The sequence below is a fragment of the Hordeum vulgare genome, chromosome 4H (genome assembly GCF_904849725.1).
Source record: "Hordeum vulgare subsp. vulgare chromosome 4H, MorexV3_pseudomolecules_assembly, whole genome shotgun sequence".
NCBI classification, from domain to species: Eukaryota; Viridiplantae; Streptophyta; class Magnoliopsida; order Poales; family Poaceae; genus Hordeum; species Hordeum vulgare.
Genome location: NC_058521.1, coordinates 133,411,865 through 133,483,953, shown reverse-complemented (window position 1 = coordinate 133,483,953; position 72,089 = coordinate 133,411,865). Strand labels below are relative to the sequence as shown.

The 72,089-nt window shown below is 43.3% G+C and overlaps 1 pseudogene; it reads left to right on the top strand.

Moving 5' to 3' along the window:
• Positions 1 to 29,518: 29,518 nt before the first annotated feature.
• On the top strand, positions 29,519 to 39,020 carry LOC123450353 (annotated as a pseudogene).
• Positions 39,021 to 72,089: the final 33,069 nt, after the last annotated feature.

Below are 72,089 nucleotides of genomic sequence, written 5' to 3'. Positions count from 1 at the left end.
CCAGGTGTTGACGCTGCCGGCCGGGAGGCTGTTAAGCGAGGTCCGGGCCGAGCCGGCCAGCATGAGTGGCACGTAGCGAACTGCTACACGCTTGTTGCCCCTGGCGATGCCTACGGCCGTGGTGTAGTCGATCAGCCAGTCTTCTGGCTTGGCCTTGCCGTTGTATTTCGGCGTATCCCGAGGCAGGGTGAAACCTCGGCGGAACGACTCCCCTCAGATCCGGGGGCCGAAGCAAGCCGGACCGACGGGTCCGTCTTCCTCTAGGAGGGTCGAATGGGCCAGGGCGATGATACGCCGGCGGGTGTCCCGCTCGTCCTGGGAGGCGGGGCCGCCAACCCCGGTGGCGAGAGGGGAGGCGCCTCGGGAGCCAGAGGCGTGAGTTCGCAGGGGAAGGTCCCCGTACTCCGAGTCACCCTTGTCACCTCCGCGACGTAAGCCCGAAGTGTGCTCGCTCTGGTGCTGCGAGCTCCGGCCTTGGCTTCCCTCGCCCCTCCAGCCGGAAGGGTGATGCGAGGAAGATCCTTCGGCGTGGTGCTGGCCGCTAGGGTTGCAGCGAGGCCCCGAGTTCGGTCCCGGGGACTCTGAATGAGCCTGGCCGGGGTCGAACCGAGCGTGCTGCTGGTTAGCAGCGTCAAGGAGATCTTTGACACGCTTCTCCTGGAAGGCGTGCTCCTCGCCTTCCAGGCTTGCCATATCTTCCATGGCCGCGTGCGCTGCTCGCATGTTGGCTGCAGGAGTCTCGTAGGTGGGCAGGTCCCCGCCTAGAACCTCGGCGACGAACCGTCCGCGGCTGCGGACCGATCCGAGCCGGCTGGGGGCCTCAGAAATTGGAGTAAAACCGTATGCGGAGTTATACTCACGATGTGTAGCCTCCAACCGACGTTTCGCCGAGGCCACGACGATGCCCTCCTCCAAGACACGCTTGCGAGCCTCCTTCAGTGAGGCCCGAGCGTCAGCAGGATCGGCGGAAGCGGTGACCGGTGTCTTCAGGCCGGCGATGGCGTCCCGAAGAGTATCAACGGCGGCCACAGCAGGCTCGCCGGCGCTTGCGGAGGCCTTGCCGGGAGCCGTGCTGGCGCGAGCGCCGATAACCATCACCTCCACAGCGTTGGAAATGACAGCAACGTGGTATGGGGTGAAGAACCCCACCGACGGCGGAGGGCCGTTGAAGACGATCACGTTACTAGGGTAAACGTCGTGGGCAGGCATCTCAGCGATAGAGAGGTTGCTGAAGCTGGCGCAGAGCGCCTCAACGTCGTAGTCCTCGCCGAAGTAGTGTGGGCCGTTGTTGAGGAGAAGGTCGCTCAAGAGACCGCTGAGGTTCTCCATAGCGGCGACGACGATGCTAGGGAGCGCCTCGTCATCAGAATCTTTGTCCGAATCCGCATGGCGGACGGGGACGTCGATCATCATGGGCGTCGCCTCGTCAAAAGCGAGCTCCACGGGCATGCAGACTGATCCGGACGCGATGCATGCGGTGGTGTAGGTGCGGGGCCCCGCCCAACGCGTGAAGCATGCCGATGCCGCGATCGGCCCCACGGTGGGCGCCAAATGTTGGTGAATACTCACAACATATGCCATAGGTAGGCTAAAGTCGGTGGGAACCGGAGGGACAAAGGTGGGCGCTGGGAACGAGGTTGGTACACGCATGGGACGCACGATGTACCCAGGTTCAGGGCTCTCCGTAGAGATAATACCCCTAATCCTGCTGGTGTATTTGATATACGGGAACAGAGTACAATGTTACTCCTGGAGCTGTGTTGGGAGGAGGAAGAGGGGAGCAGCCGGCTCGTCTCTACCTCGCTCTCTGTTGGTTGGTGAGTGTGTAGTGTTGAATGACTAGCAAGTGATCGGACCCTTTGCATGGGGGGCGGCCGGGGGGTTTTATAGACGAACCCGCCGACCTACAATATGGATAAAGGGTACATGCGTGGGACCTGGCTGGCTGCTTCGCCGGCTGGCCAGGGGCCCACAAGGGTCTTGTATTGTCGATGAGGGGCCCGCCGGCTGCATGGTCTCGATTGCTGGTGGGACCCGCCGGCTGGCCAATGGGGCTCCCGCGTAAGGTTGACGCTGAGCACACGCTGTACGTCGAGCGTCACCCCGGGAGATTCTTCATGGGCAAGCAGTACGACCGCCTCCACTATTCCCCACACCGAGTGCAGTAATGGAGTGGGAGTGTGACGGTCCGACATCATGCTAGGTGACGGATCAGAGCCGGGGTAGGTCAGCGGCGTGGCCGCCGACGCTCGTACCTGCCGGGCGCCCTGACCCAGTACCTCTGCTGACGCGTAGCTACCTTTAACCGTGAGGTCCTTTCTTGACCTACGATCTGATGTGACTGGTGATCCTCGGCCGGCTAGCCTGCTTGGCCAGCCGGCTTGAGGGTGGCCGCCTCCTCCTCAGTCCGCCTAGCGGGGCCAGGCCGGGTCTGAATGGGAGGCCGCCTGGATTCTAGCCGGCAGGGGTTGCCTGGCCGGCGAGAAAGGTGGCCGCCTTGTCTTCGAGCCGGCAGGTGATGCCTAGCCGGTAAGAAGACTTGGGCCTTGAGAATCTGTGCGCCTTCATGTCCATTGGGCCGGAAATGAAAGAACATGCTTGATGAGCCTACCCCGGGGTTATCCCCCCAACACCCATTAATAAATATCATTGTGAATGAGTAGGGATTTCCATACAAAGGATGCACCAGAGCTATAAGTATGTGAAAGCTTAAAAGGAGAACTAGTGGGTGCGCATCCAACTTGCTTGCTCATGAAGACCTAGGGCAATTTGAGGAAGCCCATCCTTGGAATATACAAGCCAAGTTATATAATAAAGATACCCACTAGTATATGGTGGTGACAAAGCAAGAAGCTCTCAATCATGAAGAACATGGTGCTATTATGAAGCACAAGTGTGGAAAAAGACAGTAGCATTGTCCCTTCTCTCTTTTTCTCTTTCTTTTATTTGGGCTCTTTGGGCTCTTTTTTTCTCTTTTCTTATTTGGGCTCTTTGGCCTCTTTTTTTTTATTTCCTCACATGGGAAAATGCTCTAATAACGATGATCATCACACTTTTATTTACTCACAGCTCAAAGCTCAGAACGATGATGACTCTATAGGAAAATCCTCCGGCAGTGTACCGGGATGTGCAACGATCTAGCTTGGTGTTTCACGTTGAAACATCTCGCTAGCTATCTTACGATCATGCAATGGCAACATGAGAGTGACGGCACAAGTCATGAGACGGAATGGTGGGAGTTGCATGGCAATATATCTCGGAATGGCTATGAAAATGCCATAGTAGGTAGGTGTGGTGGCTGTTTTGAGGAAGGCATATGGTGGGTTTGTGCACCGGCGAAAATTGCGCGGCACTAGAGAGGCCAGCAATGGTGGAAGGTGAAAGTGCATCTATACGATGGACTCACATTAGTCATGAAGAACTCACATACTTATTGCAAAAGTTTTTATTAGTAATCGAAACAAAGTGCTAAACGCATACTCCAAGGGGAAGGGTTGGTAGGTGTTAACCATCGCGCGATCCCGACCGCAACACAAAGGATGACAATCAATAGATCAATTGTGCTCCGACTTCCTAAATAGCGGTTCATCATATGTGCATGTTACGGGAATCACTAACTTCAACACAAGTATTTCTAGATTCACAACACCCTACTAACATAACTCTTTAATATTACCAAATCCACGTCTCAAAACTAATTGAGAGGAATCAAAATTCTCTTTCTACTCAATGCACATGAAGATGGAAGTTTTTGTATCCTCTTTGGGTACCTATCACCTTTGGGACTACTTTCATAGCACAAACCAATTACCAAGTCACGCACCGCCGTGCTCTAAAAGATCTAAGTGAAGCACATAGAGCAAAATTATCTAGGCTCAAAAGATATAAGTGAAGCACAATGAGCATTCTAGCAAATTCACGATGAGTGCATGTCTCTCTCAAAAGGTGTGCAGCAAGGATGATTGTGACACAACAAAAAGAAAAGACTCCTACGATACAAGACGCTCCAAGCAAAACACATATCATGTGGTGAATAAAAATATAGCTCCAAGTAATGTTATCGATTGATTGAAGACGAAAGAGGGGATGCCTTCCCGGGGCATCCCCAAGCTTAGGCTTTTTGGTGTCCTTGAATTTGGCTTGGCATGCCTTGGGAATCCCCAAGCTTGAGCTCTTTCCACTCTTTATCCCTTTGTGCATGAGAACATCACCCAAAACTTGAAAACTTCACAACACAAAACTTAAACAGAAACTCGTGATATCATTAGCACAAGAAAACAAACTACCACCTCTTTAGGTACTGTAGCAATCTTGATTTCTATTTATATTGGTGTTAGATTATTGTATTCCCACTTTTCCATGGCTAGTACCACCCGATACTATCCATAGTTTCATCAAAACAAGCAACCATCTCAACAAAACAGAATCTGTCAAAAACAGACCAGTCTGTAGAAATATGTATATTTCGTATACTTCTGGTAGCTCACAAATTCTGAACAATTACGAATGCCTGGGAAAAAGGCATATCAACCAGAAGCAAAAAGAATCAACTCAAAATCTCTTTCTGAATAAAAATGAAAAATAATCTCGTGAGCGAAAAGTTTCTGTCATTTTCTAGCAGGATCAAACAACCATCACAAAGACTAGTCATAAAGGTTTTGCTTGGCTCAAACACAAAAAACACTATAATAACAGAATTATTATAGTGTGTACGCAACAAAACAGAAATAAAAATATAAATTCATTGGGTTGCCTCCCAACAAGCGCTATTGTTTAACGCCCTTAGCTAGGCATAAGGCGATAGAATCACGTATCGTCGTCTTTGGTGCTCAAACCATAAGTAGCCCTCATCATGGATTCATAAGGCAATCTTATTTTCTTTCTAGGAAAATGCTCCATACCCTTCTTTAAAGGAAATTGAAATCTAATATTCCCTTCCTTCATATCGATGATAGCACCGGTAGTCCTTAGGAAAGGTCTACCAAGAATCATAGGGCATGTAGGATTGCAATCAATGTCAAGCACAATGAAATCCACGGGTATATAGTTCCTATTTGCAATAATAAGAACATCATTGATCCTTCCCATGGGTTTCTTGACAGTAGAATCCGCAAGATACAAATTAAGAGAACACTCCTCAATCTCATTAAAACCCAGAACATCACATAAAGACTTTGGAATCGCGGAAACACTAGCACCCAAATCACACAATGCATTGAATTCATAGTTTTTGATTTTGATTTTGATAGTAGGTTCCCACTCATCATGAATATTTCTAGGTATAGAAACTTCCAATTCAAGTTTCTCTTCAAGAGATTTTATCATAGCTTCGACGATATGATTGGTAAAGGCCTTGTTTTGGCTATAAGCGTGTGGAGAGTTTAGCATGGATTGCATCAAGGAAATGCATTCAATCAAGGAGCAACTATCATAATTGAATTCCTTGAAATCCAAAGTAGTAATTTCATTACTACTCAAAGTTTTAATATCTTCTACTCCACTTTCAATGCCTTTAGCATCAAGATAGACGGACTCTGAATCATTGGGGCGTTTTTCAACCAAAGTGGATCCATATCCAGCCCCATCATCATTAGTTTTGACACAAGAAAACAAAGATTCAATGGGAGTCACACCAAGCACCTTAAGATCTTCGTGATTCTCATCACAAATTTTAGGTTTAGCAGCCATTTTATTGACTAAAGTAGCTTGTTTATCAGAAATCTGGCCTACCAATTTTTCAAGACGAGCAAACTGAGAATTTAGCGCAAGGAATTCTTTGGCCATAACATCAACTTCTTTATTCATAATAGCCAAAAGAGAATTTCGCTCCTTCAGTTCCCTACGAAAGTAACTGTTGTAATCAAATTGTGTAGACATGAAGTCTTTAACACTAGTTTCAATCTCTTCCAACCTCACATACTAAGCATCAAAATCCTTTGGTTGGGCCATACAGGTCTTAGCAGACAGACAGGCGGACAGAAAGCAAGCGAGAGAAAAGGGAGAACGAAAAGGCAAATGAAAAAGGCAAATATTTTTATAAATTTTTGTTTTTCAGAAGTGGGGGAGAGGAAAACGAGAGGAAAAAAGTAAACGCAAGAAATGAGTTTGCAACACTTACTTGGATGAGTTCTTGACTTGATCCTCCCTGGCAATGGCGCCAGAAATCTTTCTGCTACTTCTCAAACAACAACGCCATAAATTGGCACGTTGATGGAGACTTGGCTTGCGTTGGTTTTTCCCTTGAAGAGGAAAGGGTGATGCAGCACATGAGCAGTAAGTTTTTCCCTCAGTTTGAGAACCAATGTATCAATCCAGTAGGAGAATCTCGTCAAGTCTAGAGTACTTGCGCAAACACAAAAGAGCTTGCACCCAACACTATAAGGGGGTTGTCAATCCCTTCAAGATTGATTGCAAAGTGAGATCTGAAGGCGGAAAGTAAAACGAAGTAAAAGAGTAAGGTTGAAAATTTGGTGTGAAGTAGACCCGGGGGCCATAGTGTTCACTAGAGGCTTCTCTCAAAATAGCAAATATTACGGTGGGTGAACAAATTACTGTCGAGCAATTGATAGAACCGCGCAAAGTCATGACGATATCTAAGGCAATGATCATACATATAGGCATCACATCCGAGACAAGTAGACCGATACTTTCTGCATCTACTACTATTACTCCACACATCGACCGCTATCCAGCATGCATCTAGTGTATTGAGTTCATGATGAACAGAGTAACGCCTTAAGCCAGATGACATGATGTAGAGGGATAAACTCAAACCAATGATGAAAACCCCATCTTTTTACCCTTGATGGCAACAACACGATGCGTGCCTCGCTACCCCTTCTATCACTGGGTGAGGTCACCGCACGATATGGACCCAAAACCAAGCACTTCTCCCATTGCAAGAATCATAGATCAAGTTGGCCAAACAAAACCCACAACTCGAAGAGAAATACAAGGATATGAAATCATGCATAAGAGAGATCAGAAGAAACTCAAATAAGATTCATAGATAATCTGATCATAAATCCACAATTCATCGGATCTCGACAAACACACCGCAAATAAAATTACATCGGATATATCTCCATGAAGATCATGGAGAACTTTGTATTGAAGATCCAAGAGAGAGAAGAAGCCATCTAGCTACTAGCTATGGACCCCTAGGTCTATGGTGAACTACTCACGCATCATCGGAGAGGTCATGGTGTTGATGAACAAGCCCTCCGTATCCGAATCTCCCCTCCGGTAGGGTACCAAAACGTGCCCCATATGGGATCTTGCGGAGACAGAAGCTTGCGGCAGCGGAAAAGTATTTTCCTGGATCTCCTGATTTTTTTAGGGATTTTAGGGAATTTATAGGCGAAGGAGCTAGGGCAGGGGAGGCCCAGGGAGCCCACAAGCCTGGGAGGCGCGGGCCCCCTGGCCGTGCCATGGGGGCTTGTGGCCTCCCTCGGGACTCCCTGCCTTGGTTCCCAACCTTTCTGCGTATCTTCTGTTCCGGGAAAAAATCTTTTCAGAAGTTTTATTCCGTTTGGACTCTGTTTAAAATCCTCCTCTAAAAAGGGTCAAAAAACACGGAAAAACCAGGAACTGGCACTTGGCACTGAGTTAATAAGTTAGTCCCAAAAAGGTATAAAAGGCATACAAAACATCCAAAGTTTGACAAGATAATAGCATGAAACCATCAAAAATTATAGATACGTTGGAGACGTATCACCCTCCGTTATCGTGTTCCTTTCTAGAATAATGTCTAGATTGGATTTCATGGCTCTGGAACTTGCAACAACTGAAACGATTTTTTGTCGACTCCTCTAGGGTTTTATGAATATTGGGGTATTTATAGAGCTCAGATGCGGTGGAGGAGGTCACCGAGGGCCCCACTGGACACCAGGTCGTGCTAGGGGCCTCTGACGCGCCGTGATGTCTAGTGCCCCCTGAGCCTGGCCTGCTACTCATTCTTGGCTCCCCAGTTTCCTTGAGGTCCAAACAAATTCTCTGTAAAGTTTTGTGGCAATTGGATCTCATCTGATATGGATTTACTACGAAGGAAAAAACAACAAAAAACAGCAACTGGCACTAGGCACTATGTCAATAGGTTTGTCCCAAAAAATGATATCAATTTGCTATAAAATGATTATAAAACATCGAAGAATGATAATATAACATCATGGAAGAATTAAAAATTATAGATATGTTGGAGACGTATCAGCATCGCCAAGCTTAACTCTTGTTCGTCCTCGAGTAGGCAAATGATAAAAAGAGAATTTTGATGTGGAATGCTGCCTCACATGTTCATCATATTCTTTTTCTTTTCAGCATGGTCATATGGAATTGTAGATGATGCAAAGCAATAGTCTATAATTTGAAATGAACATTTCAATACTCAAACATATCAACGAGCAACCAAGTCTTTCAAAATATCAACGCTAAAGAACGTTATCCCTAGCCCATCATGCTCTATCATTTATCCATTCTTGCAACACACTCAAATATTAACTAAATCCAATGCTCAAGCATGATAATGGTGTTCTTTAGTTGGTGCTTTATAATAGAAGATGGAGACTCAAATTCAAAATAAAAATTGCATAAAGTAAATATATAGGCCCTTCGCAGAGGGAAGAAGGGATTTGTAGAGGTGCGAGAGCTCAAAGTGAAAAACTTAGAGATAATTTTTTTAGGTGGTATGCTTTTCTTGTCAACGAGAAGGACTAAGAGTTTCCAGTATCCTCCATGCTAAACAAATTATAGGGGGTTCCCAAACTGAAAATAAAGTTTATTCCTTTTTCCACCATTCTTTCACATTCCATGGCTAGCCGTATCCACGGGTACCGTCCATACCTACACTTCCCGAATAATTTATTATTTGACAACATATTTTTTCCTTTTTGGGACTAGGCATCCCTATTAGCGCCATACTCTCGTGCAATGATTAGTGAATAAACACTCATTTTGGGAATAACCTATTTAACATGGAAGATACCGGACACCCCTCGCTGCTTCATGAGCGGTATGGGCGCACAAAACAGAAACTTATTTTGAACATTAGAGGTGGCACATACAAATTCACTTCGAACAACATTGAAATACCGCATATAGGTAGGCATGGTGTACTCATTTGGCACAACTTTTGGGTTTAGGATTTGGATGCACAAGCAGTATTCCCGCTTAGTACAAGTGAAGGTTAGCAAATAGATTGAGCAGCGCCCAACCAAGGAACGAAAATCATCATAAGTGAACATTAAACATAACTAACACCGAGTAATGCAACACAAGTAGGATGTAATTTCATAGCATAATTATTGACCTCATGTGCACGCATAGGGAATCACAAACCTTAACACCAATATTCTTACTAGAGCATACTTACTCATCAACATAACTCACATATCACTATCTTCATACCACAATACTATTGGAAAGAATCAAGCTTAATATCCAATGATATTCCTCAAAGTTTTTATTATATATTTCTTGGACATTCACCACTTTGGAAATAATTTTCATTTAAAGCAAATTGCCAATGCAAATAACAAGCACTCAAACAAATATAAGTGAAGAAGAGAGCACAAGTTTCTTTCAAATTTTCAACTCTCAAAATTATATAAGTGAAGCAAGAGACGATTTCTTCAAAAATTAAGCAACTCTAAAAATAATATAAGTGAAGCATGAGAGAAAATTTCTTCAAAATAACAGCACCACCGTGCTCAAAAAGATATAACCGAAGTACTTGAGCAATTCCATGGCTCAAAAAATTCATGTGAAGCATAAAGAGCGATACTAACAAATCATAACATAATTTAGCTCTCTCAAATGGGTATGTCTAGCAAGGTTTATTATGACATACTAAAAAGAAAAGAAAGAAAATAAACAAATGATACAAGACGCTCCAAGCAAAACTCATGATATGTGATGAATCAAAATATAGCTCCAAGTAAAATTACTGATGGTTTTTAGAAGAAAGAGGGGATGCCTTCGGGGGCATCCCCAAGCTTAGCTGCTTGGTACTCCTTAGATATTGCCTTGGGGTTACATGGGGCATCCCCAAGCTTAATTTTTTATCACGCATTATTCCTTCATCTATTGTGATCTCACTCAAAACTTGAAAACTTCAATGACACAAAACTCAACAATTTTTTTATGAGATTCGTTAGTATAAGAAAACCAAAATTTACTATAGGTAATGTTGAAAACCTATTCAAATTTTGTTTTTGCATCATACCTACTGTATTATAACTTTACCATGGCTTATGCCCCCGATAGAAACCATAGAATCATTAAAATAAGCACATAACACAAAGAAAATAGAATCTGTTAAAACAGAAAAGTGTGTAAAGATTCAAAATTTACTTATACTTATTTTGCTCCAAACATTCTGAAAAATTAGGATAATGTAGGGAATTTGTATATTAATATTTTTTAAAATATTCAGACACTTTTGACGTTTCTTTGATTTTTAGGAATTTTTATAATGGACGCAAAAGTTTCTGTTTTTCAACAGGATTAAAGCAACTAACACCCCACATGACCCCAAAGGCTTTACTTGGCACAAACACTAAATGAAACACAAAAACAAAATTATAACAGTAGCATAATTGTGCAAACACTCAAGAACATAAAGAAAAACTGAAAATAAATTTTATTAATTGGGTTGCCTCCCAACAAGCGCTATCATTTTACCCCCCTAGCTAGGCATATATCATAGATTTTAAGTATTGTCATCTTTAGTTTCCAACTCCTCAATCACACACCCCTAATTTCTTAAAGATTTCATGCATATTCTAAAAATTTACACTCCTAGGGATAAAATTAACGAATTCATTCGTATGAGGAGGTTCACTCAAGTTGAAGTGAGCCCTGTTCATCTTAAGATCTATGTTGTTGCTAGAAGAGGCACCCTTGTTCTTGGGAGTTTGGTAGTTCTCTTGCCAAGAGGATTTTTTTAAATATTTTCAATGGAAGAAAAAGATGTGCTCAAGTTACTTTAAATTTCCTCTAATTTATTACGGGACTCTCTACTACCCTTTCATTAGTTATAGGTTGATTTTATTTTAGCATTTTAATAGCGTCTCCCATCCTTGAACAAATACGATTAACAAGATCTTGCATCCTTTTATCCAAATTTTCAACATGTTCTTTGGTAAGAATTTTCTTTTCAATAGCATTTATCCTTTGCATAGCATGATCAAGAGTTTAAAACGTTTCATTTATAATGATAGGTGGAGACCCCAATAGACTTCCTATGGCATTGAGACCATGAGAGGGTGGACAGCTTAAGAAATTTCCCCCAGTGATAGTATCAAGAAAAAAATCTATACCAAGTAGTAATTCCCACATAGAAGTTTTGAAGAAGAACGGTAGTAGATTGCTTGTGGATATATCTAGCATGAGCATTGCAAATCCTATACCAAGCATCTTTCAAACTTTCTCCTCCCCTTTCCTAAAAATTGAGAACTTCAATCTCATGGGTACTCATAGCGAACGAGGAGTTTGCCATAGCAATAAGTAAACAAAAAGATCCAGCAAGAAAACGACAAATGGAAAGGAGGCAAATAAAAATGCATTTTTTTGTGAAGAGGGGGAGAGGAAAACGAGAAGAAAATGGCAAATAATTTAATTGCGAGGAGATGAGATTTGTGTGTAGGAAACTGATAGATCTTGACTTGATCTTCCCCGACAACGACGCCAGAAATCTTGCTAGTCCTTGCTGATGTTTTGGTTTCCCTCCAAGATTAAAGGGTGATGTAGCACAATGACGACAAGTATTTATGTCAATTAAGAAACCAAGGTATGAATCCAGTAGGAAGATCCACAAGACTATGTAATCAACACCTGCACACAAATAGCAAATCCTCACAACCCAACGCGTGGAGGGATTGTCAATCCCTCGTGGTTAAAGTAAGGATAGATTGACAGATGCAAATAAGAGTGACAGAAAATAGAACGCAACAAGGTATGTTGGGTTTTTTGATAATATAGATCTGAAAATAAAAGAGCAAATAAAATAGAAACACAAATAGCAAAGTAGAAATTGCAAATAGATGATGTGAAGTAGACCAGGGGGTCGTAGGTTCCGCTAGTGCCTTCTCTCGAGAAATAGAAAACGAAGGTGGACAAATTATTATTGGGTAATTGATAGAAAAGCAAATTATTATGACGATATTCAAGACAATGATCATGTATATAGGCATCACTTCCAAGATAAGTAGACCGACTTCTGCCTGCATCTACTTCTATTACTGCACACATCGACTGCTATCGAACATGCATCTAGTGTATTAAATTCATGGAGAAACGGAGTAATGCCTTAGGAACAATGACACAATGTTATACAAGATCTATTCATGTAGGAATAGACCCCATCGTTTTATCCTTGATAGCAACGATACATGTGTGTCATGTCTCTCTCTGTCAGTGAGATTGAACACCACACGATTGAACCCATCACAAAGCACCTCTTCCCATTGCAAGATAAAAGATCAAGTTGGGAAGACGAAAACCAAATATCAGAGAAGAAATACAAGGCTATAATAATCAAGCATGAATATGTTTTCATAGATCTGATCATAAACTCAATATTCATCAGATAACAACAAACACACCGCAAAAGAAAGAGTTACGTCATATGGATCTCCAATAAACCTTTGTATTGATAAAAAAACGAGAGAGAAAGCCATCTAACTACTGCCTACTAACCCCTAGGTCTGATATGAACTACTCACACATCATCGGAGGAGCACCAATGAGGATGGTGAACCCCTCCGTGACCATGTTCCTCTCTGGAATGGGCTCTAGATTGGATTTCGTGGTTCTGAAAGTTGCGGCGGCTGAAACAATTTTTTGTTGACTCCTCTAGGGTTTTCTGAATATTAGGGTATTTATAGAGCTCAGAGGTGATGGAGGAGGTGCACGTGGGCCCCACTTGATACGAGGCCGTGCCGGGGGCCTCTGGCGCTCTGATGTCTAGTGGACCCCTTGGGCCTCGTCTGCTGCTCATTCTTGGCTCCCAAGTTTCCTTTTGGTCCAAAAATATTCTCCGTAAAGTTTCATGGAAATTGGACGTCATCTCATATGAATTTTCTGTGATGGAAAAAAACAACAACTGACACTAGGCACTATGTCAACAGGTTAGTCCCAAAAATGATATAAAGTTGCTATAAAATGATTATAAAACATCCAAGAATGATAATATAACCGCATGGAACAATAAAAAAATATAGATATGTTGGAGACGTATGAGACTCCGCTAATAAACTCCATCATATTCATTAATTGGCAAGAACTAATGCAATCAACTCTTAGCCTATGCAATAAATCAAGGAGTCACAAAACCCCTCGTTGGTAAGTAAGGGACAATGTAATTATTGTATCAATGGACATCATCACATGTGTGCTTCATTCCATATCCGTAGATATCCTTGTATTTGTTCCTTGTGTGGGACTAACCAATGTAGGTGAGAAGAGTAAAAACCAACAAGGATTTTTTGCAACTCTAGATGAACTTCATCAACAATGAGCATCCACTACTACAACACCTACATGAAGTATTCATCAACAAAACCCAAGGTTAGTTCATCCCTCTAAAAGGGGATATCACATCAAGGGGGAGATTTTCTCTAAGACTTGAGGTAAAGCATCTCAAACGATGTGAACACATTAAATCTGTATGTAAAAGTGTCAACCCCACTTGTGCTTAAACGTTGAGTATGACCTATGATCAAGCATTATTTTTTGGCTCCTTCAGTTAACATACTCATATATAAATGAGTGTGTCATCGCCAAAGTGCTTGGTAGATACTATAGTGGTTGTGCATGTTTGACATAGTCTATTTGACATCTTATTGCGTGAGCATGCTAGTATGCCTATTTTTCTCCATTCGAGGGCATCCAATTGTTGTTCTATTTTGGGTTTTATTTTTCTGGCCAATTGTATGTACAAGAATGCCTAAGTAGCCCCTCTAGGTATTTATTCTTTCTTGCCTAAAATTCTATTCATGCTTCATCTCAAAATTTGAGCAAGCACTTTTCGGACCCTCCGGGTGAGGTGCACTTGGAGCCACCGGTTCGACAAGGGTTGACTTCCAGAACATCCCAAGTGTTTTTAGTGTGAAAAAACCCTCCAAACTCGGCTTCACCAGTTCACCTTGGGTTGATATGGTTTTTCTACCTTGGTACCATCGATCAGGACTTTTCGGTGTCACCGATATGCTCTGTCAACTGGCAGTTAAGCATATCAGTGGAACCGACTTTTATTTATTGGTGTCAGTGACAGCAGGTGGGTATATATATCTGTGGGTCCATACTTTGAAATTACTTGAAATGAAAGACTCATACACCCCACTACTGCCATCGCTCATGTCTCCGAACGTTCTCCGTCTTCTCCAGCACGCCCTTGCCGGCGGAGTGTGTCGCCGTCAATGACAATCGTCCCCGATGTTTCCGCTATAGAGAGGATCCGCCAAGTTAGGGTAATCATCGATCCCTCTTGCGGTACAATATCTAATTCATTCGCATTAGGTTTGTCTACTTTCTGGCCATGTTTTGCACAAATCTATCCATGCAAGAACTTCCTTAGATTAGCTCGAATGGAATCCATAGTATGCAATCTCGGAGTCACCGAGTCAAAACGTCTTGATGTCACCGATGTTGTTTTGGCCACATCACAAGAGCTTCTCGGTGAAAACAGAAGTTCCTATTGGTGTCACCAAAACTGGATTTAGGGTTTTTTGAGCGCAACTTCGGCGAGACTGAATCACACTTCGATGAAAACGAAACAGTGTGACCAAGTCAGTGTTGTTATTATTGTTGCCTCAGAAATTCCAAAATCTAAAAGTCGGTGGAACCGAATATCCTACTGTGAAAACCTGAAACTAACATTTTGAGTTCAAATTTGCAAAATTTTCTGAATTTGGTGATGCTCATCTACTCTGCTCGTCCATGTCTACTGCACAGGGTCAGAGATACTCATGTGTGAAAACCAGTTGGCAGTCAGAATCAACATAGAGACCCAAGTGTGGAGTTGGATGCAACCACTAGTCCTGAAGGGCGTTCTGATGACCCTGGAACCTCTAGCTCACATGACTTTCCCAAGGATACCATGAGAGGTAGAAATCAAAATACTTCAGATGAGGAGGATGAGGACTTTGTCCCAAAGGACGTTACTTCCAAGAAATAACCTGAAATGAAGGAAAGAGTGGCAAGGAAAGTACCAAAGTTTGTTGCTGCCAAGAGAGGGATATCTCTATCTTTGGAGAACCCAAGTGGACCAGGGAGAACAAAGACATTGGCTAAGCAGTCTGGAAAGAAGAGGGAAAAGGCCAAAACCATCTATGTAACTAGAAGGCCTACCTCTATGAGAATTTATCAAGAGGAAGAGGCAGGAGAGGAGGAACAACCTGCAAACCCTCCTCCCTCTAAGAAGAGGAAGCTCATGGTAGATTCCATGCCCAGTAAGCATCCCAGCAAGGCCGAGCAGGATGCCCAAGACTAAGAAGACCAATAGAGACATTCTAGCTGTAGATAAGAACAAGGGTTCAACTGCTAGAGATGCTGCTGCTGATGATGATGTTGCTATGTTGAGGAAGCTGAGGCCCCACCTTACTGACCAAAATTATGATCACACAGTTGCTAAGAACATGAAGGATTTGATGGACCAAGGGATGAGGAGATGGAGAGCCAATGATCCATATGTCGCCAGGAGGAGAACTGCTATTGATATCCGCTTTCACACCAAGCAGCAACATCATTTCTATCACACTGTCTTGCTTGACAACAACCTAGCTGTGAGTGACATGATGTATGTTGATTTCGTGTACATCAATTCCAATGATGAGTACTTCCCCCATGTACCTTAGAACTTCAAGATGTTGGACATTGATGAGTTCGTAGGTCAAGAGATGACTACATGGAATGATGAGTGCTACCTCTCCAGCTTGCTTTGGTTTTCCTTTGAAGAGGAAAGGGTGATGCAACGAAGTAGGTAAGTATTTCCCTCAGTTTGTTGAGAACCAAGGTATCAATCCAGTAGGAGGAACAAGCGGGAGTCCAATAGTAGTACCTACACAAATAATCAAACACTTGCACCCAATGCTATAAAGGGGTTGTCAATTCCTTCAGAGTTATTTGCAAGGATGAGATCTAATAGAGATAGATATAAAATATTCATAGGTCTGAAAGTAAAATCAAAGTAAATAAATTGCAGCAAAGTATTTTTGGTATTTTTGGTTTATAGATCTAAAAATATGATATGGAAAATACACATGGGGGCCATAAGTTTGACTACAGGCTTCTCTCATAAAGGAAAATAATACGGTGGGTGAACAAATTACTGTCGAGCAATTGCTACAAAAGAAAATAATTATGAAGATATCCAAGACAGTGATTATGCATATAGGCATCACGTCCGTATCAAGTAGACCGAAATGATTCAGCATCTACTACTATTACTCCACACATCGACCGACTCCTGCCCGCATCTAGAGTATTAAGTTCATGAAGAATAGAGTAACACAATAAGTAAGATGACATGATGTAGAGGGATAAACTCAAGCAATATGATGAAAACCCCATCTTTTTACCCTTGATGGCAACAATATAATATGTGCCTCACTACCCCTACTGTCACTGGGTGAGGACACCGCAAGATTGAACCCAAAACTAAGCACTTCTCCCATCACAATAGTTACCAATCTAGTTGGCCAAACCAAACAAATAATTCGAAGAGACTTGTAAAGATATGAAATCATGCATATAAGAATTCACAAGAGACTCAAATACTATTCATGGATAATCTGAACATAAACTCACAGCTCATCGGATCTCGACAAACACACCGCAAAAGAGTATTACATCGGATAGTTCTCCATGAAGATCATGAAGAACATGGTATTGAAGATCAAAGAGAGAGAAGAATTCATCTAGCTACTAGCTATGGACCCGTAGGTCTGTGGTGAACTACTCACACATCATCGGAGGGCCAATGGAGTTGATGTAGATGCCCTCCATGAGCAATTCCCACTCCGGCAGATTACCGAAAAAGCCTCCGAGATTGGATCTCTCGGGAACAGAGGCTCCCTACGGTGTAAAAGTATTTTCGTGTCTCTTTTTGGCGATACTGGAATATTTGGGAATTTATAGATCAAGAATTAGGGTCAGGAGACCTACAGGGGGTCCACAAGCCAGGTGGCGCGGCCACCCCCCGAGGGTGCGCCCTGCAAGCTTGTGACCTCCCGGCAACTGCCTTGCCGCTACTTCTCAAACAACAGCGCCAGAAATTGGCACGTTGATGGAGACTTGGCTTGCGTTGGTTTTTCCCTTGAAGAGGAAAGGATGATGCAGCACATGAGCAGTAAGTATTTCCCTCAGTTTGAGAACCAAGGTATCAATCCAGTAGGAGAATCTCGTCAAGTCCAGAGTACCTGCGCAAACACAAAAGAGCTTGCACCCAACGCTATAAAGGAGTTGTCAATCCCTTCAAGATTGATTGCAAAGTGAGATCTGAAGGCAGAAAGTGCAACAAAGTAAAAGAGTAAGGCTGAAAATATGGTGTGAAGTAGACCCGGGGGCCATAGTGTTCACTAGAGGCTTCTCTCAAAATAGCAAATATTACGGTGGGTGAACAAATTACTGTCGAGCAATTGATAGAACCGCCCAAAGTCATGAAGATACCTAAGGCAATGATCATACATATAGGCATCACGTTCGAGACAAGTAGACTGATACTTTCTGCATCTACTACTATTACTCCACACATCGACCGCTATCCAACATGCATCTAGTGTATTGAGTTCATGACGAACAGAGTAACGCCTTAAGCAAGATGCCATGATGTAGAGGGATAAACTCAAACCAATGATGAAAACCCCATATTTTTATCCTTGATGGCAACAACACGATTCGTGCCTCGCTACCCCTTCTGTCACTGGGTGAGGTCACCGCATGGTATGAACCCAAAACCAAGCACTTCTCCCATTGCAAGAATCATAGATCAAGTTGGCCAAACAAAACCCACAACTCGAAGAGAATTACAAGGATATGAAATCATGCATAAGAGGGATCAGAAGAAAATCGAATAAGATTCATAGATAATCTGATCATAAATCCACAATTCATCGGATCTCGACAAACACACCGCAAAGAAGATTACATCGGATAGATCTCCATGAAGATCCTGGAGAACTTTGTATTGAAGATCCAAGAGAGAGAAGAAGCCATCTAGCTACTAGCTATGGACCCGTAGGTCTATGGTGAACTACTCATGCATCATTGGAGAGGTCATGGTGTTGATGAAGAAGCCCTCCGTATCCAATTCCCCCCTCCGGCAGGGCACCAGAACATGCCCCAGATGGGATCTTGCGGAGACAAAAGCTTGCGGTGGCGGAAAAGTATTTTCATGGATCTCCCGATTTTTTTAGGGATTTTAGGGAATTTATAGGCGAAGGAGCTAGCGCAGGGGAGGCCCAGGGAGCCCACAAGCCTGGGAGGTGCGGCCCCCCTGGCCGCGCTATGGGGGCTTGTGGCCTCCCCCGGGACTCCCTGCCTTGGTTCCCAAGCTTTATGCGTATCTTCTGTTCCGGAAAAAATCTTTTCGGAAGTTTTATTCCGTTTGGACTCCGTTTAAAATCCTCCTCTGAAAAGGGTCAAAAACACGGAAAAAACAGGAACTGGCACTTGACACTGAGTTATTAAGTTAGTCCCAAAAAAGATATAAAAGGCATACAAAACATCCAAAGTTTGACAAGATAATAGCATGAAACCATGAAAAATTATAGATACGTTGGAGACGTATCACTTGACCCCTACTCCAAGTTTGTTGATGTCTTCTGGTCCAAGAAAAATCTTTTCGGAGATTTTATTCTGTTTGGACTCCGTTTAATATTCCTTATCTGCAGTATTCTAAAATGTGGGAAAAACAGAAATTGGCACTAGGCTCTAGATTAATAGGTTAGTCCCAAAAATAATATAAATCTGCATATTAATGCATATAAAACATCCAAAACATATAATATAATAGCATGGAACAATAAAAAATTAGAGATACGTTGGAGACATATCAGCATCCCCAAGCTTGATTCCAGCTCTTCCTCGAGTAGGTAAATGAAAAAAATAGAATTTTTGATGTGGAATGGTACCTAACATATTTATCCATGTAATATTCTCTAATGTGGCATGAATATTCAGATCCATAAGACTCAAAACAAAAGTCTATATTGACATAAAAACAATAATACTTCAAGCATACTGATAAGTAATTGATTCCTTTCGAAATAGCATGGTCTTAGAAAGTTATCCCTACAAAATCATATGGTCTGGCTATGCTCCATCTTCACCACACAAAGTATCTAAATCATGCACAACCCCGGTGAAAATAAAGCAATTGTTTCACACTTTTTTTGTTCTCAAACCTTTTCAACTCTCACGCAATACATGAGCGTGAGTCATGTATATAGCACTATAGGTGGAATAGAATGTGGTGGAGGATGCAAAAAGAAAGGAAGAAGATAGTCTCACATCAACTAGGCATATCAAAGGGTTATGGAGATGCCCATCAATAGATATTAATGTGAGTGAGTAGGGATTGCCATGCAACAAATGCACTAGAGCTATAAGTGTATGAAAGTTCAAAAAGAAAACTAAGTGGTTGTGCAAAAGATGTATACTACTAGTTATATGAAAGTGATAACATAGGAGACTCTCTATGTAGAACATGGTGCTAATTTGAAGGACAAGTGTGGAAAAAGATAGTAGCATTGTCCCTTCTCTCTTTCTCTCATTTTTTTGGATGGGCTTCTATGGCCTCTTTTATTTTTATGGGCTTCGCTGTCCTCTTTTTTTTTGTAAAGTCCGGAGACTCGTCCCAAGTAGTGAGGGAATCATAGCTTCCATCATCCTTTTTCTCACACAAGACAATGCTCTAATAATGCAAATCATCACACTTTTATTTACTTACAACCCAAAAGATCACAGCTCGATATCTAGAACAAAGTATGACTCTACAAGCAGTACAAAAGTGATGGTGCGTGTCATAAAAACGGGATGGTGGTGTTGCATGGCAATATATCTCGGAATGGCTATGAAAATGCCATAATAGGTAGGTATGGTGCCTGTTTTGAGGAAAATATATGGTGTCTGTTTTGAGGAAGGTGGGTTTAATGCACCGGCGAAAGTTGCGCGGTACTAGAGATGCTAGCAAAGGTGGAAGGGTGAGAGTGTGTATAATCATGAACTCAACATTAGTCATAAAGAACTCACATACTTATTGCAAAAGCCTATTAGTTATCGAAGCAAAGTATTAGACGCATGCTCCTAGGAGAAGGGTTGGTAGGAGTTAACCATCACGCGATCTCGACCTCCACACAAAGGTTGACAATCATTAAACAAGTCATGCTCCAACTTCATCACATAACGGTTCACCATACGTGCATGCTAAGAGAATCACAAGCTTTAACACAAGTTTTTTTTTCTAATTCACAAGAACTTACTAGCATGACTCTCATATCACCATCCTCACATCTCAAAACTATATGCAAGGAATCAAAATTCTCATCATATTCAACGCACTAAATATGAAAGTTTTTATTATACCCCTCTTGGATGCCTATTATATTAGGACTAAATTCATAACCTAAACCAATTACCATGCTGTTTAAATAACTCCCAAAATAATATAAGTGAAGTACGAGAGTTTAATAATTTTTATAAAAGAAATCAATGCCGTGCTCTAAAAGCTATAAGTGAAGTACTAGAGCAACATTGCCTAGCTCAAAAGATATAAGTGAAGCATAGAGAGTATTCTAATAAATTTACAATTCTGTGTGTCTATCTCTCTCAAAAGATGTGTGTAGAAAGGATCATTGTGCAAAACTAAAAAGTAAAGACTCATATCATACAAGACGCTCCAAGCAAAACACATATCATGTGGTGAATAAAAATATAGCGTCAAGTAAATTTATCGATGGATTGAAGATGAAAGAGGGGATGCCTTCCAGGGCATCCCCAAGCTTAGGCTCTCTGGTATTGTGACAGCCTGACACCGACGTTCCAGAAGATTCCCCTTTTATTCCGTTTTCGTCGTGTGTTTATTTTTATTTGTCGCATCATCATCGCATCATGCACATCATCTGAATTGCATCGGCATTCCGTTGTCGCCAGTTTTCAAACTTGCATCCGTTATTAGTTGCCGGTTCTCGTCGTTGCCCGTTCTGAGCCCGACCACACTCGCACGCGCCCGCGGTATCGTCAAAATCCTGTTTTTAAAAGTGTGTATAAAACTTCCTCCGATGGGGTTGAAACTTGGCGTGTGGTATTATTTAGTTATAGGTAGGCCGCCTGCCAAATTTCGTCGCAACCGGAGTCCGTTTCGTACCCGAACGGTCGACCGTAGCGGCACCGTATTCGGTCTATCGTCGCACGTTTTTTGGTGTTTTAAATTATGTTTTCGGGTGCCATTTTCCCTCTCATCTCCAGCTAACCTACTTTACATAGCCACTTAGCCCGTCCCCGCTTCGAGATCTTTCGATTCCGATCGCGCGGTTGAAACCGGGGCGAAAAACTGCTAAATCTAGCTCCCCTTTTGTATAAATAGACCCCTCCTCCTAATTTTGGGCAGCCAACCCTCCCTTGCCTCGAAATCCGTGCCCCCATCAAACCCTAGCCGCCACCTCCTCCCTCTCTCTCCTCCTAAGTCGCCGGCCCCGTCGGATCCCATATGGGGCCCGCCCGAGCCCGGATGGCCCCATTCCTCGGCCGACTCCCTCCTCCTCTCGCGGGAGCTCGCCCTGCCTGCCCTGGTGCCGTGGTCCGCCTCTTCCCACCAGCCAGCCGCACCGTGTGGGCCAGCCCGTCGCGCCGCCGCATCCCACAAGCAACCGGAGCCCCAGTGCCGCCGGAGCAGGTCCCGTTGCCGGCCAGACCGGACCTCACCGCCCCTTCTCCTCCGGGTTCTCTCTCTAATCTCTCCGCTCTCTCTCTCCCGCAGGATGCGCCAAGGCTGCCTCGAGCTCCGAGATACGTCGCAGCCACACCAACGTCGCTCCCGCCGCGGCCTCTCCCGATCGGGATCGGGATCCAGATCCTATCGCCGCCCCTTGTCGTTGACCAGACCGCGCCTAGTCGACTGCCCCAGGCCTGCCTGCGCCTGGCCTTTCCGTAGCCGCGTGGGCCGGCCTCCCACATGGCCCTGCACCCCGCAGGCGCCTCGGCTCAGCACCTCCAGCTTCGCCCCGTGCGCCGCGCCGGCCCAGCAACGCCCCGACCGGCCCACGTCCGCCGGCCCCTCCAGCTCCTCCTCTCCAAGCCTCTTGGGCTGAGCCCGAGGTGAGAAACCCCCGAGACCCAGATATTTGTCGCCCGACGCGCATCTTAGCTAAATTGCACGTGCCTGTTAAGCCCATTAGTAGTCAAATTCGGCCCGTGGGCAATTTTCTAATTAACCGGAGATTTAATACCATTTTAGAAAAATGCTAGATTCCAAATCCACGTATCTTTTAATCCGTATGTCGGTTTGCAATGTTTTATATATGAAAATCGTGTAGTTTTCCACGTAGATTAATAATTTGCAACTTGCATGCATGTTTGAAATGATTTGACTTGCCATATGCCTAGTGTTGCGTGATGTCCTAATAGGGGATTATCCCTTATTAATTTTCGTGCGTGTCCGGATTGCTCAATTCCCGTAGTTTAAATGCTCATGTTTTTAGGGACCTTTTGCCATGTATTTTAGAGTAGTTGTTTGCATTTTTGCATTTAGGATTCTGTCGCTAGTTTGCTATATCATGTTTAGGACATATTCTCGCATATACGTGTGACGTTATTTTATTTTTGCAACCCCACTTATTATATATGTTTTCGGGGTAGAAAAATACTTAGAATTTAAATGTGCATTTAGTTTTAGCTTTTGAGCAAGTTAGTGTGCGTGTTATTTTGCCATGTTGCCCTTTTGTTTATTTTGTGTGATTTAATCCGTGCATGATATGAATAAGTTGTCAACTAGAGATATGCCCTTGGATGTGTAGGCTAGCCTCTGATAATTTTGGTTGTAATAGAAATCCGTGTTTAGGTGTTGTTTTCTTGCCCTCAATTTGCTACGAAATAGTGCTGATTTAAAGTTGATGAATTTTTTATAAGTCTGAAATCTGTTATATTTTGTTGCTATCTTTACATGAGTTTATCTGGTGATCTGTAGCTCTTTTGAGGTTGGTGCAATGGAGATAGTTGTAGACCTTAAGATTCTCTAGCATGCTGTGAATTTTCATGCCATTTGGAGTCCCGTAGCTTATAGTTTTGCTGCTGTCAATATGCCTTCAGATCGAAAACTGCACTGTCATAAACTGATATTTTCTCAGTCTGAAACTGTGTGTGAGAAGCCATTTTGTGAGTTCTTTTCCTAGTGATCCATGCTTACATGCTAGATGTTATTAGTAGTATGTTGTAGTGCATCTTGCCCTCTACTATCTCATGCCTTGGTTGAGCATATTGGATTTGTGTAGCTAGTTGTTCGAGGGCGTAGAAAAATCTATGTGGCTGATTTTGGCAGATTGTAGTGATATCTTGTTTTGCTCGTAGTTCTTGAACCGTTGCTCCATTTTGATCGCGTCCTATATGAAACTTGCTTAGAATCTCGTATATTTTCATATTATCTTGCTGGTTGTATGTTTTGAAATGTTGTGGTTGCCATTTGCACAAATTTTGCATTCATGCCATCATATCTTGCGGTGTTCGTATCTTTTGAACCGTAGCTCCGTTGGAGATGTTCTCTATGTGTAAATTGATTGGAACGACACGTAGAATCACATGAACCTATTTATTTTTCTGTTTAACAAACAGTTAAACGTGTTAGTTCAGATCTGGACAGAATTGTAAATTAACATGTGAGGTCGTTTTGGAGGTGCTATATGCCATTTCCTACCTCATTTAAAATGCTTAGATAGATAGATTAGTTACGCTTCACCTCTTGCCATGTTTAACCACAATTAATATTGCCGTGTACCTAATCGAGAGTGAACTAAATAATTCGCATGTGGAGTTTTGTCAATATGCAACTCGTTGCATATTGAACTTCACTTAATGTGTAGTGTTTGTTTGTTGTTGTGAATTGACATGTCGTGTCTTGCATAGATTCAACCGTTCATGCATCATATGTGTTGTGCATCATGTGGTGAATATCGTGTGTTGATTCTTGTTTCCGGGTTGCCTCGTCTGGATAGAGTTCCGCAAGCGTGTCCGAGAGTGAGGACCCGTTCGACTACATCAGTTCGTCTGCTTCACGGAGTCACTCTTCTTCCAAGCGGGATCTTAGGCAAGATGACCATTTCCCCAGATACCATTACTATCATTGCCATGCTAGTTTATTGTTTCTATCGTTATGTCTCGTTGCCTACCACATGCTAAATATCAGCCTCCCAACATTGCCATGAAAACCTTCAACCTGTTCACAACCTAGCAAACCACTGATTGGCTATGTTACCGTGTGCTTAACCTTGTGTTAGTGTTGTTAGTTGCAGGTGCAGTTGCTTCCATGTGTTAACATGGGTTCCTTGTTATATCCTATTAAATGCTATTTAAATTAATGCACCTATATACTTGATAAAAGGTGGAAGGCTTGGCCTTTCTAGCCTGGTGTTTTGTTCCATCTTTGCCCCCTTAGTTTCGGCTACCGGTGTTATGTTCCATAACTGAGCGATCCTAACACGATCAGGGTTGCTATGGGGACCCCCTTGATAATTCGTTTTAGATTAAAGCTGGTCTCGCAAGGCCCAACATTGGTACTATATTTGCCCAACATAATAATTTTTTTAATACTAAAAGCATAGGGCGTCATGAACCCGAGGAGTAATTCTACATAATACAGGGAGGGCCAGTGTTGATGGTGCTGGTCCAAAACACAACACTGTGCGGGGCCAACCTAGGGCAACTTGGGTGATTTCTATCAGGCCACCGTACACGTCGCTTATCCGTCGTGTCCTGAGAGCGAGATACGCGGCTCCTATCGGGATCGTCGACACGTCGGGTGGCCTTGTTGGATTAGTTTTACCTTTGACGAATGTCTTGTGCATTGGGATTCCGGTGATGCTTTGGGTAATCTCAGAGTTGAGGTTTTCCACTAAGGAGTTCGACGAGATCGCGAGCTTCATGATCGAGGATTTCTATGCGGCTTGTGTTAATTTGTGATGGATTAGTTCGAGCACCCCTGCAGGGTTAAATCTTTCGGAAAGCCATGCCCGTGGTTATGTGGCAACGTGGAAACTTTGTTTAACACTGGTTCTAGATAACTTGAAGTAAACTGAATTAAAACTTGCCAACTGGGCGCGTAACCGTGACTGTCTCTTTCATGAGCTCCTTCTCCGATCGAGGACACGGTGGGGTTATGTCTGACGTAGGTAGGTGTTCAGGATCATTCATTCGATCATCAGTAGTTCACGTCCCTTATGCATAGATCACCCCCCCCTCTTTATTCTTGTACTCGCAAGTTAGCCACCATATAAACGCTTAGCCGCTTGCTGCAGCCTCACCACTTAACCACACCTCACCTATTAAGCTTTGCTAGTCTTGATACCTTTGGAAATGAGATTGCTGAGTCCCCTGTGGCTCACAGATTACTACAACACCAGTTGCAAGTACATGTAAAGGTTATTTGACGCGAGCGCGTTGATTGTTCATTTGGAGTTGCTTCTTCTTCTTCTTCATCGATCTAGGATGGGTTCCATGCCGGCAGCCTCGGACAACAAGGATGGATGTCGTGTTCTTTTCTCGTTTGTTTTCGTCCGTAGTCGGACCCTGCTCTTCTTCATGATGTTTATGTATTGTACTGATGTGACTCTAATGTAGCTTGTGACGAGTGTAAGCCAATTCCATATACTCTTCTCTTCAGTACATGTGCTTGTAACGATATCCATTCTTGCGAAACAACGAGATGCGCTTCTATCCCTGTCGAGGTCCTCGTGCTTAAATAAGGATAGGATCGTATCTTGGGCGTTACAAGTTGGTATCAGAGCAGTACCGACCTAGGAGCCTCCTTGATTGGTCGAACTTGTCCGAGTCGAGTCTAGTGAAAAACTGCTTTGAGTCTAGTTGTATATCAGAGAGTAGGATTCTTTTTTCTCCTCTTCTATGCTCTGGTGAGGAATCTTGACGTAATAATTTCAATTCTATTCCTCTTCCCACTCAATTTTTTTTAGTATCACACGGATATTTTTGGAATCTATATGATGTCGATGTGACTGAGTTCTGTCTTGGTGCCTCTTGTCTGACTTGATTTCTTCTGGGGAGTTGAGCTCCAGGGGATTCTTGAGCACATCGTTATTATTCAGATTTCTTAGTATCTCAGGACGAAGGATGTTCGAAATTGCTTCAATACTAGTAGTGGCGAGAGGAGTCCGGCTTCCCCAGTACTGGTGCAGAGAGTTCTCGATGTATCGCCATAGTTAGTATCGTCGTGATTACGAGTGTCTGAAATAGATGAAGTTCCGAGATTCTGGTTATGTGTTGACGGATGTGATACACTGGACGGATTAGTATAGGATTTGAGTGATATATTACTCCTTGTATCCGTGGACCAGATTGCATGACTAGAAATTTCGGGAGTTCTTAGGTGGGAATTCAAGTAGTTACTTATAGGACAATCTTCCAACAAATGCATGATGTTAGGTTGGGCTTCGACATCTAGTAGATTCCTTTGTTCACGGTCGACTTACAGTGGTTCTTGTTGTGTCTTAAAGAGTCCTTGTAGCTTGCTACGACTCGGGGACGCTCCGTATGTCGTGTGCACTGCCTTGCACAAGATGGCTACTGTAAGGATCGAGCCCGTGCGATCCTGTCCACGAAAATATCGGACGAAATATCTCTCATGAGTTTGTTCTGGCTAATTTGCAAGCCTCATCCTTTGTTTTGTTGGAACATGGTAATTCGAGTTGCTTCGATGTCAAGTGGCGAATTTGTATCCTTCCAAGAGGTGTTCTCGTGTTTTATGGGAATGCTGATTCTTTTGCACAATCAGGTTGTCATTTCAATTCTTGTCAACCAGAGTCGTTGTGTCAATTCTTTTTCATCCGGTGTGCTTCTCTTCAAGTGAATTCAATCCTCTCCAATTTTGCAAGATCAATCTCTCTTTTATTTCCGGAGTTCATCTCATGTGTCCCAAGTTGTCTTTGTTTTTCCCCGCCCTCCCGCCCCTTTTCTTCAGTGATTGGATTTCATCCAAGTGCATTGCATTTCATTGTTGCTTCCGCTATCTGTTCTTTTCTCTCTTACCCGGTGATTCATTGTGAAGATTCTCAGGAGCTTCATATTCATCTTTATTCATTCTTGTGGTCTTTTTTGGTGAATTCAATTCAGTTATCCGTGTTCATCATATCCTTTTCATCCTTGTAATTCTTTCCCATGTTGAAAATTCTTATCAAGTCTTCTTGTGGTCATTTTCTCTCTTTTCTATCAGGAGTGTTGAAGATACCTCAGAAGTTCTTGTTTTCAATTCTTCTATTATTTCGAGGTGCTAACCTCATCAAGTTTTCATTATACCGGTGCAATCAATCTTTCTTTCAATCTTTTCAACGGTGGTTTCTTTTCAATGGGCCCATAGCCCACAGGTTCTTTCCGAGGATCTTTTCTGGCTCTTGTAATCTTTCCGGAGTTCTCTTGTTCTTTGACGTAAGTATGAATTTCATCGGTCATATTCCTTCTTCAAGATTGCTTCAAATTTATTTTCCTCATTGGCTCAACTTTTCCTTGTTCTTATTACGGAGTGTCTCAGTTATTTTGGTGGTGTTCTCCTCATCATTTTCAGCTTCGAAGACCGAAGGGGTGTTTCTCTGAAATCTTGGTCTGTTCTCTTGGAGATTCAGCTTTCAACGTTGTGGCATCATGTTGAATTGTTCCCAATCATGAGTGATTCATTTCTTGATATCCGGTGCTTTTCTGAGTGTTTTCTTTCTCGATCCTCCGAAGGCCATCATTTCAGAAGATTCTTCGTTCTCAACATTCAGCTTTCGTTCTCAAATTCTTCTCAATTGTTGTCTCTTCATTCGTCTCTCAATTATTCGGGTGCCTTGTTCAGTTTTCTATTAGGTGGCTCATGATCTTTTCGTTCTCATGTATCTCCATTCATTCTTGTTATATCCCATTCAATCCAATTCTTACCGGTGTGGCCTCAAGACTTCTTCAAGTTTGTGCTTATTCCTCTCCTCAATCTTTTCTAGAAGAATAAGTGGTACGCTAAATCCGTTGCTTGTCATCAATTAAACTTGATGAAGGATAAGCTTAACATAATTCTTATTCTTGTTCATAGTGATTTGAATTCTTCTTCCGGAGTGGCTCATGATATCAATTCTTTGTCTCAGTATTTTCTTCAAGATTCTTGTGGTAGTAGTTCTCATTTCTTCTCCTTCTTTTCTTGCCAAGATCTAGTTTCTATTCTTTCTAACGGAGGCTTTGTGATGTTTCTCTCTTCAATCTATCTTCTTGTTCTATCAAGATCATGGTGTTCCCCTGTTCTATTTAGTTTTTTGTTATGAATCTTGTCCAGTTCTCCTATCTTAGCGAATTTTTTGTCCCCTTTTCCTAATGAAGTGCTCCCGAAATTTTCTGTGAATTCTGGCTTCTTTCTCATATCCTCATCGCTTTGCAACCTTCAAGGATCGTTGGTTTCACTCATTTGTCAAACAAGTGACTAAGTTTTACCTCTTGCTTTCTCATCCTCTTCCCAACTCATTCTTGGATCTCGGGTCGAGATCCTCTTGTAGTGTAGGAGAGTTGTGACAGCTCGAGACCGACGTTCCAGAAGATTCCCCTTTTATTCCGTTTTCGTCGTGTGTTTATTTTTATTTTTCGCATCATCATCGCATCATGCGCATCATCCGCATTGCATCGGCATTCCGTTGCTGCCAGTTTTCAAACTTGCATTCGTTATTAGTTGTCGGTTCTCGTCGTTGCCCGTTCTGAGCCCGACAACACTCGCCCGCGCCCGCGGCATCATCAAAATCCTGTTTTTAAAAGTGTGTATAAAACTTCCCCAATGGGGTTGAAACTTGACGTGTCGTATAATTTAGTTATAGGTAGTCCGCATGCCAAATTTCGTCGTAATCGGAGTCCGTCTGATACCCGAACGGTCAACCGTAGTGGCACCGTATTCGGTCTATCGTCGGACGTTTTTTGGTGTTTTAAATTACGTTGTTGGGTGCCGTTTTCCCTCTCATCTCCGGATAACCTACTCTACACATCCACTTAGCCCATCCCCGCTTTGAGATCGTTCGATTCTGATCGTGCGGTTGAAACCGGGGCGAAAAACTGCTAAACCTATCCCCCCTTTTGTTATAAATAAACCCCTCCTCCTAATTTTGGGCAGCCAACCCCCCTTGCCTCGAAATCCATGCCCCCTATTAAACCCTAGCCGCCACCTCCTCCCTCTCTCTCCTCCTCAGCCGCCGGGCCCGCCGGAGCCCATCTGGCGCCCGCCCGAGCCCGGATCGCCCCATGCCTCGGCCATCTCCCTCCTCCTTCCGCGGGAGCTCGCCCTGCCTCCCCTCGTGCCATGGTCCGCCTCTTCCCGCCGGCCAACCGCGTCGCTTGGGCCAGCCCGTCACGCTGCCGCATCCCGTTGGCTACCGGAGCCCCAACGCCGCCGGAGCAGGTCCCGTTGCCGGCCAGACCGGACCTCGTAGCCCCTTGTCTTCCAACTTCTCTCTCTCTCTCTCTCTCTCTCTCTCTCTCTAATCTCTCCGCTCTCTTTCTCTCCCGCAGGATGCGCCATGGCCGCCTCGAGCTCCGAGATGCGTCGCAGCCACACCAACGTCGCTCCCGCCGCGGCCTCTCGCGACCAGGATCGGGATCCAGATCCCATCGCTGCCCCTTGCCGTTGACCAGACCGCGCCCATTCGATCGCCCAGGCCTGCCTGTGCCTCGCCCTCCCATAGCCGCGTGGGCCGGCCTCCCACGCGGCCCAGCACCCTGCACGCGCCTCGGCCCAGCGCCTCCCGCTTCGCCCCGTGGGCCGCGCTAGCCCAACAGCGTCCCGACCGGCCCCTCCAGCTCCTCCTCTCCAAGCCTCTTGGGCCGAGCCCGAGGTGAGCAACCCCCGAGACCCAGCTATTTGTCACCAGGTGCGCATCTTAGCTAAATTGCGTGTGCCTGTTAAGCCCATTAGTAGTCAGATTCGGCCAGTCGGCAATTTTCTAATTAACCGGAGATTTAATTCCATTTCAGAAAAATGCTAGATTCCAAATCCACGTATCTTTTAATCCATATGTCCGTTTGCAACGTTTTATATATGAAAATCGTGTAGTTTTCCGCGTAGATTAATAGTTTGCAACTTGCATGCACGTTTGAAATGATTTGACTTGTCATATGCCTAGTGTTGCGTGCTGTCCTAATAGGGGATTATCCCGTATTAATTTTCGTGCGTGTCCGGATTGCTCGATTCCCGTAGTTTAAATGCTCATGTTTTTAGGGACCTTTTTCCATGTATTTTAGAGTAGGTGTTTGCGTTTTTGCATGTAGGATTTCGTCGCTAGTTTTCTATATCATGTTTAGGTCATATTCTCGCATATACGTGTGACGTTATTTTATTTTTGCAACCCCACTTATTATATATGTTTTCGGGGTAGAAAAATTCTTAGAATTTTACTGTGCATTTAGTTTTAGCTTTTGAGCAACTTAGTGCATGTGTTATTTTGCCATGTTGCCCTTTTGTTTATTTTGTATGATTTAATCCGTGCATGATATGAATAAGTTGTCAACTAGAGATATGCCCTTGGATGTGTAGGCTAGCCTCTGGTAATTTTGGTTGCAATAGAAATCCATGTTTAGGTGTTGTTTGCTTGACCTAAATTTGATAGGAAATAGTGCTGATTTGGAGATGGTGAAATATTTCTAAGTCTGAAATATGTTATATTTTGTTGCTGTCTTTACATGAGTTTATCTGGGGATCTGTAGCTCTTTTGATGTTGGTGCAATGGAGTTAGTTGTAGACCTTAAGATTCTCTAGCATGCTGTGAGTTTTCATGCCATTTGGAGTCCTGTAGCTTACAGTTTTGCTGTTGTCAATATGCCTTCAGATCGAAAACTGCACTCTCATAAACTGATATTTTCTCTAAGTCTGAAACTGTGTGTGAGAAGCCATTTTGTGAGTTCTTTTCCTAGTGATCCATGCTTACATGCTAGATGTTATTAGTAGTATGTTGTAGTGCATCTTGCCTTCTACTGTCTCATGCCTTGGTTGAGCATATTGGATTTGTGTAGTTAGTTGTTCGTGGGCGTAGAAAATGCTATGTGGCTGATTTTGGCAGATTGTAGTGATATCTTGTTTTGCTCGTAGTTGTTGAACCGTTGCTCCGTTTTGATCGTGTCCTATATGAAACTTGCTTAGAATCTTGTGTAGTTTCATATTATCTCGCTGGTTGTATGTTTTGAAATGTTGTGGTTGCCATTTGCACGCATTTTGCATTCATGCCATCATATCATGCGGTGTTCGTATCTTTTGAACCGTAGCTCCGTTGGAAATGTTCTCTATGTGTAAATTGATAAGAACGACGCGTAGAATCACGTGAACCTATTTATTTTTCTCTTTAACAAACATTTAAATGTGTTAGTTAAGATCTGGACAGAATTGTAAATTAACATGTGAGGTCGTTTCGGAGGTGCTATATGCCATTTCCGACCTCATTTAAAATGCTTAGATAGATAGATTAGTTACACTTCACCTCTTGCCATGTTTAACCACAATTAATATTGTCGTGTACCTAATCGAGAGTGAACTAAATAATCCGTATGTGGAGTTTTGTCAATATGCAACTCGTTGCATATTGAACTTCACTTAATGTGTAGTGTTTGATTGTTGTTGTGAATTGACATGCCATGTCTTGCATAGATTCAACCGTTCATGCATCATATGTGTTGTGCATCATGTGGTGAATATCGTGTGTTGATTCTTGTTTCCGGTTTGCCTCGTCTCGATAGAGTTCCGCAAGCGTGTCGGAGTGTGAGGACCCGTTCGACTACATCGGTTCCTCTGCTTCACGGAGTCACTCTTCTTCCAAGCGGGATCTCAGGCAAGATGACCATTTCCCCAGATACCATTACTATCATTGCCATGCTAGTTTATCGTTTCTATCGTTATGTCTCGTTGCCTACCACATGTTAAGTATCAGCCTCCCAACATTGCCATGAAAACCTTCAACCCATTCACAACCTAGCAAACCACTGATTAGCTATGTTACCGCGTGCTTAACCTTGTGTTAGTGTTATTAGTTGCAGGTGCAGTTGTTTTCATGTGTTAACATGGGTTCCTTGTTATATCACCCTATTAAATGCTATTTAAATTAATGCACCTGTATACTTGGTAAAAGGTGGAAGGCTTGGCCTTTCTAGCCTGGTGTTTTATTCCACCTTTGCCCCCTTAGTTTCGGCTACCGATGTTATGTTCCATAATTGAGCGCTCCTAACACGATCGGGGTTGTTATGGGGACCCGCTTGATAATTTGTTTTAGATTAAAGCTGGTGTGACAAGGCCCAACATTGGTACTATATTTGCCCAACATAATAATTTTGTTAATACGGAAAGCATAGGGCGTCATGAACTCGAGGAGTAATTCTACATAATACAGGGAGGGCCAGTGCTTATGGTGCTGGTCCAAAACAGAGCATTGTACGGGGCCAACCTAGGGCAACTTGGGTGATTTCTATCAGGCCACCGTACGCGTCACTTATCCGTCGTGTCCTGAGAATGAGATACGTGGTTCCTATCGGGATCGTCGACACATCGGGTGGCCTTGCTGGATTAGTTTTACCTTTGACGAATGTCTTGTGCATCGGGATTCCGGTGATGCGCTGGGTAATCTCAGTGTTGAGGTTTTCCACTATGGAGTCCGACGAGATCGCGAGCTTCGTGATCGAGGATTTCTATGCGGCTTGTGGTAATTTCTGATGGATTAGTTGGAGCACCCCTGCAGGGTTAAATCTTTCGGAAAGCCGTGCCCGCGGTTATGTGGCAACGTGGTAACTTCGTTTAACACTGGTTCTAGATAACTTGAAGTAAACTTAACTAAAACTTGCCAACTGGGTGCGTAACCGTGATTGTCTCTTTCGTGACCTCCTTCTCCGATCGAGGACAACGTGGGGTTATGTCTGACGTAGGTACGTGTTCAGGATCATTCATTTGATCATCAGTAGTTCACGTCCATTATGCGTAGATCATCCCCCTCTTTATTCTTGTACTCGTAAGTTGGCCACCATATAAACGCTTAGCCGCTTGCTGCAGCCTCACCACTTAACCACACCTCACCTATTAAGCTTTGCTAGTCTTGATACCTTTGGAAATGAGATTGCTGAGTCCCCTGTGGCTCACAGATTACTACAACACCAGTTGCAGGTACATGTAAAGGTTATTTGACGCGAGCATGTTGATTGTTCATTTGGAGTTGCTTCTTCTTCTTCTTCATCGATCTAGGATGGGTTCCAGATCGGCAGCCTGGGACAACAAGGATGGACGTCGTGTTCTTTTCTCGTTTGTTTTCGTCCGTAGTTGGACCCTCCCCTTCTTCATGATGTTTATGTATTGTACTGATGTGACTCTGATGTAGCTTGTGGTGAGTGTAAGACAATTCCATATACTCTTCTCTTCAGTACATGTACTTGTAATGATATCCATTCTTGCGAAATGACGAGATGCGCTTCTATCCCTATCGAGGCCCTCATGCCTAAATAAGGATAGGATCGCATCTTGGATGTGACAGGTATCCTTGAATATGTCCTGGGGTGCCTTGGGCATCCCCAAGCTTAGGCTCTTGCCACTCCTTATTCCATAGTCCATCAAATCTTTACCCAAACTTGAAAACTTCGCAGCACAAAACTCAACAAAAAACTCATGAGATACATTAGTATAAGAAAGATAAATCACCACTCACGTACTGTTGTGAACTCATTCTTTATTTGTATTAATGTAATATTTACTGTATTATAACTTCTCCATGGTTCATACCCCCCGATACAACCCATAGATTCATCAAAATAAGCAAACAACACAAAGAAAACAGAATATGTCAAAAACAGAACAATGTGTAGCAATCTGTTTACGTTGAATACTTCTATAACTCCAAAAATTCTGAAAAATTAGAAAGATTTGGGAAATTTGTAAACGAATCTTGTGTAAAAAATTCAGATCAAATGAACGTTCCAGTCAATTTATAAAATGCCTGGACTGATAGGGAAATTTCTATTTTTCAGCAAAATCAACTTGCAAGCACCATAGACCATCGCAAAGGTCTTACTTGGCTCAAACACTAATTAAAACAAGAAAAGACAATTATTACAGAGGTAATAATGTGTGCAGAACTCAAAAACAGAAGCAAAAACAAAATCATAAAAATAAAATTGGGTTGCCTCCCAACAAGGGCTATTTTTTAACGCCCCTAGCTAGGCGTAACGATTTCAATGATGCTCACATAAAGGTACATAACTGAAACATAAACAGAGCACCATGAATCACATGGCAATCATATTTAAGTCTAACCCACTTCCTCTGCATAGGTACTTTATGAGCAAACAAATTATGGGAACAAGAATCAATTAGCATAGGAAGAGAAAACAAGTATAACTTCAAAAATTTCCAACACATAGACAAGAAACTTGATATTATTGCAATATGTAAAAGCATATGTTCCTCTCTCATAGTAATTTTCAGTAGCATCATGAATAATTCAACAATATAGCTATCACATAAAGCATTATTTTCATGATCGACAAGCATAAAAGTCTTACAATCTTCCAAGGTAGTGGGATTAACATTAACTAAAGTCATGACCTCTCCAAACCCACTTTTATCAAAAAGTCATAAGATTGAACACTCTCCAAATATGTGGGATTCTTTTTACCAAAAGTTGACACTCTTCCAAACCCACTTTCGATATCATATTCATCAAGAGTATTAAATAAATTATCAAGATCATAAGAAGCATTATCACCCCAATCATGATTATTGCAATAAGTAGTGGTCATGGAGAACTCATCAAATATAGCATCCCCAAGCTTGTGGGTTTGCATATCATTAGCACAATTGATATTAATAGAATTTATAACAATATCATTGCAATCATGCTTTTCATTCAAGGAAACATCGTGAATCACTTCATCACAATTTTCAGATCCACGAATCTCAAGCAAAACTTCATGGAGATAATCAAGTACACTCAACTCACTAGCAATTGGTTAATCATAATTGGATCTCTTGAAAAGATTAGCAAGTGGATGAGGATCCATATCAATAGATTTTTAGCAAGCAAAGATGCAAGAAAATAGAAGGCACATGGTAACACAAGTAGACAATAAGAGATCTAGCGAGAAAAAGGCGAATAAAACGACAAATTGATGAAGAGGGGTAGAGGAAAATGAGAGGCAAATAATGTAAATGCAAAAGACGAGTTTCTGTTGGGTACTTGGTAGGCTTGATCTTGCTATGTATCCTCCCCGGCAACGGTGCCAGAAATCCTTCTTGCTACCTCTTGAGCTTGCGTTGGTTTTCCCTTGAAGAGGAAAGGGTGATGCAGCGAAGTAGATAAGTATTTCCCTCAGTTTGTTGAGAACCAAGGTATCAATCCAGTAGGAGGAACAAGTGAGACTCCAATAGTAGTACCTACACAAATAATCAAACACTTGGACTCAACGCTATAAAGGAGTTGTCAATCCTTTCAGAGTTATTTGCAAGGATGAGATCTGATAGCGATAGATATAAAATATTGATAGATCTAAAAGTGAAACTAAAGTAAATAAATTGCAGCAAAGTATTTTTGGTATTTTTTGTTTATAGATCTTAAAATATGATATGTAAAATAGACCCGGGGGCCATAGGTTTCATTGGAGGCTTCTCTCATAAAGGAAAATAATACGGTGGGTGAACAAATTACTGTCGAGCAATTGATAGAAAAACAAATAATTATGAAGATATCCAAGGAAATGATTATGCATATAGGCATCATGTCCGTATCAAGTGGACCGAAACAATTCTGCATCTACTACTATTACTCCACAGATCGACCGACTCCTGCCTGCATCTAGAGTATTAAGTTCATGAAGAACAAAGTAACGCATTAAGTAAGATGACATGATGTAGATGGATAAAGTCAAGCAATATGATGAAAACCCCATATTTTTATCCTTGATGGCAGCAAATACAATACGTGCCTCGTTACACCTACTATCACTGGGTGAGGACACCACAAGATTAAACCCAAAACTAAGCAATTATCCCATTGCAAGAATTACCAATCTAGTTGGCCAAACCAAACAAATAATTCGAAGAGACTTGCAAAGATATGAAATCATGCATATAAGAATTCACAAGAGTCTCAAATAATATTCATGGATAATCTGAAAATAAACTCACAATTCATCGGATCTCGACAAACACACTGCAATAGAGTATTACATCGGATAGATCTCCATGAAGATCATAAATAACATGGTATTGAAGATCACAGAGAGAGAAGAAGCCATCTAGCTACTAGCTATGGAACCATAGGTCTGTGGTGAACTACTCACACATCATCGGAGGGGTAGTGGAGTTGATGTAGATGCCCTGAGTGATCAATTCCCTCTCCGGCAGATTACCGGAAAAGTCTCCCAGATTGGATCTCTCGGGAACAAAGGCTCCCGGCGGCGTAAAAGTATTTTCGTGGCTCTTTTTGGCGATACTGGAATATTTGGGAATTTATAGGCCAAGAATTAGGGTGAGGAGACCTGCAGGGGCCCCACAAGCTAGGGGGCGCGACCACCCCCAGGGCGCACCCTGCAGGCTTGTGGCCTCCCGGCAATTGCCTTGCCCCCTACTCCAAGTGTGTTGCGTGTCTTCTATCCAAGAAAAATCTTTCTGGATATTTTATTCTGTTTGGACTCCATTTAATATTCCTTATCTGCAATATTCAAAAACGTGAAGAAAAACAAAAACTGGCACCAGGCTCTAGATTAACAGGTTAGTGCCAAAACTAATATAAAACAACATATTAATGCATGCCTGCGGGGTATGAGCAGGAGCAACAAGAGCAGGGCCCCTGTATGCCTGCGGGGCCGGCGGGTAGGCGGCACTAGAGGCCGCACTCAAGGGCGGGGCAGAACCCCCGTACGCCTACGAGTAGGCGACACCAGAGGCCGCCGGCGGGACGACATCAGGGCGAACGGGAGGCAGAGGGAAGCCAGTGTCATGGATAATCTGGGACGACGGCAGGGCGGCCATGGAGATGCGAGACAAGGAGACCGGCAGCCTGGACGCTAAAAACGGAGAGGCCGGGGCGGCCTGAGTGGTAGGATCCGGGAAGACAACACGTGGGGCGGCCGAGCCGGTTGATATCGCGACAACGGCGAAACCCGACGCAGAAGCCATGAGGCGGCGACTGCGGAAGCAAAATAACCAATCTAACCTAATTTGATACCATGTAAGACAATGTTTTGGTAGGACTGCACGACACCCAATATGTATTGTGGCTATCTCATATGTATAAGGTATATACAAGATACAAGGGTATACACGGAAGCTTTACAAATAGGTAAACGCTTCCACCCCCGCGCGCCGGCCGAATCATTCGGCCGGTCGCGCGCGGGCCGCACGCCTCGCTGCCAGATGCTTGCAACATTTTTTCGTCAAATTTACTGCAACCGTGTTTTTTTGATACAAATGTTTTCCATGCAGCTTTTTTTCTCGTGTAAATTTGTTGCAATCAGCGTCATATTTGCTGCAAGCGTTTTTTTCTATATTTGTCCAATAAAAAAGCTGCATATACGTTTGGTTGCAACTCCAGTTCGTCAGATTTTTCGTTACAATCGATGTTTTTTTACTTTTCCTACAACCGTGTTAATTTTTGCTACAATCGGCATCATTTTTTGCTGCAACCGTTCACTAAAAAAGTTGCATACACGTTCACGTAGATATTTATTACAACCGGCATTTGACTTTTGCTACCACGCACCATCAGCTTCGCTTTTTTGCTACGATCATGTAGATTTTTTTTTTGCTATAATTTTTGTTTTTTGTTGGAACCGTTGAAAAAATTGCTGCATCGCGTCGAAATTTTGCTGCATCGAGGGGAAAAATGTTGCATGGAGATCCAACGGTGCGGACACGCGGGGGTTGGTGGATCGTGCGGCCCGCGCGTGGCGTGCTGAAAGTTTCGGACGACGCGCCGACGTAGAGCACTGCCCTTACAAATATATCTCCCCTAATAATAAAGCGTGTAGTGCTTCTGGCGTACGTCGCCGACTTTTTTTGCAAAAAGGCCCCTGCGTTTTTCAGTATTCAACCCGCACTCCGTTTTTAAGTATAAAAACGGTTCAGTTAGAAATTTTGCGAAAAAGCCCCTGCGTTTTTCAGTATTCAAAGCTTCGTCGTCGCTGACTCATTTGCCTTCTCGAAGATGCTGCTGCCGGCGCACTTCAAGCCCGCCAACTTCTCCAGCTTCGTCCGGCAGCTCAACACCTACGGCTTCCTCAAGGTCGACCCGGACCGCTGGGAGTTCGCGCACGCCTCCTTCCTCCGCGGCCAGACGCACATCCTCCGCCACATCGTGCGCCACCAGAGCAGCATCAAGCGTGGCAAGGGCGACATCTAGGACGACGACGACGACAAGAGCAGCAGCAGCAGCGAGATGCTGGCGATGGAGGTGGTCTGGCTGAGGAACGAGCAGAGAGCCACGGAGGAGCGCGTGGCGGCCATGTGGCGCCGGGTGCAGGAGACGGAGCGTCGGCCCAAGCAGATGCTCGCCTTCCTCCTCAGGGTCGTCGGCGACCCCGACGTGCTACGCCGCCTCGCGGGCAGCTCGGGCAGCGGCCCGGGCGAGGGTGCGGAGGTCAAGAGGTCGCGGCTGCTCCTCGACAGCGACAACGCGGGGGTCGACGGGCTGTCATACCAGCGCAGCGGCAACGACCAGAGCCCGGAGGCGGCCTTGGTGCCGGAGCCGAGCGTGGACCTGTACTTCGCCGGTGGCAACAGGTTCGGCGACGTGTAGATGGTAGGCTCCCCGCCCTACGGCTTTCACATGGACAGCGGCTACTGACTGCTTCCCTGGACGCCGGTTGTCGGTGCCGGTGCCGGTGTATGTATGTAGATAATGTTAGCACTAAGCCATGCCCGCACACGATGATGACCGAGCAGTTCCAGGTCGCGGGTGAGCAACGGCTCACGTTCGCTCGACAGCGAGTCGCGGGGCGCGCGTGCGTGGGCAGCGGAGGCTGATCGCGTGGGAGCTACACCCCGTTAGCTACAAAACCGGTCGTAGTTAGTGGCTGGGTGTGATGCATGCATGCATGGGTTAGTGGGCGTTGTGGTGGCCAGGTCATGTGTGCGTGCATGTGCTGGTGTGTGTACCTGACTATAAAAGCCTGCCATGTGTACTGCTTGTAGGAGCCCCGTCGTGTGTTACCGAGCGCCGGTATGTGCCGAGCTGTAGGCGCCGGTGGGTTGTCGAGCCAAGTAAGAAGGATCTAAGAAAGATGTAGTGTTCGTTGGGACTTTTATGTAGGATTTTTGAACATCAACAACTTACTACGAATAATCCAGTTTATTTAGAGTGAGTTGAAGGAGTAAGTTTTATTAGCACAGAAGAAAATTACGAGCTTTTGAAATACAATAGAACTTTCATAAAGTGAATCCTTATGTATCTTACAACCAATTTCATTGAAAAATTTCTTACAACACGTGAACATGTCCATCATTCAGTATACATATATGACAAGGAACATAAGATGGCTTAATCTGCAATTCCACACAACATGAACCTCTAAAGAGAATAATTATGGGAAAGTGAGATGTTTGCCCTATTGCAATGCACACCAACTCTTTTCATGAATGGCATTTTTTGAACCCAAAAAATATGACATTTTTAAGACCACTTTTCTATTAAATTAAGATATGTCTCATTAAGCAGTACATATCTTAGCTGAATGGAGTACCTACGATAGTGACGGTGAGAATAAAATAGTAACGTCCCAAGCCAAACAATGCAAACTTTTTTTAGCCATTTTACAAGGATGGCAAGGCCGACATCATAATTCTTTATGTTGAGAATTGTTAATATGGGTCATAAATCAAATAATACTCATAGGCTACGGGATGTGATGATTTTTTTTTCTGCAGGTCTAACAAACGATGTATCCTCCTGAATCCCGACGAACCACGCCAGCTCCGTGGGCTTCCTAGCGAGCTCGCGCAGCACTACCTTGACTCCTTGTACTACCGTGTGGGAGTGGAATGTGCTTGCGTACCAAAAGTAAAATAGAAATTAGAAGTGGGATCTGAAGTAAATAAATATGATAGGAGGATTAGCCATCGACAGACTACCTCTTTTTGCGAGAGGAATTCACGAGCTATCGTCGTGTCGCCTGTAGCCGGCACACTCGAGTATGGACGCGATTGATTTTGTTCCGGCGAGAGGAGAGGAACTGTCGCCGAGTCACCGAGTCGGCTTGTCCCCCACCGCCACCGGCATGATTCCTGTAAGCTGTAGCGACGCGATCAATCCGAAGATCCCCTCTCAATATTTTTTTTGAGGAAATCCCGTCTCACATCAAGCAGCGACCCATGGATGCGTCAGCGGCCCAGTGCCATCCACGGTCGAGTGGCCAGGAAGAACTCTACTCTTTTTTGGAGCTAGGAACAACAATACATGGAAAACCCTATTTGCAGCTCTGTGCAAATCGGTGTCGAGGCTTCGCACAGAGCAGGCGGGGGATCGGGCTGGCCCAGGTAACGGGGCTGTCGTGCCCGGTTTTGGGAACCTTCTAGAGGTTCCAGTCCATTTTTTCCGGTTTTAGGAAATTTCTAGAAGATTTCTTGAACTGTTTTTTTTTTCTTTATTTTTTTATATTATGTTTCTGTTTCAAAATATGTTCTCGGTTTTCAAAAAATATTTTTGGATTTTCGAAAATTGTTCTTAATTTAAGAAAATGTTCTGTATTTTCTAAAAATTGTTCTCGGTTCCAAATTTGTACTTAAGATTCAAATTTGTTCTCACTTTCAAAAAATATTCTTCACATTCAAAAAATGTTTTTGCTTTAAAAAATTGATCGTGCTTTTAAATTTGTTCAGAATTTTTCAAAATTGTTCTCGGTTACAAAATTTGTTCTCAAAATTCAAAAAAGTTTGTGCTTTCAAATCATGTTCGCGCTTACAAATTTGGTTGGGGTTTTTCAATTTTTGTTCTGAGTTTTAAAATTTGTTCTCAAGATTCAAAAAGTGTTCATGGTTTAAATTTTTTTTTGCGCTTTTAAATTTGTTCTTTTTTCGAAATTGTTCTCCTTTTTAAAATTTTGTTCTCAAGATTCAAAAAATGTTCGTGCTTTACAAAATTGTTCGCGCTTCCAAATTTGTTCAGGTTTTTTATAAATTGTTCTCAAAATTTAAAAAATGTTTGTGCTTTAACAAAATTGTTCATGCATTCAAATTTATTCGGAATTTTTCAAACATGTTCTCCTGTTTAAATTTCTATTCTCAAGATTCAAAAATTGTTTGTATTTTAAAAAATTGTTCGCGCTTCCAAATTTGTTCACGTGTCTTTTAAAATTGTTCTCAGTTTCAAAATTTATTCTCAAAATTAAAAAAATGTTCGTGCTTTAAAAATTTGATCACGCTTTCAAATTTGTTCTGCTTTTCAAAATTTTGTTTTGAAGATTCAAAAATGTTTGTGCTTCCAAATTTGTTGACTTTTTTAAAATTGTGCTTGGTTTTCAAAATTTGCTCTCAAAATGAAAAAAAGGTTCGTGCTTTAAAAATTTGTTCGCGCTTTCAAATTCTCCCGGGGTTTTTCAAAATTGTTCTCCTTTTGAAAATTTTGTTCTCAATATTCAGAACACCTTCATTCTTTAAAAAAATGTTCGCGTTTCCAAATTTGTTCACGTTTTTGAATACTGTTCTCGGATTCAAAATTAGTTCTCAAAATTCAAAAAATGTTTGTGCTTTAAAAATTTATTTGCGCTTTCAAATTTGTTCCTGGTTTTTCAAAAAAAAATTCTCAAGATTCAAAAAATGTTCTTGCTTTAAAAAATTGTTCGCACTTCCAAATTTAAAAAAGTTCTTAGTTTTAAAATTTGCTCTCAAAATTAAAAATGTTCATGCTTTAATTTTTTTTCGTGCTTTCAAATTATTCGGGATTTTTCAAATTGTTCTTCGTTTCAAAAAATTTCGCTCAAGATTCAGAAAATGTTCGTGCTTAAAAAAATTGTTCGCGCTTCCAAATTTGTTCACTTTTTTAAAAATTGTTCTTCAAATTCAAATTTCTTTTGCTTCAAATAAAAAAAGAAAAGGAAAAAGGAAAGAAAAAATGAATCAAAGAAAGAAAAAACAAAGAAGAAAAAAGGTAAGTGAAAAAAACTGGGTCGGCCCAGTCGGAGCACCCTCGTGTACGGCGCAAGGACTCCGTGACACAATGAGCGAGTGGTAGGAGCTCCCCAATACATAGGTCTCTATAAAAAAATTGAGTCCCCCAAAATTTATGTGCCGTGTGCGGCCACACAATCTGCACAACTATGGGTCCGTCCTTGAAGAGCGGACGCGGCCTCCCACTGACACGTGCATTGAAGCGGATCGCCGTTTGAGGTGCTGCCCGCGACACGTATCCGGTGTCCATGTCTGTTCAATGTCGGAGATGCTTGATTGGACGGGAAGGGAAGGATATCTACCACGCCCGTTCAATGCCCCATCCATTCATATGTCGCTATTAAGTAGGCTGGCCGGTCGAGAAAACCACTCGAGCATCATACATTCATGCCTAGCCTCACTGGAATCCCCTATTTAAGGGCGACCACATATGAATATCGCCACATCATAACTGTTGGGTAACGTAGCAAAAATTCAAAATTTTCCTACGTCATATTCAGATCTTTCTATGAAGAGACCAGCAACGAGAGAGGGGTGAGAGCATCTTCATACATTTGAAGATCGCTAAGAGGAAGCGTGGCTAGAACGTGGTTGATGGAGTCGTACACGTTGCGATTCAGATCGCGATGTGATTCCGATCTAGTGCCGAACCACGACACCTCCGCGTTCAACACATGTGCAACCCGGTGACGACTCCCACACCTTGATCTAGCAAGGAGGAGGGAGAGGTTGGGGAAGAGCTCCGGCATCACGACGACGTGGTGGCGATGGAGCGACGAGGTCTTCCGGCAGGGCTTCGCCAAGCACCGTGGGAGACGAGGAAGAAGAGAAACACGGATGCGCCGAGAGAGAGATGAAATTGCGTGTCTCCAATGGCCAAAAACCCCCACTATATATAGGGGGAAGGAGAGGGTGGCGCCCCCCTTAGTGTTCCCACCCCTAAGGGGTGCGGCAACCCTAGATGGGGGAAGGAGGTGGCGTCCAGGAGGGGAGGGGGGGTGGCGCACCCCCTGGTGGGCCTAAGGCCCACCTGACTTAGGGTTCCCCCTTCCCTCTCTTGGCGCCTTGGGCTGGGTGTGGGGGGTGCACCAGCCCACCTAGGGACTGGTTCCCTCTCACACTTGGCCCATCTAGCCTCCTCGGGCTGGTGGCCCCTCCCGGTGGGCCTGTGGAACCCTTCCGGTGGTCCTGGCATGTTGCTAGTGGTGCCCGAAACATTTCCGGCGTCCAAACCCATCCATCCTATATATCAATATTTACCTCCGGACCATTTCAGAGCTCCTTGTGATGTCCGGGATCTCATCCAGGACTCCAAACAACCTTCGGTATCCGTGTATAAAAATTCCCTATAACCCTAGCGTCGTCGAACCTTAAGTGTGTAGACCCTACGGGTTCGGGAGGCATGCAGACATGACCGAGACACCTCTCCGACCAATAGCCATCAGCGGGGTCTGGATACCCATGGTGTCTCCCACATTTTCCACGATGATCTCATCGGATGAACCACGATGTCAAGGATTAAATCAATCCCATATACAATTCCCTTTGTTTGTCGGTATAGAACTTGCCCGAGATTCGATCGTCGGTATCCTTATACCTTGTTCAATCTCGTTACCGGTAATTCTCTTTACTCATTCCGTAGCACATCATCCCGTGACTAACTCCTTAGTCACATTGAGCTCATTATGATGATGTTCTACCGAGTGGGCCCAGAGATACCTCTCCGTCACATGGAGTGACAAATCCCGATCTCGATTCATGCCAACCCAACAAACACTTTTGGAGATACCCGTAGTGCACGTTTATAATCACCCAGTTACGTTGTGACGTTTAATACACCCAAAGCACTCCTACGGTGTCCCGGAGTTGCACAATCTCACGGTCGAAGGAAAAGACACTTGACATTAGAAAAACTTTAGCATACGAACAACACGATCTAGTGCTATGCTTAGGATTGGGTCTTGTACATCACATCATTCTCCTAATGATGTGATCCCGTCATCAATGACATCCAATGTCCATGATCAGGAAATCATGATCATCTATTGATCAACGAGCTAACCAACTAGAGGCTTGCTAGGGACACATTGTGATCTATTTATTCACACATGTATTACTGTTTCCTGTTAATACAATTATAGCATGAACAATAGATGATTATTATGAACAAGGAAATATGATAATAACCATTTTATTATTGCCTCTAGGGCATATTTCCAACAATCTCGCACTTGCACTAGAGTCAATAATCTAGTTACATTGTGATGAATCGAACACCCATAACATTGTGGTGTTGATCATGTTTTGCTTGTGGAAGAGGTTTAGTCAACGGGTCTGCAATATTCAGATCCGTGTGTACTTTACAAATATCTATGACTCCTCTCTAGACCTGGTCCTGGATGGAGTTGTAGCGGCGTTGGATGTGCTTGGTCTTCCGGTGAAATCTGGGCTCCTTGGCTATGGCAATGGCTCAAGTGTTATCACAAAAGAGTGTCATCGGACCTGACGCGCTTGGAACCACTCCATTGTCGGTGATGAACTCCTTCATCCAGATCCCTTCATGAGCCGCTTCCGAAGCAGCTATGTACTCCGCTTCACATGTAGATGCTGCCATGACGTCTTGCTTGCTGCTGCACCAGCTCATTGCCCCGCCATTCAAAACAAACACGTTTCCGGTTTGTGACTTGGAGTCATCCGGATATGTGTCGAAGCTAGCATCGGCGTAACCCTTTAGTACGAGCTCTTCGTCACCTCCATAAATGAGAAACATCTCCTTAGTCCTTTTCAGGTACTTAAGGATATTCTTGATCGCTGTCCAGTGTTCCATATCGGCATCACTTTGATACCTCCCCACCAAACTTATGGCAAGGTTTATATCAGGTCTGATACACAGCATGGCATACATTAGAGAGCCCATGGCTGAAGCGTAGGGGACAATACTCATCTTCTCTCTATCTGCTACCGTGGTCGGTGACTGAGTCTTACTCAATCTCTTACCTTGCAAAACTGGCAAGAACCACTTCTTCGAGTTTTCCATATTGAACTTCTTCAATATCTTGTCAAGGTATGTACTTTGTGAAAGACCTATGAGGCGTCTCGATCTATCTCTATAGATCTTGATGCCTAATATGTATGCAACTTCTCCAAGGTTCTTCATTGAAAAACTCTTGTTCAAGTAGGCCTTTATGCTCTCCAATAACTCTATATTATTTCCCATCAATAATATGTCATCCACATATAGTATGAGAAAAGCTACATAGCTCCCATTCACTTTCTTGTACAAACAGGCTTCTCCATAAACATGTATGAACCCAAACGCTTTAATCACCACATTAAAGCGAATGTTCCAACTCCGAGATGCTTGCACCAGCCCATAGATGGAGTGATGGAGCTTGCATACCTTGTTAGCACTCTTAGGATTGACAAAACCTTCTGGCTGCATCATATACAACTCTTCCTTAAGATACCCGTTAAGGAACGTTGTTTTGATGTCCATTCGCCAAATTTCATAATCATGAAAAGCGGCAATTGCTAACATGATTCGGACTGACTTCAGCTTCGCTACGGGAGAGAAAGTCTCATCGTAGTCAACTCCTTGAATTTGTCGAAAACCGTTTGCGACAAGTCGAGCTTTATAAACGGTCACATTGCCGTTTGCGTCAGTCTTCTTCTTGAAGATCCATTTATTTTCTAGGGCTCGCCGATCATCGGGCAAGTCCACCAAAGTCCATACTTTGTTCTCATACATGGATCCTATCTCAGATTTCATGGCCTCAAGCCATTTATTGAATCCAGGCCCGCCATTGCTTCTTCATAGTTCGAAGGTTCACCGTTGTCTAACAACATGATTTCCATCACAGGGTTGCCGTACCACTCTAGTGCGGAACGTACCCTTGTGGACATTCGTGGTTCAGTAGCAACTTGATCCGAAGCTTCATGATCATTATCATTAACTTCTTCTTCAGTTGGTGTAGGCGCCATAGGACCATTTTCCCACGCTGCGCTACTCTCCGGTTCGAGACGGGGTACAATTACCTCATCAAGTTCTACTTTCCTCCCACTTACTTCTTTCGAGAGAAACTCTTTCTCTAGAAAGGATCCGTTCTTGGCAATAAAGATTTTACCTTCGGATCTAACATAGAAGGTATACCCAATAGTTTCCTTAGGGTATCCTATGAATACACATTTCTCCGCTTTGGGTTCGAGCTTCTCTGGTTGAAGTTTCTTCACATAAGCATCGCAGCCCCAAACTTTTAGAAACGACAGCTTAGGTTTCTTGCCAAACCATAATTCATACGGTGTCGTCTCAACGGATTTAGACGGTGCCCTATTTAAAGTGAATGCTGCAGTTTCCAATACGTATCCCCAAAATGATAGCGGTAAGTCGGTAAGAGACATCACAGATCGTACCATATCTAATAAAGTGCGATTACGACGTTGAGACAATCCGTTACGTTGCGGTGTGCCAGGCGGCGTGAGTTGTGAAACAATTCCACATTTCCTTAGGTGTGCGCCAAACTCGTGACTCAAATATTCTCCTCCACGATCAGATCGTAGACACTTTATTTTCTTGTCACGTTGATTCTCAACCTCACTCTGAAATTCCTTGAACTTTTCAAACGTCTCAGATTTGTGTTTCATCAAGTATATATACCCATACCTACTCAAATCATTGGTGAGAGTGAGAACATAACGATACACACCGCGAGCTTCAACGTTCATTGGACCACACACATCAGTATGTATTATTTCCAATAAGTCGGTTGCTCTCTCCATTATTCCTGAGAATGGAGTCTTAGTCATCTTTCCCATCAGGCACAGTTCGCATGTGTCAAATGATTCAAAGTCAAGAGACTCTAACAATCCATCAGTATGGAGTTTCTTCATGTGCTTAACACCAATATTACCAAGGCGGCAGTGCCACAAGTATGTGGGACTATCATTATCAACTTTACATCTTTTGATATTCACACTATGAATATGTGTAACATCACGATCGAGATTCATCAAGAATAAACCATTCACCAGCGGAGCATGACCATAAAACATATCACTCATATAAATAGAACAACCATTATTCTCAGACTTAAATGAGTAGTCGTCTTGCATTAAGCAAGACCCTGATACAATGTTCATGCTTAAAGCTGGTACTAAATAACAATTATTACGGTTTAAAACTAATCCCTAAGGTAGATGTAGAGGCAGCGTGCCGACGGCGATCACATCGACCTTGGAGCCATTCCCGATGCGCATCATCACTTCGTCCTTGGCCAGCCTCCGTTTATTCCACAGTTCCTGCTTTGAGTTGCAAATGTGAGCAACAACACCGGTATCAAATACCCAGGAGCTACTACGAGCGCTTGTAAGGTACACATCAATAACATGTATATCATATATACCTTTAACGTTGTCGGTCGTCTTATCAGCTAAGTACTTGGGGCAGTTCCGCTTCCAGTGACCTTTTCCCTTGCAATAGAAGCACTCAGTCTCAGGCTTGGGTCCATTCTTTTTCTTCTTCCCGACATCTGTCTTACCGGGCGCGGCAACAACTTTGCCGTCTTTCTTGAAGTTCTTCTTACCCTTTCCCTTCTTGAAACTGGTGGTCTTGTTGACCATCAACACTCGATGCTCTTTCTTCACTTCTACTTCTGCAGATTTCAGCATCGAGTACAACTCGGGAATGGTCTTCTCCATCCCTTGCATGTTATAATTCAGCACAAAACCCTTGTAGCTTGGTGGGAGAGACTGGAGGATTCTGTCAATTACAGCGTCATCCAGAAGTTCGACTCCAAGCTGAGTCAGACGACCGTGAAACCCATACATTCCGAGAATATGCTCACTAACAAAACTGCTCTCCTCCATCTTGCAGCTAAATAACTTGTCGGAGACTTCATATCTCTCGACCCGGTCATGAGCTTGAAAAACTAGCTTGATCTACTGGAACATCTCATATGCTCCGTGTTGCTCAAAATGCCTTTGGAGCCCCGGTTCTAAACTGTATAGCATGCCACACCTAACCAGAGAGTAGTCATCACTCCGCGCTTGCCAGACGTTCTGAACATCTTGGGCTGCCGCGGGAACAGGGGGCTCACCTAGAGGCGCATCAAGGACATAAGCCTTCTTGGATGCAATGAGGATGAGCTTCAAGTTGCGGACCCAGTCCGCATAGTTGCTACCATCATCTTTCAGCTTGCTTTTCTCTAGGAATGCGTTGAAATTGAGGTTGACATGTGTGTTGGCCATTGGATCTATAATATTTGTAAATAAAACTTTTAGACTAAGTTCATGATAATTAAGTTCATTAAATCAAATTAAGTATGAACTCCCACTTAAATCGACATCCCTCTAGTCATCTAAGTTATACATGATCCATGTCGACTAACCCGTGTCCGATCATCACGTGAGACGGACTAGTCGTCGATGGTGAGCAACTTCATGCTGATCGTATTCAACCATACGACTCATGTTCGACCTTTCTGTCTCTCGTATTCGAGGCCATGTATGTACATGCTAAGCTTGTCGAGTCAACCTAAGTGTTTCGCGTGTGTAAATCTGGCTTACACCCGTTGTACGCGAACGTTAGAATCTATCACACCTGATCATCACGTGGTGCTTCGAGACAACGATCCTTCGCAACGGTGCACTGCTACTTCTCGAGCTTGCGTTGGTTTTTCCCTTGAAGAGGAAAGGGTGATGCAGCAAAGTAGCGATAAGTATTTCCCTCAGTTTGAGAACCAAGGTATCAATCCAGTAGGAGTATCAAGATGAGGCACCAATGAGCCTGCGCAAAAACAAACAAACTTGCACCCAACGCGATAAAGGGTTGTCAATCCCTTCACGATTATTTGCAAGGTGAGATCTGACAGAGATGAAAGGTAAATAGAAATAAAAGTGCAGCAAGGTATTTTTGGTGTTTTTGTATGTAGATCTGAAAATATGATGTGTAAAATAGACCCGGGGGCCATAGTGTTCACTAGAGGCTTCTCTCATAATAGCAAGTATTACGGTGGATGAACGAATTACTGTCGAGCAATTGATAGAATCGCGCAAAGTCATGACGATATCTAAGGCAATGATCATACATATAGGCATCATCTCCGAGACAAGTAGACCGATACAGTCTGCATCTACTACTATTACTCCACACATCGACCGCTATCCAGCATGCATCAAGTGTATTAAGTTCATAACAAACGGAGTAACGCCTTAAGCAAGATGACATGATGTAGAGGGATAAATTCATGCAATATGATATAACCCCCATCTTTTTACCCTTGATGGCAACAACACGATGCGTGCCTCTCTACCCCTTCTGTCACTAGGTGAGGACACCGCACGGTATGAACCCAAAACCAAGCACTTCTCCTATTCCAGGAATTATAGATCAAATTGGCCAAACGAAACCCATAACTCGAAGAGAATTACAAGGATACGAAATCATGCATATAAGAAATCAGAGGAGACTCAAATAATATTCATAGATAATCTGATCATAAATCCACAATTCATCGGATCTCGACAAACACACTACAAAAGAAATTTAGATCGGATAGATCTCCATGAAGATCATGGAGAACTTTGTATTGAAGATCCAAGAGAGAGAAGAAGCCATCTAGATACTAGCTATGGACCTGAAGGTCTGTGGTGAACTACTCACTCATCATCGGAGAGGCAATGGTGTTGATGAAGAAGCCCTCCGTGTCGGAATCCCCCTCCGGCAGGGCACTAGAACGGTCCCTAGATGGGATCTTGCGGAGACAGAAGATTGCGGCGGCGGAAAAGTATTTTCCTGGCTCTCTCTGGAGGTTTTGGGATTTTTAGGAATTTATACGCGAAAGAAGTAGGGCAGAGGAGCCACGGGGGGCCCACGAGCCTGCTAGGCGCCCCCCTAGGGCGCGCCTAGGGGGATCGTGACCTCCCCGTAGACCTTGTGCCTTGGTTCTCAAGTCCTCTGCGTATCTTCTGTTATGGAAAAAAGTCATCCCGCAGGTTTTATTATGATTGGACTCCGTTTAATATTCTTTTCTGAAAAAGGTCAAAACACAGAAAGAACATAAACTGGCACTAGGCACTGAGTTAATAGGTTAGTCCCAAAAATGATATAAAATGGCATACAAATGACATAAGACATCCCAAGTTGATAATATAATAGCATGGAACAATAAAAAATGATAGATACATTGGAGACGTATCATGCACACTTAGGGGAATACGTTCTCGAAAATTTACGAGGGGTCATCTTATTATGCTACCGTCATTCTAAGCAATAAGATGGAAAACATGATAAACATCACATGCAATCATATAGTGACATGATATGGCCATTATCATCTTTGCTCCTTCGATCTCCATCTGCGGGCATCGCATGATCATCATCGTCATAGGCGTGACACCGTGATCTCGATCATCGTGTCTCCATGAAGTCGTCGCGCCAACTACTATTACTACTACTACAACTAACCGTTAGCAATAAAGTAAAAGTAGTAAACACATGGCGTTGCATCTCATACAATAAATTAAGACAACTCCTATGGCTCCTGCCGGTTGTCATACTCATTGACATGCAAGTCGTGAATCTTATTACAAGAACATGATCATATCATACACCACACATGTAACATCACATCCTTTGGTCATATCACATCACATGTCAAACCCTGCAAAAACAAGTTAGACGTCCTCTAATTGTTGTTGCAAGTTTTACGTGGCTGATTTGGGTTTCTAGCAAGAACGCCTTCTTACCTACGTGACAGCCACAACGATGATATGCCAAAGCTATTTACCCTTCATAAGGACCCTTTTCATCAAATACAATCCGACTAGAGTGGGAGAGACAGACACCCGCTAGCCACCTTATGCACCTAGTGCATGTTAGCTGGTGGAACCTGTCTCACGTAAGCGTACGTGTAAGGTCGGTCCAGGCCGCTACATCCCACAATACCACCGGAAGAGAATAAGACTATTAGCGGCAAGCAATTGACAAAATCAGCGCCCACAACCTTTTTGTGTTCTACTCATGCAAAGAATCTACGAATAAAAAACCTGGCTCGGATGCCACTATTGGGTAACGTAGCAAAAATTCAAAATTTTCTTACGCCATATTCAGATCTTCCTATGGAGAGACCAGCAATGAGAGAGGGGAGAGAGCATATTCATACCTTTGAAGATCTCTAAGCGGAAGCGTGACTAGAACGCAGTTGATGGAGTCGTACTCGCTGCAATTCAGATCGCGATGTGATTCCGATCTAGTGCCGAACCACGTCACCTCCGCGTTCAACACGCGTGCAACCGGTGACGTCCCCCGCACCTTGATCCAGCAAGGAGGAAGGAGAGGTTGGGGAAGAGCTCCGACAACACGATGGTGTGGTGGCGATGGAGCGACAAGGTCTCCCGGCAGGGCTTCGCCAAGCACCGTGGGAGACAAGGAGGAAGAGAAGCAGGGCTGCGCCGAGAGAGAGATGAAATTGCGTGTCTCCAATGGACAAAACCCCCACTATATATAGGGGGAAGGGGAGGGTGGCGCCGCCCTTAGGGTTACCACCCCTAAGGGGTGCGGCAACCATAGATGGGGGGAGGAGGTGGCCGCCAGGTGGGGAGGAGGGGGTGGCGCACCCCCTGGTGGGCCTAAGGCCCACCTGACTTAGGGCCCCCCTCCCTTCCCTCTCTTGGCGCCTTGGGCTGGGTGTGGGGGGCGCATCAGCCCACCTAGGGGCTGGTTCCCTCTCACACTTGGCCCATCTAGCCTCGTGGGGCTGTTGGTGTGTGATAGCCTGGCTTATTAGGGATGATAAACTACTCATATCAATAAGGAATTCCTTCTTTTCTGGGAGCCCATTCAAACAGAACTCCCAGGTTAAGCGTGCTCGGCTTGGAGTAGTTCTAGGATGGGTAACCGACCGGGAAGTTCATCCCGGGTGCGCATGAGTGAGGACAAAGTACATAGAAAAGACTATTATTGATGTGTGGGGCCAGTCTAGATCCCGCCACGAGTAACGACCACCGGCGAATGTGTCCGGGGCGTTACATGGCCCCTCCCGGTGGGCCTCCAGAACCCTTCCGGTGGTCCCGACACGTTGCCGGTGGTGCCCGAAACATTTCCGGTGTCCAAACCCATCCATCCTATATATCAATCTTTACCTCCGGACCATCCCGGAGCTCCTCGTGACGTCTGGGATCTTATCCGGGACTCCGAACAACCTTCGGTAAGCTCGTATAACAATTCCCTATAACCCTTAAGTGGGTTCGGGAGGCATGCAGACAGGACCAAGACACCTCTCCGACCAATAACCATTGGCGGGGTCTGGATACCCATGGTCGCTCCCACATGTTCCACGATGTCAAGGATTCAATCAATCATGTATACAATTCCCTTTGTCTGTCGGTATAGAACTTGCCCGAGATTCGATCGTCGGTATCCTTATACCTTGTTCAATCTCGTTACCGGTAAGTCAATTTACTCGTTCCGTAGCACATCATCCCATGACTAACTCCTTAGTCACATTGAGCTCATTATGATGATGTTCTACTGAGTGGGCTCAGAGATACCTCTCCGTCACAGGGAGTGACAAATCCCGATCTCGATTCGTGCCAACCCAACAGACACTTTCGGAGATACCCGTAGTGCACCTTTATAGTCACCCAGTTACGTTGTGACGTTTGATACACCCAAAGCACTCCTACGGTGTCCGGGAGTTGCACAATCTCACGGTCGAAGGAAAAGACACTTGACATTAGAAAAGCTTTAGCATACGAACAACACGATCTAGTGCTATGCTTAGGATTGGGTCTTGTCCATCACATCATTCTCCTAATGATGTGATCCCGTTATCAATGACATACAATGTCCATGATCAGGAAACCATGATGATCTATTGATCAACGAGCTAACCAACTAGAGGCTTGCTAGGGACACATTGTGATCTATTTATTCACACATGTATTACTGTTTCCTGTTAATACAATTATAGCATGAACAATAGATGATTATCATGAACAAGGAAATATGATAATAACCATTTTATTATTGCCTCTAGGGCATATTTCCAACAATAACGCACCCGCTCCATATCCTCCTCCCTTCCACCACACATAACTGCAGGCGGCAAAGCTCTATGGGACAACTTTCCCTGGAGATGAGGCAAGACGTAGCCATCCTTGTCGTCGCCTGGTAGAGCCATTGTGCCAGCACTAGTGGAAAACAGGGCTTTGGTCCACTTGAAGAACTCCCATTAGTCCCGGTTCACCCACGAACCGGGACCTATGGTGTCATTGGTCCCGGTTCGTGAGGCCAGGGTGCCAGGCGGGCATCATGGGCCATTGGTCCTGGTTCGTGTCAACTCTTTGGTCCCGGTTCCATACACGAACTGGGACCAATAGGGAGGGACCGTTCGTATCCCCCTTTAGTCTCGGTTGGTGCATTAAACCGGGACCAGGTGGACCGTTCGTATCCACCTTTAGTCCCGGTTAGTAGAACAAACCGGGACGAAGTGGTGGCGGCAACTGATACGTCTCAAACGTATCTATAATTTTTGATGGTTTCACGCTGTTATCTTGCCTTCTATGTATGTTTTATGTACCTTTTTATATCTTTTTGGGACTAACTTATTAATTCAGTGCCAAGTGCCAGTTCTTGTTTTTTCCGTGTTTTTGACTCATTTCAGATCTGATTTTGGAACGGAGTCCAAACGGAAGAAAAACCCCGAAATAATTTTTTCCCGAACGGAAGAAGTCCAGGGGGCTTTTGGGCAAAGCCATGTGGGCTCCAGGGAGCCCACAAGCCCCCACTCCGCCACCAGGGGGGAGGCGGCGGTGGGCAGGCTTGTGGCCTCCCTGGCCGCCCCCTGACCTAGGTCTTTGGCCAATAAATTCCCAAATATTCCGCAAAAAATCAGGGGAGCCTCGAAAATACTTTTCCGCCGCCGCAAGCTTCCGTTTCCGTGAGATCTCATCTGGAGACCCTTCCCGACGCCCTGCCGGAGGGGACTTTGGAGTTGGAGGGCTTCTTCATCATCATCGCCCCTCCAATGACTCGTGAGTAGTTCACTTCAGACCTACGGGTCCGTAGTTAGTAGCTAGATGGCTTCTTCTCTCTCTTGGATCTTCAATACAAAGTTCTCCAGGATCTTCATGGAGATCTATCCGATGTAATCTTCTTTGGCGGCGTGTTTGTCGAGATCCAATGAATTGTGGACTTGTGATCAGATTATCTATGATATATATTTGAGTCTTTGCTGATTTCTTTTATGCATGATTTGATATCCTTGTAAGTCTCTCCGAGTCTTGGGTTTTGTTTGGCCAACTACATCTATGATTCTTGCAATGGGAGAAGTGCTTCGTTTTGGCTTCTGCCATGTGGTGACCTTTCCCAGTGAGAGTAGGGGCAGCAAGGCACACATCAAGCAGTTGCCATCAAGGGTAAAAAGATGGGGTTTTTATCATTGGTTTGAGATTATCCCTCTACATCATGTCATCTTGCTTAAGGCGTTACTCCGTTCTTATGGACTTAATACACTAGATGCATGTTGGATAGCGGTCGATGTGTGGAGTAATAGTAGTAGATTCAGAAAGTATCGGTCTATTTGTTTCGGACGTGATGCCTATAGAAATAATCATTGCATAGATATCGTCACGACTCTGCACAGTTCTATCAATTGCTCGACAGTAATTTGTTCACCCACCGTCTACTTGCTTTCATGAGAGAAGCCACTAGTAAACACTACGACTCCTGGGTCTATTCACATCCACCGTTTACAAGTCCGCTTTTTTAATTTGCTTTGTTACTTTATTGCTTTCAATTCTCACTTAGCAAACAATCTATAAGGGATTTACAACCCCTTCATAGCGTTGGGTGCAAGCTTTTGTGTTTGTGCAGGATCTTGAGACACTCCTCCCCCGGATTGATACCTTGGTTCTCAAAATGAGGGAAATACTTACCTCTGCTGTGCTACATCATCCTCTCCGCTTCGAGGGAACACCAACGCAGAAGGATTCCTGGTGTCATCAACGTGCCCATTTCTGGCGCCACTGGAAGGTCTTTTGTGCAGCAACATAACGGACATCAGAAGCATTCCTGCGCCATTGTCGGGGATCCTTTTGAAACATCAGCAACCGTTTGTATCACCATTTAGTCCCGGTTGGTGGCTCAACCCGGGACTGAAGGCCCAAACGGTTTGCCTCCCGCTTCGCAAAAGCACAACCGAAGCACAGTCTGTCGCCATTTCTCTGTTCTTCTCCTCTCTCGCCCTCCTTTCTTCTTCCCCTCTCTTTTTCCCTTCTCTTCTTCCACCATGCCAACTCGCTTCGGAGAGGTGCGCGCACATGGAAAGACCAAGCTCAATGTCGTGTACACGAACGAGAGCAGGGAGGTGCCGCATTTTCTTAAACAGTTGAAGGGATGGTGGCTTGACGCCGCGCTGGATCATGAGAAGTTCTTTGGGCTTGATGTGGAGTACACGGCCGATCAACGAGGTGTTGCCGTCATCCAACTATGTTTGAAACACCATGTCTTGATCTTCCAATGGGCGAGGTATGTTTTGAGGCTTTCTTTGATCCAAGGTTATGAAAATTGCATACATATAGTGATTTCCTTAGGTTCCATTGGATAGCAATATGCAGTTTCTATATATGTTCCATTGGATAGTTAATTGAGGGTTTCTTGATCAATTCATAGGATATGAAAATTGCATAGGATCGATAGCAATATGTTCCATTTTGGAATCCTATAAAGATCAATTTCTCTTTGTAGTGAAAAAATTTTATGCGGCGTTCTTCGATCCAAGGTTATGAAAATTGCATATAGCTAGTGATTTCTCTAGGTTCCATTGGATAGCAATATGATATGTCATAGTTATGAAAATTGCATATAGCTAGTGATCTCTCTAGGTTCCATTGGATAGCTATAGTGATCTCTCTAGGTTCCATTGGATAGCAATATGGAATATGTCTAGCATGTTGCATATTTGCAAAACTGTGGGAGAATATATATATGGCATAGTTAATTTACGGTTTCTTGATCAATTCATAGGATATGAAAATTGCATAAGATAGCAATATGTTCCATTTGAATCCTAAAGATAATTTTCTCTTTAGTTGTAGTGAAACATTTTTCCTTGTTGCAGCAGTATGTAACATTTGTTCCATTTTAATTTGTTGTTGTTGCAGTAGTGAAAAGCATTGTCCAGAACTCATGGACTTCCTTCGCAGCGGCATCAATTTTGCTACCATTGACATAAGGAACGACAAGCTGAAGATGAGGCACAACTTCAGTTTTGAGATACCAGCTGATTGCCTCATTGGTCTCCAACATGAATTCAAGCTTCGACATGATATGACTTCGATGGCTCATATGGCAGTCCCCTTGATCGCCGAGGAGTATGGTGATATGAAGAACAAATTCCCAAAGTCTCAGCACAGACTTTGCGAGAAGACCCCACTTGACCGTATCAACATTGAGTATGCAGCAAAAGATGCATACGTTTCATACGAGTTGTATCGCAAGATTCGAGTCATCAACTATGGCCGGCGTCACCTCACACAAGGTGGACATTCTGATTGAGACGATTAAGATGAGTACTGTTCGCAATGGCGAACACTTGTATATATATCTATGGTAGCTATTATTATGTACTGTTTGGACTAGTATCATTATGTACTCCTTGGACCAATTTATATATGTCTAGTTTCTGTTTGTGCCATTATAGTTTCCAAATTTGAATGGTGTAGCCCTTTCTAACTTCATTTGCTACTTTTGAATGGTTTAGCCCTTCTAATCTTCATGGTATCATGCATTTCGACCACATACATATACAAAAAGTCTTCAGTTCAAATAAGTTTAACAAAATGAAATCCCTTTTGTAACAGATGTGTTTTTGATTAAAACAGTCATTTAAAATAACCTAAAATCTACCAAATTGAATAGAATGATAAAAACACAGTAATATTAAATAGAAGGAAAAAGAATCACCCAAAAATCTATTTTTTTTAGTAAATTTATTCACAAAATAAAATAAATAAAGTGAAAAACGAAATCCAGTTCAAATAAGTTCAAAAAAAAGAAATCCCTTTTGTAACAGATGCGTTTTCGTAAGAAACCCTCATACTTCTTAAAAGATTTTGCCGCAACCCTCTCAGTTTTTTAGCACATGCTATGTGGGTGAAATGATGATACCAAATGAACTCAGAAAATGTTGAAAATTGATACCTTTTGGCAGTAAATGCATGAAAAATACCAAATGAACTCACAAAGTGTTGAAAATTTATGATGTGGCCTTGAATGGTGCATTTTGAACACAAAAAAAATTCTTGAATTCAAATAAGTTCAAAAAAATGAAATCCCTTTTGTAACAGATGAGTTTTCGAAATAAACCCTGATACTTCGAAAGAGATTGTCCGATTTGTACACGAAGTGCATCCAGTTTTTGCCACAACCCTCTCAAATTTTTAGAAATGCTTTGTGGGTAAAATGATGATACCATGCAAACTTTCAACCTATTCAGAGTTCATCTGTAGTGCTTTTCAATTTCTGGGCCATTTAGCTCAAAAAATCAGTAAATGCATGAAAAATACCAAATGAACTCAGAAAGTGTTGAAAATTGATGATGTGGCCTTGAATGGTGCATTTTGAACACACAAAAAGTCTTGAGTTGAAATAAGTTAAAAAAATGAAATCCCTTTTGTAACAAATGAGTTTTCGTAAGAAACCCTGATACTTCGAAACAAATTGTCCGATTTATACACGAAGTGCATCCAGTTTTTGCCGCAACCCTCTCAACTTTTTAGCACATGCTATGTGGGTGAAACGATGATACCATGCTAACTTTCAATCTATTCAGAGTTCATTTGTAGTGCTTTTCAACTTTTAGGCCATTTAGCTCAAAAAATCAGTAAATGCATGAAAAATACCAAATGAACTCAGAAAGTGTTGAAAATTGATGATGTGGCCTTGAATGGTGCATTTTGAACACACAAAATGTCTTGAGTTCAAATAAGTTCGAAAAATGAAATCCCTTTTGTAAGAGATGAGTTTTTGTAAGAAACCCTGATACTTCGAAAGAGATTGCCCGATTTGTACACGAAGTGCATCCATTTTTTGCCGCAACCCTCTCAACTTTTTAGTACATGCTATGTGGGTGAAATGATGATACCATGCCAACTTTCAACCTATTCAGAGTTCATTTGTAACGCTTTTCAATTTCTGGGCCATTTAGCTCAAAAAACCAGTAAATGCATGAAAAATACCAAATGAACTCAAAAAGTGTTGGAAAATGAGGATGTGGCCTTGAATGGTGCATTTTGAACACACAAAAAGTCTTGAGTTCAAATAAGTTAAAAGTAATGAAATCCCTTTTGTAAGAGATGAGTTTTCGTAAAAAACCGTGATACTTCGAAAGAGATTGTCCGATTATTTGTAGACGAAGTGCATTCAGTTTTTGCCGTAACCCTCTCAACTTTTTAGAAAATTCTATGTGGGTGAAATGATGATACCATGCCAAATTTCAACCTATTCAGAGTTCATTTGTAGTGGTTTTCAATTTCTAGGCCATTTTGCTCAAAAACAAAATCAGTAAATGCATGAAAAATACCAAATGAACTCAGAAAGTGTTGAAAATTGATGATGTGGCCTTGAATGGTGCATTTTGAACACACAAAAAGTCTTGAGTTCAAATAAGTTAAAAAAATGAAATCCTTTTTGTAATAGATGAGTTTTCGTAAGAAACCGTGATACTTCGAAAGATATTGTCCGATTTATACACGAAGTGCATCCAGTTTTTGCCGCAACCCTCTCAACTTTTTAGAACATGCTATGTGGGTGAAATGATGATACCATGACAACTTTCAACCTATTCGGAGTTCATTTGTAGTGCTTTTCAATTTCTGGGCCATTTAGCTCAAAAACAGTCTGTAAATGCATGAAAAATACCAAATGAACTCGGAAAGTGTTGAAAATTGATGATGTGGCCTTGAATGGTGCGTTTTGAAGACACAAAAAGTCTTGAGTTCAAATAAGTTCAAAAAATGAAATCCCTTTTGTAAGAGATGAGTTTTTGTAAGAAATCAGGATACTTCGAAATTGATTGTCCGATTTGTACACGAAGTGCATCCACTTTTGGCCGCAGCCCTCTCAACTATTTAGCACATGCTATGTGGGTGAAATGATGATACCATGCCAACTTTCAACCTATTCAGAGTTCATTTGTAGTGTTTTTCAATTTCTGGGCCATTTAGCTCAAAAAAATCAATAAATGCATGAAAAATACAAATGAACTCAGAAAGTGTTGAAAATTGATGATGTGGCCTTGAATGGTGCATTTTGAATACACAAAAAGTCTCGAGTTCAAATAAGTTCAAAAAATAAAATCCCTTTTGTAAGAGATTTGTTTTTGATTAAAATAGTCATTTAAAATAACCTAAAACCTACCAAATTGAATATAATGATAAAAACACAGTAATATTAAATAGCAGAAAAAAGAATCACTGAAAAATCTATTTTTTAGTAAAGTTAGTCAGAAAATAAAATAAATAAAGTAAAAAACGAAACAAAAGAACTAGATTTTTTTAAATGCCACCTACTAGGCCACCACGGCATGAATACGACTAGAAACCCAACTAGAGAGTTGGGCGAGGATTCAAGCCCGCAGAAGGCCCGGTAGGCCTAGAGGTAGTGACAAATTAGGCGTGAAAGCGTGCAGTTGAGAGGAGCTCGAAACAGTATGCGCACCAGTTCTTATAAACAACTCCCGGGCTCTCTCAGCTAGCGAGGTGGGACTAAACATCCAACCGCACCGCGGCTATGGCAGGCACAAGCCTTTAGTCCCGGTTTGTGCCACCAACCCACACGAAATACGCCCTTTAGTGTTGGTTATTGGCACCAACCGGGACGAAAGGTCTCTTCTTCCCGCCCTTCGGGATGCTGAAAATTGGCCTTTAGTCCTGGTTTGAGGCACCAACCGGGACGAAAGGGATGCATTGGTACCGGTTTGTGCCTTGAACCGGGACCACTGGTTTTCGCATATAGACGGGAGTTGTTGAAATTTCCCCCAAACTCTCCCATTTTCCCCCGAGCCCGTCCTCCTCGTCGTTGCCGCCGTCCTGAGCCCGTCGTCCTCCTCATCGTCGCCGCCACCCCAAGCCCGTCCTCCTCCTCGTCATCGCCGCCACTCCCGATCCAGTCCTCCTCGTCTTCGCCGCTGTCCCCGAGCCCGTCATCGTCGCCGCCCCCGAGCACGTCATCGTCGCCGCCCCCGAGCCCATCGTCATCGCCCCCGAGCCCGTCGCCGTCGCCGCCCCCGATCCAGTCCTCCTTCTCGTCGCCGCCGTCCCCGAGCCGTCATCATCGCCGCCCCCGAGCACGTCGCCGTCGCTGCCCTGAGGCCGTCGTCATCGCCCCCGAGACCGTCGACGTCGCCCCGAGCCCGTCGTCGCCGGCCCCGAGCCCGTCGCCGTCGCCCCGAGCCCGTCGTCGCCGGCCCCGAGCCCGTCGCCGTCGCCCCGAGCCCGTCGTCGTCGTCGCCACCCCCCGAGCCCGTCGTCGTCGCCGCCCCGAGCCCATCGGCCCCGGTGAGTCAAAGATGAGTTTTAGATGTATTTTAGTTTTAGATTTCATATTAAATTGGATGAGTCAAAGATGAGTCAAAACGTTTGCAAATTTAGTTTTAGATGTATTTTAGTTTTAGATGAATTTTAGGTTTAGTTTTAGATTTCTATTTTTGCGGTAAAAGATGAGGGCTTTCAATATATTAATTCCAGATTAATTCTTTAAATAGTAGGGCTTTAAATAGTTGTAGAAATTTTTCTCTATGTCGATGATGCCCATCCTGCATCCTCGTTGTCGACTCGGTGGCGACCACGTGCTTAATAGGCGCCAGCATGTGCGGGACTGGGCTCCGCCGGGCTGGCATTGGGAGGTGCTACCTTCTGGGCGTGCATCTTGGCGAGGAATCAGGCTCCCGTCATTGACCCGGAGCTTCTTTGGTGGCGGTCACGTGTGTTGGAAATATGCACTAGAGGCAATAATAAATTGGTTATCATTATATTTCCTTGTTCATGATACTCGTTTATTATCCATGCTAGAATTATATTGATTGGAAACTCAAATACATGTGTGGATACATAGACAACACACTGTCCCTAGTGAGCCTCTAGTTGACTAGCTCGTTGATCAAAGATGGTCAAGGTTTCCTGGCCATAGGCAAGTGTTCTCACCTGATAACGGGATAACATCATTAGGAGAATGATGTGATGGACAAGACCCAAACTATAAACATAGCATATGATCGTGTCAGTTTATTGCTACCTTTTTCTTCATGTCAATATATCTGTTCCTATGACCATGAGATCATGCAACTCCCGGACACGGGAGGAATACCTTGTGTGTATCAAACGTCGCAACGTAATTGGGTGACTATAAAGGTGCTCTATAGGTATCTCCAAAGGTGCTTGTTGGGTTGGCATGGATCAAGACTGGGATTTGTCACTCCTTGTGACGGAGAGGTATCTCGGGGCTCACTCGGTAATACAACATCACAACAAGCCTTGCAAGCAATGTGACTAAGGAGTTAGTTACGGGATCTTGTATTACGGAACGAGTAGAGAGACTTGCTGGTAACGAGATTGAACTAGGTATGGAGATACCGATGATCGAATCTCGGGCAAGTAACATACCGAAGGACAAAGGGGACACCATACGGGATTAACTGAATCCTTGACATAGAGGTTCAACCGACAGAGATATTCGTAGAATATGTGGGAGCCAATATGTATATCCAGGTATCGCTATTGGTTATTGACCGGAGAGTGTCTTAGGTCATGTATGCATAGTTCTCGAACCCACAGGGTCTGCACACTTAAGGTTCGGTGACGTTTGGGTATAGTTGAGTTATAGGTGTTGGTGACCGAAGTTTGTTCGGAGTCCCGAATGAGATCCCGTATGTCACGAGGAGCTCCGGAATGGTCTGGAGGTAAAGATTGATATATAAGAAGTCCTGTTTTGGTCACCGGAAAAGTTTCGAGCTCATCGGTAGTGTACCGGGAGTGTCGGGAGGGGTGCCGGGGACCATTGGGAGGGGTGTCACGCCCCAAGGGGCCTCATGGGTTGTGGGAAGAGATAAACCAGCCCCTAGTGGGCTGGAATAAGTTTCCACAAAGTCCCATAAGGTTTGAGAAGGAAAAAACACAAGCTGGAAAGAGTTTCCAAGTGGGACGGAGGAATCCTACTCCAAATAGGATTGGGGGACGACTCCTCCTCTCCTCCTTGCGCAAGGGGAAAAAAGAGGCAGCCCTAGGGCGCAGCCTTCTCCCTCCTCTCCTCCTATATATACTAAGGGTTTTGAGGGTTTTAGACACAACAGAAAACAACCACGTGTCATCGTCTCTCTCTAGATCTTTTTCTCCTCTAGTTTGAGCGGTGCTTAGGTGAAGGCCTGCTAGAATTGCACCACCACCACCACGCCACCGTGCTGGAGAACTCATCTACCTCTCTGCCCCCTCTTTCTGGATCAAGAAGGTGGAGATTGTCATCGAAATGTACGTGTGCGGAACGCGGAGGTGCCGTCCATTCGACACTTGATCGGGACGGATCGTGGGACGCATCGTGAGACAGTTCGTGGGCCGGATCGTAGGACTGTTCATGGGACGGATCGTGAAGACGTACCACTACATCAACCGCGTTTATTAACGCTTCCGCTTAGCGATCTACAAGGGTATGTGGATCCGATCTCCCTCTCGTAGATGATCATCACCATGATAGGTCTTCGTGTGCGTAGGAATTTTTTTGTTTCCCATGCAACGTTCCCCAACAGTGGCATCATGAGCTAGGTTCATGCGTAGATGAAATCTCGAGTAGAACACAAAAGATTTTGTGGGTGTTGATGTTCAATTTGTTGCCCTCCTTAGTCTTATCTCGATTCGGCGGTATTGTTGGATTGAAGTGGCCAGGACCAACCTTACTCGTACGCTTACGAGAGACCGGTTTCATCGACTAACATGCAACATGTTGCATAAAGATGACTGGTGGGTGTCTGTTTCTTCAACTTTAGTTGAATCGGATTTGACCAAGGCGGTACTTGGAGAAGGTTAAATAGAAATTTGCATATCACCGTTGTGGCTTTGCGTAAGTAAGATCCGATCATGCTAGATACCCATAGCAGCCACGTAAAACATGCAACAACAAATTAGAGGACGTCTAACTTGTTTTTGCAGGGTATGCATGTGATGTGATATGGCCAAAGACATGATATGATATATTGGATGTATGAGATGATCATGCTGTAATAATTAAATATCGACTTGCACGTCGATGCTACGGCAACCGACAGGAGCCATAGGGTTGTCTTTAAACTAACATTTATGCTTGCAGATGCGTTTACTATATTGCTAGGTAGTACCTTTAGTAGTAATAGCATAGATAGCATGAAAACCTCGATGGCGGCACAATGATGGAGATCATTGCTGCCTCCTGAGCTTGCGTTGGTTTTTCCCTTGAAGAGGAAAGGGTGATGCAGCACAGGAGCAGTAAGTATTTCCCTCAGTTTGAGAACCAAGGTATCAATCTAGTAGGAGAATCGCGTCAAGTGTCCAGAGTACATGCGCAAACACAAACGAGCTTGTACCCAACTCTATAAAGGGGTTGTCAATCCCTTCAAGATTGATTGCAAAGTGAGATATGAAGGCGGAAAGTGCAACGAAGTAAAAAGTGTAAGGCTGAAAATATGATGTTTTCACTAGAAGCTTCTCCCAAAATAGCAAATAATACGGTGGGTGAACAAATTACTTTCGAGCAATTGATAGAACCGCACAAAGTCATGACGATATCTAAGGCAATGATCATACATGTAGGCATCACGTACGAGACAAGTAAACCGATACTTTCTGCATCTACTACTATTACTCCACACATCGACCGCTATCCAGCATGCATCTAGTGTATTGAGTTCATGACAAACAGAGTAATGCCTTAAGCAAGATGACATGATGTCGAGGGATAAACTCAAACCAATGATGTAAACCCCATCTTTTTACCCTTGATGGCAACAACACGATGCGTGCCTCGCTACCCCTTCTATCACTGGGTGAGGTCACAGCATGGTATGAACCCAAAACCAAGCACTTCTCCCATTGCAAGAATCATAGATCAAGCTGGCCAAACAAAACCCACAAGGTATGCATACAAGGATATGAAATCATGCATATAAGAGATCAGAAGAAACTCAAATAAGATTCATAGATAATCTGATCATAAATCCACAATTCATTGGATCTCGACAAACACACCACAAAAGAAGATTACATCGGCTAGATATCCATGAAGATCATGGAGAGAGAGAAGAAGACATCTAGCTACTAGCTATGGACCCGAAGGTCTATGGTGAAGTACTCACGCATCATCGGAGAGGTCATGGTGTTGATGAAGAAGCCCTTCGTATCCGAATCCCCCCTCCGGCAGGGCACCAGAACGTGCCCCAGATGGGATCTTGCGGAGATAGAAGCTTGCGGCGGCGGAAAAGTATTTTCGTGGATCTCTCTCGGAGTTTTGGATTTTTCAGGAATTTATAGGCGGAAGAGGTAGGGTAGACGAGCCACAGGGGGCCCACAAGCCTGCTAGGCGCAGGCCCCCCTAGCCGCGCCTAGGGGGCTTGTGGGGTCCCCTGGTGGCCTCTGCCTTGGTTCTCACGTCCCTTGCGTATCTTCTGTTCCGGAAAAAAATCTTTTCGGAAGTTTCATTCCGTTTGGACACCGTTTCAAATCCTCCTCTCGAAAGGGTCAAAAACACGAAAAAACAGGAAGTGGCACTTGGCACTGAGTAAATAAGTTAGTCCCAAAAAAAGATATAAAATGCATACAAAACATCCAAAGTTTGACAAGATAATAGCATGGAACCATCAAAAATTATAGATACCTTGGAGACGTATCAAGCATCCCCAAGCTTAACTCCTGCTCGTCCTCGAGTAGGGAAGTGATAAAGACTGAAATTTTTAATGTGGAATGCTACCTAGCATAGTTTTCCTTTGTAACTTCTTTTATGTGACATGAATGTTCAGATCCGTAATATTCAAAACAATAGTTTGCTATTGAGATGAAAACAGTAATACTTCAAGCAAACTAGCAAGGTAATCATGAACTTTCGAAATAACAAGGCCAAAGCAAGTTATCCCTACAAAATCATATAGTATGTCTATTCTCCATCATCCCCACACAACTAATTTAAATCATGCACAACTTGGGTATTGGCCAAGTAATTGTTTTCGCACTCTTACTTTCTCAAACCTTTTTCAACTCTCACGCAATACATGAGCGTGAGCCATGGATATAGCACTATGGTGGAATAGAGTGTGGTGGTGATTGTGAGACAAAAAGGAGGAGATGGTCACATTGACTCGGCGTATTAAAGGGCTATGGAGATGCCCTTTAATAGATATCAATGTGAATGAGTAGGGATTATTATACAAAGGATGCACTAGAGCTATAAGTATGTGAAAGCTCAAAAGGAGAACTAGTGGGTGTGCATCCAACTTGCTTGCTCACGAAAACCTAGGGCAATTTTGAGGAAGCCTGTCATTGGAATATACAAGCCAAGTTATATAATAAAGATTCCCACTAGTATATGGTGGTGACAAAACGAGAAGCTCTCAATCATGAAGAACATTGTGCTATTATGAAGCACAAGTGTGGAAAAGATAGTAGCATTGTCCCTTCTCTCTTTTTCTCTCTTTTTTTATTTTTTTTGTTTGGGCTCTTTGGCCTCTTTCCATATATCTTTTTTTTGTGGGCAACTTTGGCCTATTTTTTTATTTCCTCACATGGGAAAATGCTCTAATAATGATGATCACCACACTTTATTTACTCACAGCTCAAAGCTTAGAACGATGACGACTCTATAGGAAATGCCTCCGGCAGTGTACCGGGATGTGCAACGATCTAGCTTGGCGTATGACATTGAAAACATCTCGCTAGATATCTTACGATCATGCAATGGCAATATGAGAGTGACGGCACAAGTCATGAGACGGAACAGTGGGAGTTGCATGGCAATATATCTTGGAATGGCTATGAAAATGCCATAGTAGGTAGGTATGGTGGCTGTTTTGAGGAAGGCATATGGTGGGTTTGTGCACCGACGAAAATTGTGCGGTACTAGAGAGGCTAGCAATGGTGGAAGGTGAAAGTGCATATATACCATGGACTCACATTAGTCATGAAGAACTCACATACTTATTGCGAAAGTTTTTATTAATAATCGAAACAAAGTGCTAAACGCATACTCCTAGGGGAAGGGTTTGTAGGTGTAAACCATCGCGCGATCCCGACTACAACACAAAGGATGACAATCAATAGATCAATTATGCTCCGACTTCCTAACATAGCGGTTCACCATACGTGCATGTTATGGGAATCACTAACTTCAACACAAGTATTTCTAGATTCACAACACCCTACTAACATAACTCCTAATATCACTAAATCCACGTCTCAAAACTAATTGAGAGGAATCAAACTTCTCTTTCTTCTCTATGCACATGAAGATGGAGGTTTTATTGTATCCTCTTTGGGTATCTATCACCATTGGGACTACTTTCATAGCACAAGCCAACTACCAAGTCACGCACCACCGTGCTCTAAAAGATCTAAGTTAAGCACATAGAGCAAAATGGTCTAGCTCAAAAGATATAAGTGAAGCACAATGAGTATTCTAGCAAAATCACGATGAGTGCATGTCTTTATCAAAAGGTGTGCAGCAAGGATGATTGTGACACAACAAAAAGAAAATACTCCTACGATACAAGATGCTCCAAGAAAAACACATATCATGTGGTGAATAAAAATATAGCTCCACGTAATGTTACCGAGGGATTGAAGACGAAAGTGGGGATGCCTTCCCGGGGCATCCCCAAGCTTAGGCTTTTTGGTGTCCTTGAATTTGGCTTGGGATGCTTTGGGCACTCTTTAGCTTTTTCCACTCTTTATCCCTTTGTCCATGAGAACATTACCCAAAACTTGAAAAACTTCACAACACAAAACTTAAACAGAAACTTGTGATATCATTAGCACAAGAAAACAAACTATCACCTCTTTAGGTACTGTAGCAATCTTGATTTATATTTATATTGGAGTTAAATTACTGTATTCTCACTTTTCCATGTCTAGTACCCCCCGATACTATCCATAGTTTCATCAAAACAAGCAACCAACTCAACAAAAAACAAAATCTGTCAAAAACAAACCAGTCTGTAACAATCTGTATACTTCGTATACTTATGGTACCTCAAAAATTCTAGAAACTTATGACAGCCTGGGAAAAAGGCATATAAACCAGCAGTAAAAAGAATCAACTCAAAAGTTTTTTGTGAATAAAAATGAAAAATGATTTCGTGAGCGAAAAGTTTCTGTCTTTTTCCAGCAGGATCAAACAACCAACACCAAACTACTCATAAAGGTTTTGCTTGGCTCAAACACAAAAAGAAACACAAAAAACACAATCATAACAGGATTATGATGGTTTGGACGCAACAAAACAGAAAGAAAAAGATAAGTTCATTGGGTTGCCTCCCAACAAGTGCTATTGTTTAACGCCCTTAGCTAGGCATAACGATTTCTTTGATGCTCACATAAAAGACAAGAATTGAAGCACAACGAGAGCATGATAAAGCATGTTAAAATCACATCTAAGTCTAACATACTTCCTATGCATAGGCATTTTATAGGAGAAACAATTGGCAAGACAACCAATAGTTACCAAATGCAAGGAAGAAGAAAGAGACAATATCAATCTCAACATAACGAGAGGTAATTTCGTAACATGAAAGTTTCTACCACAATATTTTCCTCTCTCATAGAATTTACATATGGGATCATAATCAAGTTCAACAATATAGCTATCAAAAAGGATATTATTTTCTTGATCCACATGCATGCAAAGTTGATGCTCTTAAAAAATAGTGGGATTATCATCAACTAAAGTCATGACTTCTCCAAACCCACTTTCAATATTATTGCAAATATCATATTCATCATGAGGCTTAAACAAATTTTCAAGATCGTAAGAAAAAATTATTACCCCAATCACGATCATTGCAACAAGTAGTGGACATAGCAAAACTAGCATCCCCAAGCTTAGGGTTTTGCATATTTTTAGCATGATTGTCATTAATAGAATTTATAATGAAATCATTGCAATCATGCTTTTCATTCAAGGAGCCCTCGTGAATCATTTCATAAATTTCTTCATCACGATTTTCAGATTCACGCATCTCAAGCAAAACTCCATAGAGAAAGTCAAGTGCACTAAACTCACTAGCAATTGGTTCCACATAAGTGGATCTCTTAAAGAGATTAGCAAGTGGGTGAGGATCCATATCACTAGATTTTCAGCAAGCGAAGATGCAAGCATATTAAAGGCACATAACACACAAGCAAAGGAAAGGCAAACGAAAAAGGCAAACATTTTTGTAAATTTTTGTATTTCAGAAGTGGGGGAGAGAAAAACGAGAGGCAAAAAAGTGAATGCAAGAGATGAGTTTGTGACACTTACTTGGATGAGTTCTTCACTTGATCCTCCCCGGCAACGGTGCCAGAAATCCTTCTGCTGGGTCTTGAGCTTGCGTTGGTTTTTCCCTTGAAGAGGAAAGGGTGATGCAGCACAGGAGCAGTAAGTATTTCCCTCAGTTTGAGAACCAAGGTATCAATCCAGTAAGAGAATCGCGTCAAGTGTCCAGAGTACCTGCGCAAACACAAACAAGCTTGCACCCAACGCTATAAAGGGGTTGTCAATCCCTTCAAGATTGATTGCAAAGTGAGATGTGAAGGCGGAAAGTGCAACGAAGTAGAAAGTGTAAGGCTGAAAATATGATGTGAATAGACCCGGGGTCCATAGTGTTCACTAGAGGCTTCTCTCAAAATAGCAAATAATACGGTGGGTAAACAAATTAGTGTCGAGCAATTGATAGAACCGCGCAAAGTCATGACGATATCTAAGGCAATGATCATACAAATAGGCATCACGTCCGAGACAAGTAGACCGATACTTTCTGCATCTACTACTATTAGTCCACACATCGACCGCTATCCAGCATGCATCTGGTGTATTGAGTTCATGACGAACAGAGTAACGCCTTAAGCAAGATAACATGATGTAGAGGGATAAACTCAAACCAATGATGTAAACCCCATCTTTTTACCCTTGATGGCAACAACACGATGCGTGCCTCGCTACGCCTTCTATCACTGGGTGAGGTCACCGCACGGTATGAACCCAAAACCAAGCACTTCTCCCATTGCAAGAATCATAGATCAAGTTGGCCAAACAAAACCCACAACTCGAAGAGAATTACAAGGATATGAAATCATGCATATAAGAGATGAGAAGAAACTCAAATAAGATTCATAGATAATCTGATCATAAATCCACAATTCATCGGATCTCGACAAACACACCGCAAAAGAAGATTACATCGGATAGATCTCCATGAAGATCATGGAGAACTTTGTATTGAAGATCCAAGAGAGAGAAGAAGCCATCTAGCTACTAGCTATGGACCCGAAGGTCTATGGTGAACTACTCATGCATCATCGGAGAGGTCATGGTGGTGATGAAGAAGCCCTCCGTATCCGAATCCCCCCTCCGACAGGGCACCGGAACGTGCCCTAGATGTGATCTTGCAGAGACAGAAGCTTGCGGCGGCGGAAAAGTATTTTCGTGGATCTCTCTCGCAGTTTTGGATTTTTCAAGAATTTATAGGCGGAAGTGGTAGGGCAGACGATCCATAGGGGGCCCACAATCCTGCTAGGCGCGCCCCCTGGCCGCGCCTAGGGGGCTTGTGGGGTCCCTTGGTGGCCTCTTCCTTGGTTCTCACGTCCCGTGCGTATCTTCTGTTCCGAAAAAAATCTTTTCGGAAGTTTTATTCCGTTTGGACACCGTTTAAAATCCTCCTTTGAAAGGGTCAAAAAGACGGAAAAACAGGAACTGGCACTTGGCACTGAGTTAATAAGTTAGTCCCAAAAAAATATAAAAGGTATACAAAACATCCAAAGTTTGACAAGATAATAACATGGAACCATAAAAAATTATAGATACGTTGGAGACGTATCAATCATGATGATGGAGATCATGGTGTGGCGCCGGTGACGATGAAGGTCATGCCGGTGCTTTGGTGATGGAGATAAAGAAGCACAAGATCATGGCCACATCATGTTACTTATGATTTGCATGTGATGTTAATCCTTTTATGCACCTTATTTTGCTTAGAACGAGGGTAGCATTATAAGGTGATCCCTCACTAAAATTTCAAGATAAAATTGTGTTCTCCTCGACTGTGCACCGTTGCGACAGTTCGTTGTTTTGAGACACCACGTGATCATCGGGTGTGATAGACTCAATATTCACATACAACGGGTGCAAAACAGTTGCACATGCGGTACACTGGGGTTAAACTTGACGAGCCTAGCATGTACAAACATGGCTTCGGAACACAAGAGACCGAAAGGTCGAGCATGAATCATATAGTTGATATGATCAACATGGAGATGTTCACCACTTAAACTATACTCAACTCACGTGATGATCGGACTTGAGTTAGTGGATTTGGATCATGCGCCACTCAAATGACTAGAGGGATGTCTATTTTGAGTGGGAGTTATTAGTAATATGATTAGGTAAACTCAATTATCAGGAACGTAGTCAAAAGGTCTTTGCAATTAATGTTGTAGCTTGCGCTATAGCTCTACTAATTTTTATATTTTCCTAGAGAAAATTTAGTTGAAAGATGATAGTAGCAATTATGCGGACTGGGTCCGTAAACTAAGGATTGTCCTCATTGTTGCGCAGAAAGCTTATGTCCTTAATGCACCGCTTGTTGTGGTGAACCTGGAGCGTCGTGTGTGGATGTTGCAAACATCTGACATACACGTTTTTGATAACTACGTGATAGTTCGGTGCGTGATGCTTAATGGCTTTGAATTGAGACGCCAAAGACGTTTTGAACATCATGGAACATATGAGATGTTCCAAAAGATGAAATTGGGATTTCATGCTCGTGCCCTTGTTGAGAGGTATGAGACCTTCGACAAGATTATTTATCTACAAAGTAAGGGAGAAAAGCTCAATCATTGAGCATGTGCTCAGATTGTGTGAGTGCTGCAATCGCTTGAATCGAGTGGGAGTTAATCTTCCAGATGAGATAGTGATGGTCAATCAAAGTCACTACCACCAAGTACTAGAGCTTCGTGATAAACTATAACATATCAAGGATACATATGATGATCCTTGAGTTATTCGCAATGTTTGACACTGCGAAAGTAGAAATGAAGTAGGAGCATCAATTATTGATGGTTAGTAAAAGCACTAGTTTCAAGAAGGGCAAGGGAAAGAAGGGATACTTCATGAAACGACAAACAAGTTGCTTCTCTAGTGAAGAAACCCAAGAGTGAACCCAAACCCGAGACTAAGTGCTTCTGTTATGATGGAAACGGTCACTGAGGCGGAACTACCCTAGATACTTGGTAGATGAGGAGGCTCGCAAAGTCGACAAAAGTATATTGCATATACATGATATTGATGTGTACCTTACTAGTATTCCTAGTAGCACCAGGGTATTAGATACCGCTTCAGTTGCTAAGTGTTAGTAACTCGAAATTATAGCTACGGATTAAAAGGATACTAGCAAGCGTGAGGTGACGATGTGTGTTGGAAGTAATTCTAAGGTTGACATGATCAAACATCGCACGCTCCCTCTACCATGGGGAATGGTGTTAAACCTAAATAATT